This window comes from Rhamphochromis sp. 'chilingali' (genome assembly GCF_963969265.1).
Source record: "Rhamphochromis sp. 'chilingali' genome assembly, chromosome: 4".
Classification (NCBI taxonomy): Eukaryota; Metazoa; Chordata; class Actinopteri; order Cichliformes; family Cichlidae; genus Rhamphochromis; species Rhamphochromis sp. 'chilingali'.
Genome location: NC_137948.1, coordinates 21,981,816 through 22,053,904, shown reverse-complemented (window position 1 = coordinate 22,053,904; position 72,089 = coordinate 21,981,816). Strand labels below are relative to the sequence as shown.

At 39.5% G+C, this 72,089-nt stretch overlaps 4 protein-coding genes across 4 annotated transcripts; 2 read left to right on the top strand and 2 right to left on the bottom strand.

Moving 5' to 3' along the window:
* Positions 1-15,423: 15,423 nt before the first annotated feature.
* Positions 15,424-25,029, top strand: adra1d (adrenoceptor alpha 1D). The gene is made up of 2 exons (XM_080879197.1): positions 15,424-16,916; positions 23,575-25,029. Exons 1-2 carry the CDS (start codon positions 15,962-15,964, stop codon positions 24,123-24,125), a joined length of 1,506 nt encoding a protein of 501 aa, XP_080735323.1. The 5' UTR covers positions 15,424-15,961; the 3' UTR covers positions 24,126-25,029.
* A 3,715-nt stretch (positions 25,030-28,744) lies between these two features.
* Positions 28,745-36,122, top strand: LOC308394734 (serine/threonine-protein kinase pim-2-like). Its single transcript, XM_080879198.1, has 10 exons — positions 28,745-29,302; positions 29,937-30,179; positions 32,960-33,202; positions 33,337-33,471; positions 33,589-33,683; positions 33,825-33,872; positions 33,976-34,194; positions 34,298-34,478; positions 34,565-34,735; positions 34,825-36,122. The coding sequence occupies exons 1-10, from the start codon at positions 29,242-29,244 to the stop codon at positions 34,914-34,916; spliced, it is 1,488 nt and encodes a 495-aa protein (XP_080735324.1). The 5' UTR covers positions 28,745-29,241; the 3' UTR covers positions 34,917-36,122.
* A 10,049-nt stretch (positions 36,123-46,171) lies between these two features.
* Positions 46,172-47,408, bottom strand: LOC308394736 (5-hydroxytryptamine receptor 4; the record flags this gene model as incomplete). Its single annotated transcript, XM_080879200.1, has 2 exons — positions 47,356-47,408; positions 46,172-47,261 (listed from the first exon to the last, which is right to left on the bottom strand). Exon 2 carries the CDS (start codon positions 47,246-47,248, stop codon positions 46,172-46,174), a length of 1,077 nt encoding a protein of 358 aa, XP_080735326.1. The 5' UTR covers positions 47,249-47,261; positions 47,356-47,408.
* A 12,540-nt stretch (positions 47,409-59,948) lies between these two features.
* LOC308394732 (uncharacterized protein) lies at positions 59,949-71,638 on the bottom strand. Its single transcript, XM_080879196.1, has 16 exons — positions 71,525-71,638; positions 69,130-69,181; positions 68,866-68,904; positions 68,167-68,310; positions 67,575-67,898; positions 67,040-67,326; positions 66,681-66,745; positions 66,113-66,261; positions 65,899-65,967; positions 63,398-63,702; positions 63,055-63,119; positions 62,824-62,963; positions 62,411-62,715; positions 62,183-62,244; positions 61,954-62,087; positions 59,949-61,783 (listed from the first exon to the last, which is right to left on the bottom strand). The coding sequence occupies exons 2-16, from the start codon at positions 69,161-69,163 to the stop codon at positions 61,695-61,697; spliced, it is 2,211 nt and encodes a 736-aa protein (XP_080735322.1). The 5' UTR covers positions 69,164-69,181; positions 71,525-71,638; the 3' UTR covers positions 59,949-61,694.
* Between the last annotated feature and the right edge of the window lie 451 nt (positions 71,639-72,089).

Below are 72,089 nucleotides of genomic sequence, written 5' to 3'. Positions count from 1 at the left end.
GCCATCCCCACCCGAGGAACAGATACGGGTGCAGGGACGAGCTGGGCTCTGGCTGCCTTTACCCTGGGGGCTGGTGTAGGTGCAGGAGCTAGCTGGACCTCTGTCGCTCCCACCCGAGGAACTGAGACGGGTGCAGGAGTCGGCAGGGTCACGGCTGACCTCACCCGGGGAACCGGAACAGGAGCAGGCAAAGTCTGGGTGTCCATCAACCCCACCCGAGGAGCAGGTACGGGTGCCGGGATGATAGGAGCCTCTGCCAGTCTGGGAACAGAAGCAGGGACCAGCTGGACCTCAGCTACCCTCTCCCGAAGAACTGATACGGGAGCTAGGGAAGGCTGGGCCCACGCTGCCTTGGTTACAGAAACTGAAGCGGGAGAGCTGAGCTCAGGAGCAGAAACAGACACAGGGAAAACAGAGTTAGTGGAGCTAGAAACAGTGTTAGCGAACAGAGATTCATGGCGGGCCACTCCTAGCGACTCTGTAGGCCTTAAGCTGTCCATCTTAGGAGTAGCAGTCTCTAAAACAGTCATTGCACAGGAAGATCCAGGTTTAGCAGAGTCAGAGTCTGTAATACCGGGCACAAAGGGATCCGTTATGGACACAGGAGCATTCACACAGACCGTTTCTAAATATACAGGTTGGGGAGCAGCATAGTCCAGGAGTGGAGACACACCACTCACAGTCTCACACTCAGCAGGTACAGAGACCGCAGAACTGTTAACTTCACAGTGCTGTTCACAAGTATGCGGCTCAAAAACGGTCTTTTGCTTCTCTACGGTGAAATAATCTGTCTGTGAGTTAATTGCTGCTGACCTGGGAGGAGCACAGGAAACATAGTCGCTCTCAAACACGGGCGTGAGGGTAGGCACTGCAGGACCAGAATTAACAGACCCAGAGTTAATGGCCTCAGGGATGACGCGCACGGGGCTTATAGTGCCAGGATTCTTTAATTTAGCATGAACAGCAGTCTCTAGAGTGGTGATGAAGTCAGTCTCGTGCGTAATAGAAGCGGAGGCGAACGTAGAAACAGTATGAGGCCTAGAAACACAGTCATATTCAACCTTTTTGTTCTTCTCTGGTGAGTTACGGACGTGAAAAACAGCAGACTCAGAAAACGAATACTGTCCGAGACGGTCGGGCTTGGAACTCGCATGGAAAAAGCAGTCAGATTCACTCACCACCGGAGCTTGCTCAGTAGCTTTAGCGTGGCGACGGCGTGAGCGTCGTGTTTTCCCGGGAACTGTGCCGTGAGTTCCCGAGGCAGTGGGCGCAGGCACTTCGGTGATGTCGGCTGGCTGAGCCGATGACGAACCAGGCTGCGCCGGAGAGACAGGGAGCTTGTGCAGCTCTGAGCGCGGAAGTCCCAGGTAGAGCGCAAAAGCCTGCAGCGGGGTAAGGCCGTTTGTCGTCGGCTCGAAACCACTCCCCGACCGCCGAGTAACCCTCTTCTTTGCGCGGGACGTGGGCGGCGACCGGAGAGGCGAACCAGAAGTCGAAAATGCCGGAGGAGTTGTGGCAGGCGATAGGCTGACTCCTCCAACTCTTCTTACCGTGGGGCGGTGTGGGGAAAAAGCAGCAGCCTTTGCCATTTGGACGCTGCGCGGCCCACCTAGCGCCCATAGAGTCCCATGAAAGGCAGACTCGTGCTCCCGGGCGTGCCGAGCCTCCTGCCTTCTCCTCTCGTTAGGGAAGGCGGAGTTTGCACGCTGCCGGTTCCGAACGGAGTTTGCTGGGTCCATTACTGGTGACGTCGTACTGTCATGAATCGCTGTGTGGCAAGCAGGAGGAGGACCCAAATGCAAAACTCACAGACACGGGGATGAACTTAAAGAACACAGCTTTAATGCTGGCACGGCAGAATACAGGAAATACAGAACTAACTGGGAAAAAGTAAACTAACATTCGCAGGAAGGCACAGGGAGATCCACACAACATGAGGGACGACGTCACGCTGAACAGAAATACACAGAGGGTTAACGAGGAAAGTGGGAACACACGGGGAACACAGGTGACACTGATAATCATAACGAGACAGGGCGGGGTGAACTGAACATGACATGTACGGGCGTGAGAGTCACAAAGTAAACAGGAAGTGCACAGAGGTTCAGACCGGAGGAGAGAGAGCACGGGGAAAACACAGACATAACGGGCTGGGAAAACATGAAACAACCACAAAGGGAGACGAGGGCTCATAAATACACAGAGGGGCACACAGGGGGTAAAAGCCATGAAGGGAAAACACTTAGGGAACAACACAACAGGGCAACTCAGAAAACATGGCCTAAGCAAGGAACAAAATACAAACATACAAGGAAACTAAGAACACTGGGCCAACATGGCCCAGGACCATGACAATTTGCTAAACTACTGAAGCAAAGACTGTCGAGACCAGAATTACCTCAGAGTCCTATCATTAACTTGCATAAATATTCTTTATAAAAACATCAAATATGTCTCACCAAATACAATCAATAGCTGTCAAGAAATAAATGGGTGTTATATGTGTATACCATAGTAGCTCCCAAACGAACTCACGCTCCCAGATGACAGATGCCAGATGAGATGCCAAGGCTATGTGTTATAGCTTTATCAGTCCAGCCTTTGAATCTGCTTGCTTATCACGAGCCCCTTGACCTTACTTGCTTGCCTTTCTTGTCTTGGGTTTTTGAAGGTCTTATCACTACACCGGATGGGCAAGAGACTATTTGTAAATTCCTGTGTGGCCACTTGGTTACATTACTTCAGACACTATATCCTGATATATGAGACTTTACATAGGAGATATATATTAACAAAACCATGTTTCAAACTATTTTAAATGTGATTTTATTTTATTTATTTATTTTACTGAAAATTGAATTAAATCATTGAAAACTAACAGTAGGGAATGGTAAGACATAGCCACCACAAGCCGTGTAGCTGTGCTCCTGCTTAGAAGTGTCAATGAAAGCTAACCAAGGTGTCTGCTGCTGAAGACTAGGGAGAAATGAGCTGTTACCTGTTCAGTTAAACACATCCCCACCCTAAATCAGGTACAGAAGAGGACACGTTCACATATTGTGTATATTGTCAAGGATCACAAGGAGTGGCGTCTTAAAACACCAGACATTTAAAAAAAATCTATCAAGTGTATTTTCCATCATTTGAGTTTTGATGCTTTGTAAACCAGGTGGAAAAATGGGGTAAGATGATTTTTGTTTCCACTAGTGGGGGGGTGACATGTTCTCAGCATCTTCTGTGGGTTTAGTAGGGAGCAACTGAAGGGGGAGGAAAAACCACAAATGAATGGACATGAAACAGGAAGTCCTTTTGTTCTGCTGAATCGGGCCAAGGACGAGGGGCACACCTGAGGCTTTTGAGTATAAAGCCAGTTTAGGTATACCATGAAAAATGCGTCTGTGTAGCTTCAAGTTGATGTAATTGTATACGTTTCATGTGGATTGGTTCCAGTCCCCCTGCAACCCTACAATGGAGAAGCAGAAGAGAATGGATGGATGGATGATTCAGCATTGTATTTACCAATGATTTAAAAGTCTTTGTGCAATATCCGCAGGCTTATTGATTTAGTTGATGGCCAAATGGCCCTGCAGGCCTAAAGGGATAAAGGCCATTGGTTTTCCTTTTTATTTATGGTATTTGTAAAGCGCTATACAAATACAGGCCATTTACCATTTACCATATTTGTAATGTATTGTACCCGCGGGCCCAAAGCAATGCACTACAAGTTAGTAGTTTTTGTATTTGTGTGTGTATTTTCTGTTTAATGAGTATAAATGTTGTGCGTTTTAAATTGTGTGTGTGGGTTACTTTTTTTTAAGAATTCCATGTTTGTCAGAATAAAACACCTTGTCATTTATATATATCCATCCATCCATTCGCTTCCGCTTATCCTTTTCAGGGTCGTGGGTGTTGGAGCCTATCCCAGCTGTCATAGGGCGAGAGGCGGGGTACACCCTGGACAGGCCGCCAGTCTGTCGCAGGGCCCATTTATATATATATATATATATATATATATATATATATATATATATATATATATATATATATATATATATATATATATATATATATACTCTATAGCTCACAGTTACAGTTATTTGGAGCAGGCACTAGCTATTTTGCTAGTGTCACGCTGCACTGAATCACCTACACATTCCACAAACTGTAATTTACAGAGTCTCCAAATATCCAAAATTCAATGACTGTTTCAATGACTGTTGGTGGCATCTTTCTGTGAGCAAAAAAAAAAACAACAGTCTGGTTTAACATTAGAATTCAAGTTGAGAGCCTAAAGAAAATCATGCCCTGTCTCCACTGTCATACCACAAATGCCTCTTTCCTCTGCTCCTCTGCTCTGTTGTCTCTCTGTTTTTCCAGTGTTTCTAGTTTAAACTCGGGGATCATGTTCAACATCCCACTTGATGTTGTCCTTTGTTCTCATGAGACTTCAACCCCTTATGGGCCTTTTTATTACTTTACACTAACAAAAGTAAGAACAGGAAAAAAGGAGAGAAGTTCAGCTTGTGTTCACTTGACATCTTTCTGCACTCAAACAATTAAAACATAGCATGCAATTGACCTGTTAGTTTAATATATGTATATACTGTATGGTATTTGTCCAGTGAAATAATTTTATTGAAGCCTTTCGAGGAGGAGGAGGAGGAGGAAGAAGAAGAAGAATCCTTTATTGTCATTATATATATATATATATATATATATATATATATATATATATATATATATATATATATATATATATATATATATATATATATATATTTATTAGGGGTGCAACGATACACAAAATTCACGGTTCGGTTCGGTTCGATACTTTGGTGTCACGGTTCGATATTTTTTCGATACAAAAAAAAATGTTCATGCCTTTTAAATTTGTCATTTATTAAATTTTCACGGCACATTCTGCACCACATCTCTGTGCGTTCATCATTTGTTTGAAGCCAGCTCACCTCCTGCAACTACTTTTCCGAGAATACGTGCTTCTTTTGTGGTTCGGACTCCTTCTGACATTTCTTTGGAGGTGGAGGAACACCAAAGCAATTGCTTAAAGGAGCTTCTTTGACATCTTTAAGAGTTCTAAACAAATGTCTGTCCTCTTCCAGAAAATCTTATGTATGCAAACACGCGTTGCAACTTCTTATCTTGTGCGCATTTTTTATTTTGACAGCGAATGCGCACCTGCGGACCACTTATGTGCAGCCCTGGTTATTTAGCTCATCATATTGCAGCCACAGAAATTCTTTTGTCCATGAAACCATAAAGCTGCACTTTCTTTTTGCCTTATAGTCTGATTTGTCATAACTTTTCCGTTTTGTGGTAAGCTTTTCTTTGGCTGTCACTTCTTCACCCTGACCTGTCTTATTTGGCTCAGCAGAACTAAAATATATATCCTGCTGCTTTTACACACGCACTCACATAATGCTCAGCGATTCTCTGCGTGATCAACCTCTCACATGTTTAAGCTGCCGGAGATTTCACTTGTCATGTTTGCATAGTAAGCTAACGATTGATAAGACGATGTCAGAGAAATTGGTGCGCAAATGATCGTCACTCACCAATCAGTGCTGTCGCTCTCTATACACAGTTCGCGCGATTGCAAAGTGAAAGCAAAAAACAAGCGCAAATTCAAACGAATATATATATATATATATATATATATATATATATATATATGTGTGTGTGTGCGTATATGTGTGTGTATATCTTCGATACCCAACATCCACAATGACGGCGAAACAACTAGTAGCTCAGTGTTCCAACATTCGAAAGAAGGGACTGCTCTCACAGCTAGAGATTGACGAGGTACAACACAAATGCTACAGCAAGGAGGAGTCAGGACGCCAGGTCAGGGAGGAGATATCATCACCCCTACCCGAGATTGGGTACATAGCCCCAAGTGCGATAGGAGAAGGATCGTTGAGTGCGAGAGGAACTGACCTGAAAAATAGGATAATGGCCAAGCTTGAAACCTGGATCCCCCGTAGCCGGTTACCAAGATTACGTGAAGTACCCTCAGAAGGTCTGCTAGATGATGTTAATGCAGCACTACGGACGATACCTACAACCACGATTACCGACACTAACAAGCTGATCTACAATACGGCAGCAGTGATCAGTGAGATGCTTGGCTACAAGTTGAACAGCCACAAGGGGCAGTACCCTCCATGGAGAAGGAGGCTAGAGGGCAAGATCAAAGTAGATCATGTATGTATATATATATGTATGTATATATCTGCTTCTCATCAGACACTTTACCTTGGGGATATTGAAACATGAATTTATGTTTATTTGGACAACACTGCTGAATCCTGACCTCGAAATATAATTGTTTTGAATTTTCTTACTCAATTTGCACAACTCCAGGGTGCATATTAACAGCTCTGTCTCCGAGAAAATACAAACAAATATGTCTCGGCCTTCAAAATCGCGGGCATGCAGAAGAACTGACTACAGCAATTTAAGAAAACTGCATTTATTTTAGCAAACTGTGGAGCAATCAGAGTCCTCAGACAAACATTAAAATGCAAAGAGACCAATCTCATATTGCCGGAGGTGTGTCATGCTGTCAACAAGATACCAGAATCAGAACAAAAAGTAAACATTTCAAATGTCTGTGTGCCAACAATTTTACAGAAATTGTTTCTGCCTTCAAACCCACACAACAAAAATATTCATATTAACTAGTAAAGACAGTTTGTTAAGCTGTTTTAGTATTTTATTCTTGTAAGCACCACTAGCTTTTTCTATATTTTTGGAAGAGGAAATTAAAAATGGTCAATTCCCAGAAACTGAATGTATGTCTCTCCAAAGAAAAAATGTATATGGTAGTAGAAGTGTGTGTGTGTGTGTGTGTGTGTTTGTGTGTGTGTGTGTGTGTGTGTGTGTATTTTTGTGTGCAATGCTGTGAAAAAGTATTTGCTCCCTTCCTGATCTTACTTTTTTGTACATTTCTCACACTTAAATAGATCATTAAATAGATCTTAAACAGATCATCAAACAAACTTTAATTTTAGATTAAATTAACCAGAGGAAACACAAATGCAGTTTTTAAACAGTGTTTATATATGTAAACGCAAGTGGCTCTATGTGAAAAAGTAATTGCCCCTCCTTGTTGAATCATTAATTAACTCTGATTAAGCACATTGTTTGGAAAACTGAATTTAATTCCACTAACCACACCAGGCCTGATTACTTCAGACCCGTTGAATCAAGCAATCACTTAAATAGAACCTATCTGACAAAGTAGGCTGAAAGATCTCAATAAACAACACACAATCCGACGATTTGAAGAAACTCAAGAACAGCTGAGAAACAAACTCATCGACATCTGTCAGTGTGGAAAGGATTACAAAACCTTCTAATGCTTTAGGACTGCAGTATACAGTGAGAGCCATTATCCACAAATGGAGAGAACCTGGAACAGTGGTGAACCTTCCCGGGAGTGGGCAGCCTGCCAAAATTACTCCGGGAATACATTAGCAACTCATCCAGGAGGTCACAAAAGAACCCAGAACAAAATCTGAAGATCTTTAGGCCTCACTTGTCCCAGTTGAGGTCAGTGAGAGGTCAGACTTAGGGGTGGGTTTTTATAATCGATTCATCGATTAAAATCGATTCTGGCTTGGATAACGTAAAATCGATTCATTAAAATCCTGAATCGATTTTTTAATATAAATTTATTTTGTCCGAAATGCCAGAATCTCTGGTGACATCTCACAAAATTTCAAGAACCACCAAACAGTAAATGAGAGCAGGTACAGGGATTCTGCACATAGACTTAAACACACAGCGCGACCCGCGGATCAGAATCAGTTAGATGTCGCCTTTCTCACAGTCGGGGCTGAAAGCCGACAACTCGCTGATCCGGGTCGGCGCTTTGTGTTCACGCCCTTTATGCGCTGATTCTAAAGCTGTTAGTTTGATCTCTCTCCAAACAATATTGACCGAATCAGCAGCAAAAGAAGATCCAAACGCTTCACATAAACATCGTCATGAATTCTTTTACTGTTTTGCTTCCATTGCGATGCGCAGCTCTCTCTCTCTCTCCCCCCCCCCCCCCCCCCCTCTCTCGAACAGTTTCGCTTTCTTCATTATTCGCTTGCTTGTTACACAAGTCTACTGTTGCTTACAGCGCTGTCGGCCGCTGTTTTTTCCCCTTTTACAGTCTTCCGAAAAGAAAACCTCATTTCTGCTGTTCAATACTGAACAAATTGAAACTTTTTAAAATTATTCAAAATGCAAAATGCTTAGCCATGTCTCTAATAAAACCGCTGTAACGTCAGAGGTAATGTTGATTAATTAATGGTTTTCTTTCGTTTTTGATGTACTGCAGAATATTTTTATAAAATCCCAGGCCAGGAAAATCACCTTCATGTTTTTCTGTGTTTTATCTTCAGCTACTTTGACACAAAGGCATCTGCTGTGATGCTCACACCTTGGATAAAGTCTTGAGAGTGTCAGCTTCCTTTTTATAGATACAAAAATATGTAAATGTCCTGATCTGAATTATATCTCTGACTGTCAAAATTTCCCAGATTTAAATCGAATCGAATCGAATTAAATCGAATCGTGGATCGAATCGATTCGGGACCTTGTGAATTGGAATTGAATCGATTCTAGAAATCAGTGACGATACCCAGCCCTAGTCAGACTCTCTACGGAAGAGTCTCAAACAGAAAAGTACTACTGACCAGAAAGAATACAAAGGCTTGTCTCACATTTGGCAAAATATCTCTTGGTTTATCCCCAAGACTTTTGAAGTTATGGAGTGACATATTCAAAGTCTGGACTCAAATCAGTGAATCAAGAATCATGATCTCAAACAGGCCATTAATGCTCGAAAACTTTCCAATAAATCTGAATTTCAGCAATTTTGCAAAGATGAGCGGGCCTTTTCTAAATGTAGCAACTTAGTGCTGGTGCATTTCTTTAAAAAGAGGTCAACAACAAGAGTAAATTGGACGTGTGAAGACAGCAGTCCTAGATGAGACTCAAACATCTTTCTTATTGGAGGTCCTGTCATTATGCTACCCAGTGTCCAAACATGCTCCTTATGTATACATGTGCTACGTGTGATAAAATATAATGAGAAAGTGTGCTGACCAAGCATCAGTACATCAAGAGTTGGGAGCGAAAGATGTTGAATGGCCCTTCTTTTTCTATTTGTCACTACAAAACCTACTTTTAAGCCACTCAGGTTCTGAGGAAGCAGCTTGGTAACCCCACAATTAAGCCTTGATGAAGGGTAGACTGCTACCAGGTATTGACTAAATGCAGTTTCATCTATCCTCTGACTGTGGAACAATGGGCGGCCTACAAATATGGCCTAACAGCAGGGGACTACAGAACAGATGCTTTGTCATTTGGACTTGTCTCATTAATTTACTGTTCTTTATTATAGTACAAATGCTCAGTTTGTGAGCACACATTCAGTGGCCACATGTGAAGAAGAGTGCAATCAGCCCTGGGATGTTATGTGAAACAACAGATGTACAAACGGAAGTTTGCATTGTTTGGTCAATTTATTAGGTACGCATTTTCAACTACTTGTTAAAGTAAAGCTAATCAGCCAGTTACATGGCAGCAACTCAATGACCGTAAGCATGCAGACGTGGTCAAGATGAGCTGCTGAAGTTCAAACAGAGCATCAGAATGGGGAAGAAAGGTGATTTAAGTTACTTTGTGCTTGTTGGTGCTGATCTGAGAACAGTCTCAAAAACTGCTGGGATTTTCCCCACACACCCATCTCTGTCTCTGGGGTTCACAGAGAAGGAACTGGAGATATCCAGTGAGCGTTGGTTCTCTGGGAGAAAATGCCTTGCTGAGGTCAGGGGTTAAATAACCACAAGTCACAACCAAGGTATGCAGAAGAGCATCTCTGAATGCACAACATGTGAAAGCAGGTGGACTACAGCAGCAGGAGACCACACTGGGTGCAACTCCTATGAGCTAAGAGCAGGTAACTGAGGCTATAACAGTAAATAACATTGTGACATGTGGATAGTAGGATCAGACTGTGGTGCAGCACGGATCCATGAAAGCACGGATCCATTCTCCTTTGTAAAGGATATTTTCTTGGCACACTTTGGGCCCCTTAGTAACAACTGAGCAGCCTACCCGAATACTGACCGTGTCCATCCCTTTATGACCACATCTGCACCCATCTGCTGATGGCTTCATCAAGCAGGATAATATGCTAAAAAGCTCCGATCATCTGAAATCAGTTTCTCGAACATGAAAAAAAGAGCTACCACTAATGAAAATGTAACCAAAAATATTTTTTTCCTGTTTCCAGTAATCTCAGTGTTTCTCATACCATAGTATGCTCAGTGCCCCAAATTAGGCCTGAAAAAGATCACATCTGTCCTGAGACTTTCTTCGTGAGAGAATCTGAAACAGCTCATTTCTAATTCTTAGAGCATATCATTCCCAGTGATTCAGATTCTCCCCTCCGTGCATGCTGGTACTCTGGTCTGTTTCAGGTCCTGTGCCATGGCCCCTATAACTTTTATACAAACAGAATAATCTCATAACATGCCAATCCAAACTGACAATCACAATATGATTTGCATTCCACAGCTGCCATAATAGCAGTCCATATTTGAGACTGGTTTCAAACATCTTAATTTAAGAACTTAGTCTCAGAAAATCATGCTTATCCTTTAGCTGGCCTGCCCTGTCTTTATGAATTAAAAGTATTATGATGTCACTGATTGGATCCAGAATTAGACATACATAAATACGGGGAAAAATGAAATAAGAATACATTTAAAAAGTCTAAATTTTGAGTCGCATAATGATATAATTTTAGATATTGGATAAAAATCTATATATCTAGACATTCAAAATATAAGTTAAATAGATTAAAAAATATATTTCTATAAATACATCTTGCCTGGAGGGTTAAGGGTAAAATGGAGAACTATCTGCATCGTCAAAGGCAGAATGGACATGATAAATGGTGAAAACATAATGACACTGCTTCTCTGTTCACCCATTTCCACTTGCAGCTATGTGTTCTTTTTGTAATGGCACTAATTAAGCATTGGAAAAGTGTGAAAAATGCCCCAATTTAGATCCTGTTAAATGAAAACAGGCAACAAATTTTCCCATCTGCTCACAGAGCTCTTTGAGGAACATTTCCAAGGTGTAAATCAACACTTGAATACAAGCAGAGAGCCATATGTTGTTGTTGCTGCTGGATTTACAGTGAAGCCTGGGTGAAAAGAGCAGCTCTTTGACTCTGATGCAAAATAGCCTTGATTTACAGCAAATATGCTTTTGAAAGCCGTATTAGGAAGTCCACAGATTTTTCTTTATTTTCTTTAACTAATTCTTAAAAATATGTAAAGTCTGCATTGTCTTTGATGATGTTTTTTTTTTTTTAATAAAACACTTGCAATTCGAGAAGCAGTATAACAAACCTCTGACCGTTTGACCTATTAAAACATTTTAGCCTTTGAACAGTTGTGTATGAGCTGAAATCAAAGCATGACTTGTGGCCGACTGAGTCCAAGCACTCTGCTGAGAACTGATAAGATGGCACACATTCAAAGTCTAGTGCAGATTGCCATATTGAGAGGAAAGAGGAATGTGTTTGTGTGTCTGTGTGCGTGTGTAATGTCTAAATGTACAAAAATCTGGGTTAGCATCATAACAAATGGAACGAAGATATGAGCAGGCAACAGATTACTCGTCCTTCCAGTCTCTGACAGCTTGAAACATCATTTCAAACATTCAGTACAACGCAGAGACAAATAGATAAATCACACAAGTGATGTTTTACTTTTAACACGTCGATGGCGGACTGCTTAAGAAATTATTTAGGCTGTAAAGGCTACAATGGCATTTTTCTCACTGGAAACATACAGTACGATATCACAGGAAATACCAGGAATTTTGATAGAGGTCAAAAGCCTCTGAGGGTGAGTGGAGCAGGGCAGAGGTTGTGAAAAATTGACTTTGATCATCAGTTGCGTTCCTGAGATATGAGCGCAAACCACTGGCTCCACAGGAAGCAGGGCGGTACCTGAGTCAGGGTAGAGAGAACAACACAGAAACGCACACAATAACTCACAGTACATTTATAGAGATCAAGCATCATCACATACACATAAAAAATGAGAAGCAGGAAACGTTAGGATTATCCCTCACAGCAAGCACTGTGTCTTTAGAAGCCACTACTGCGTGTCATTAAATGTTCCTGTTAAAGGGAGGTTTTTCCTCCCCACTGTCGCCGAGTGCTTACTCACAGGAAATCAGGTTGGTGATGGTTAAAGTTTTTTCTGAAATAGTGTAGCGTCTTTGCCTTACAACATAGGTGTCAAACTCTGGCCCGCGGGCCAAATTTGGCCCGCAGCCTAATTACATTTGGCCCGCGAAGCCATACCAAATTACTATTAGAGCTGGCCTACTGGTATTATACAGCTAATATATACATTGTTTAGTATTAAGCTTTGCTTGTTCCACATTCAGTTTTTCAGCAAAACTTGTTTGAGTCCATAAGAAGAGATTCATTCTTAAATCTGGAGGAAGATATTTTTCAATAAATATTAATGTTAGCCCGCGACCTTGTTCTAATTTTGAATTTTGGCCCACTGTGTATTTGAGTTTGACACCCCTGCCTTACAATATTAAATGTCTGGAGGCACTTTACAAAATAAATGTCATTATATAAGTAAAAACAAAATTCAAATGACATAAAACTGAATAGGAAAACACAAAAACAGCAAACTCTCATTCTGCGTGCAGTACATTTGTTTGTTTTTTGCCACATAATGCAAAATTCCCACTACAACTGTAAGTGAACAAAACCTTTTGGCACTGTGTATCAGACAGTAAAATATATTCCTTTGTAGTCTGAACAAAAAAAAGGGTGAAAAAAAATCAAAGTAAATTTTTCAGTTTGTACACTGAATATGAAACAAAACTCTGACTCTGAGGTTTGACTGTTGGCTTTATTCTCCAATTTGTTGGTCGAACAATGACATCAGATCAATAGAGCTGCACTTATGCACTATACTGACTTTCAAACACAATAATCAATATTTAAACTTTGAGAATTTAGTGAGGAATAAAAAATTTGTCTATAGTGGGTTCACTCCATAAAGTAGGGACTATAAATCTTACCCACTTGTCCAAATGTGGATATGAAATTCTCTTATTTCAACTTTCTGAGTGGAAATCTTGAGCGGGTTGGTAAGGACATTACTTTTAGTGACCTCCAGTTCATCCCATGTATCATTACCTCAAACATTCTCTAACAGGCTCGTCCAAATATCTCCTGCGTTAGTGCAGTCTAAAGTCGGTTCTGCATGACTGCGGATTTAGCTCTCTTATAAGGAGGAGCAGGTGGGCTGGATGAGATTGTAGCTTTTCTTTTTTATAAATTTAATAATAAAGGATGTGCTCTGACAGCTGAGCAGACTCACCGTGACTAGAAACAGAAATGCTGCTGCCCGTAGCCAGACTCCTGAGTCGATATTAGACCCAAGTTGCTAATATAGCTTTGGGGCTTTTTATCTAAACTGCTCAGCTACTTGGTTTGATGGACAGTCAGTCTCACTGCTCAATGCCAACCGCCATATTTTCTGTGATCACATTCATGCCTTAGCATGGAAATGGTGAACAAATTCAAATAAATTCTGATGGTGACGGTGATACTAACTCTGGTGAGCATTTCTGCTACTTAGCTCAAACTATAGCTGAGTGCAGGGATGACGTTGAGAAAGAAGAAATCTAATTTGAAGCAGCTATAAACTCTGACTAGTCCTTTCCTTTCCTTCCCAATGTTGCCAAAGTGCTCGCTCATAGAGGGTCAAATAATTATTGGGGTTTTCCTCTGTATTTGTGTTATTGTAGGGTCTACCTTATAATATAAAGTGCCTTGAGGCGACTGTTGTTGTGATTTAGCGCTGTATACATAAAATGAAATGAATGGAACTGAACTCGTCATACTGGACACTGCATACCTCACATTTTGGTCCAGAGCCACTGTTCAGTATGAAAACAGGAAGTACAGTGCCTCAGTGTTGTAGGTTCAAATGAGGGGACAGGTGGGCATGTGTCATGTCTGAAGCATGCCGTACCTATTTTACAGCTTGTTTTTTTGTGTGTGTTTTTTTCTATGAACATGTATTTTAGAAGCAAAAATTTTAAAAGCATTGAGAACTTTCACCAACACTCACTAACTGGCTCTATTATTAAGGTAAATTTGACACTTTTTTTGCAGTACAAAGGATCTAAGAATAGAAAAGTTGTCTCTTCAGTTTTTATCCATCCATCCAGCAATTTTGTTATCTGGTGTGTAATCATCATTAGGGTCTTTTGGGGGTGTGGGGGTAAAGCTCTAATGCTTTTTGAGCTACGCAGACACACATGGCCTTTCTCCAGCATGGGTACGGACTCTTAGCCCTATTGCGAGCACTCAAACTAATAAGAAGAAAGAGGTGGAAACCAACCAATCTGAAGAGGTCTCAGCTGTAATTATGGGCCTCTGAGAGTGCTCGGCTGCCTTGTGTGATATGAAAACTAGTGAAGTTTCTCCTAAGTTGCTTTTCATTCAATGCATGATTCAGTACTTCTTATTACAAAATGTGAAAGAAAGAAAGTGCTACTGAATTTGCACGCACCTGCAGGATGGGCACTTGGAAATAGGCAATCATTTGTTTCAATCTAAGATGATGTAGATACCACTATCAGCAGGAAGCTTTCATCATGCAGGAGAGCAGTATTCCAGTACCAGCAAAACTAGATACTGTCTTCTATAAATATGCATGTGAATCCACACACCACAACATCCTGGTGTGGTATGTTTAGGTGTTGCTGATTACTTTTCGCCAAGACATGTTTGAGATTCATCCTGGAGACATGTATTAACTATGTGTCACAACACGCTCTGTTGCTACACTAAACAGACCGGTAGTTTGGGGTTGATCGTTTTCCATGCAGGGTTTGTTTGGCCTCTCTGTGACCCTGCCTCTTGACCTTTCCTCTCCTCTGGGCTCCCTAGTGGTTTGTGCAGGCCCATCTTTCTACTTCAGCTATGCACACCAGGCCTGGAGAAAGCAGCTGCAGTGCCACTGGGAAGCTTTACCGCTTTGCCTGAAGGCACTCGGATTTTCACACCGGGGTCAGTATGGTTTGTCGGTGCCTGGTGGCAGTTTGGATAATCTCAGTGATGTGCCACTGTTTTACACTTATGGCATGAAAGAGAGGCTTATTCTGGTGTGTAATAACCGGTGAGTAATAAACAACATAGCTTTTATCCCCCTACCTCCAACACGTGTCCTTTTGCTTTGTTTTGTTTGTTTCTTTGGTCAAACTTTATTTGCCCATAAGCGCATCATCATCACCCTGGTGATAAAAAAGCACTGGAGCATTTAAGGCTTGTACACATGCAGCGGTCATGCAGAATTCGTGACCACATATACGCTCTCTGGTGGAGACTGTGAGCCCATCGTTATGTTTTTTGCGGTGTGGGTGGAGCTGTGCAGTAGGTTCAGACCTGCTGTACCAGCTCTGACTCTGGGATTTGTTATGAAGGATGCCAGCAGTGGAAACCCGTCGCATGGAAGAAATATTTTTACATTTACCTAATTTGTTTTTTTTTAATGATCTTTAAAAATGGCATCCAAACTTTATAGTTTATTAAACATTGTGTACATACACGTTTAAGTGAGTTTAACACTAATCACGAGTCAGTCTTTGTGGATGTAGTTTTTGCAGGGGCTTCTTTTTTCCCCATCGGTTTTATTTTTTATTTTTATTTAGTTTTGTTGCCTTTTACTTCCCCTTCGCTTGACCCGTGATAAATACTGACAGTGTGAACGGCTGCTTGGCAACCTTACTGGAAAGACAGAATGAAAGGAGACTGAGAACGACGCGTGTCACACTGCTTTCTTCAGAAAACTTACTCCCTTACTTCTCTTTATGGCGTTTCAAAATGACAGACTCTAACTTGAGGAACGAAAGCAACCATGGGCTGTTTTTCACTTCTTTTAATGGATCTGTTTCGGACCAGATGTTACCAAATGACAGCATTACCACATGCAGGAACTTCACAATGGACTCACAGGTTGTCGGAGTTGGGATCTTTCTCTCCGTTTTTATTTTGGTGGCAATTGTTGGGAATATTTTGGTTATCCTGTCTGTGGTGTGCAACAAACAGTTACAGACCGTCACCAACTTCTTCATTGTCAACTTAGCCATAGCAGACCTCCTGTTGGGCATTATTGTGCTGCCCTTCTCTGCATCTCTAGAGGTGCTGGGATGCTGGGTGTTTGGCCGGGTTTTCTGTAACATCTGGGCAGCGGTGGATGTGCTCTGCTGCACGGCATCAATCCTCAGCCTCTGTATGATCTCCATCGACCGTTATATCGGCGTGAAATACTGCCTTAAATACCCAAGTATTATGACTGAGAGAAAGGCAGTCGCTATTTTAGTCCTAGTGTGGGTATCATCTGTTGTGATCTCGGTCGGTCCGCTCCTGGGATGGAAGGAACCGCCGCCTGTGGACGAAAGCATCTGCAGGATCACAGAGGAGCCGGGATACGCGCTCTTCTCCTCGCTTTTCTCTTTCTACCTCCCGCTTATGGTCATTCTCATCATGTATTTTAGGGTGTACGTGGTGGCCCGCAGGACTACTCGGAGCCTGGAAGCGGGAGTCAAACGCGAGAGAAATAAGTCGATGGAAGTGGTCCTGCGGATACACTGTCGCAGCGTGCTGGAGGACGCGCGTCCGGCGAGCTCAAAAAGCAGCAAAAACCACCCGTTTCGAAGTTCGCTCTCCGTGCGGCTGATGAAGTTCTCCAGGGAGAAAAAGGCTGCGAAAACCCTGGCCATAGTGGTGGGGATGTTCATCCTCTGCTGGCTGCCCTTTTTCTTCTTTCTGCCAATGGGTATGTTTTATTTATCGATCTCTTTTATTTTTATATAACCGTTTCTCAGCATTTCATGCTGGGTCATGAGCTGGGTCCTGCGTAAAATAGGATTCAGTCTGTTGCATTTCCACCAGACTCCTGCCAAAGACGGAGAATATGACTTCTTATAAATGTTCCTCTCCTAAATGCGCTTTTAAAAAGTTTCTATCTTTAAGAGCAACAAACACGCCTGTTTCGGGCCTGCTATGATTTATGATTTTACTCCTGAACTGACTGATCATGTATGAGATGCACATCGGTCCAAAATAAAGCGTTCTGAATAAATGGGTCGTGTTCAGTATAAGAAATTGACGCTGTGATTGAAAACGTTTGCGTCTAAGAGGCTCCTCTTGACAGCTGCGCAGACTCTTATAAAAGACTCGAAATTCTGGTCGCAAAGGAAACCTAAACGTATGAAATTCCGTGAATTTTAATTTAAGAAAACCCTTTCACACTGTTAATAAACTCTGTAAAATTGGCGTTTGGCCTAACAAAATAAGAAAATTGCGTGTTCTGGATTGCATGCGCAGCTTATTTTGGGAGCTATGCCAGGAAGTGATCAAAATTAAGATGCTATAATGCTACAAAAACCAATTCTTTTGTCAGGAAAGGTCAGCTCTGCAACATGACCATTAAAGTGGTTTGTTTTCATGCCTGTAATTTTTTCATGACTGTAATTATTCCTTCACATGGCTAATATCACATTTTTCAAAGAGCAGTCATAACAGACTGACATTCTTCACTGATGACCAGTTCCAGCGGCTACTTACCTTGGTAAAAACTCAGACAGGCATGATTTTCAAGAATAAACATTTATGTTTTATTGTTGAGCATATTCATTAAGTTGACTACGGTACTAAGAGAGTGGGATGTAAGATTCAAATCAGGCAAAGAGATCTTCTATTCCCCTGCAGATGGTTGAAAAGGCCCTCCACTGAGGGTGACCAATTCAGTCTTTATGACAACACATAAATCAAACCGAACGAGCACATTTTACAGTGGAATCAAATGGAAATAGCTTTAAATTTAAAGACAAAACTGGACATAAAGGCACACCTTAAAACACAAACAGAGGCAATATGGGTATTAGCAACAAAAAGAATGACTGAAATGCAAAACTGAATAAATAAAGAGTGCCTACGTAGCAGGATTCAGGCTAGATTCGCTTAGACTAATAGAGCTCTGGTGCCACATGTTAATGGTGGCACCACAGATTTTCATTTTGCATATATTTCACATAATTGATTGCGAGAGCCATTGAGAACAAATGGCCAGTATCTTACTGGGCAAAGCACTAACACAGCACTCTGATTCTTGCTGCACCTCTCCTTTTACAGACTGGAATTATTAGAGCAAAGCCCGCAGGGACACACGGGGTGCATGAAATGAAATTGGTGCTACTTATCATTTTATTCACTTAATGGGAAAGAAAGGGGCACGTTTATTTGTATGCCTAAATCAGACAAACTCCATCCTCAGCATGTGATTAAAAATGACAGGAATGAGATTTAAAGGTTTAAAATGTTAAAAGTCAGTACACATTTCATTACACACATTATTAATCAATTTGTGCACCTCAAGGCAGTCTCTAATAATAGTTTTAATTAACATTACTGTAATGATTGTAATAATTTGACTTTGTGATCACGTTATTGCTTTTAGGAAAGGTCATACAGACTCTTAAATCTAAAATGGTGACACTAAAAATCTGCATTCAAAGGCAGTTCAGCCAAAAGGGATCATTAATTTTGTCTGGTGTTATCTTGAGTTGTTTTATTTTTTATTTATGATACCTGGTGAATGTCAGAAAGGTCTCTAATTTGCATGATAAAGGAAGTCAGACTATCAAAACACTAATATCTAAACTAACGTCTGCTGTAGATTAATGGATGACCTGCAATTTGGTTTTTAAAGCATAGTAAAACTCTGAACTCTAAGAATCTAGTCATCGTGCTGTAAGCCATCTGGTTTGCAAAAACCCTTTGAGAGATGACCTCAGGCCTCCTCAAAGGAAGTATTTTTAAACATTAAGGTCCACCAGGGATCAATAAAGTTCTACACTGTCAATTTATCCCCATGGGTGGCTGCCTTTTATTTCCCAAACCACTCACAGATGAGTGTGGGGCCTTAGCACCGCTTGCTAACCTACACTCGGTCAGTCAGACACGGTGATGTTGGTCCATCGCAGAGACAGACATTAATAGGTAACTTTTTGCCGAAAGGCAGAGCTGTACGTTCAGCTCATCTTATACCAATCAGGACTTTTCTGTGTGATGATCCAAATCTAGATGGAATCCTCTGACTCGTTTCAACCTATATTAGCACACCAGACCCATTTTATATTGCCAGAAACTGAGGAAATAAAGAGGAATGGCCTGTCAGATTTCTGTTTAAGGCCGTTTCTTTCCCTCTGTAAAAGCCAACCACGACCACTGAGGTGGTATAATTAACTAGTTCTTCTTTCAGGCTTAGCAGAAAATGCTTTTTTTTTTGTTTTTCAAAAATGCACAACTGATTTTAAATATGTTCACCCACTATTGTTTAATAGACTGAAATTGGTTGTTGTAAATGAGGAAGTGCACAAAAAATCTGCAGTCTCTCTGAAGGCCAACAGGTGGCGATAGTTGTGGTTGCAAAAGGACTTCTGGTCCTACTGAAAACCATGTGAGGACATTGTTCTGATTTGACGTCTGTAAAGAGTTTCTTGTTGAGTTTATGGACTCAGTCACTCATTTTGGATTAAAAAATATTTTGTAATTGTTTCATAATTCTTGGTCATGCCATTTTTAAAAATTGTAGCTAATTTGTGGTATGAGACTACATATTTATTGGCTAACAACAAAAACTGCATGTCATTAGGCATGTGGTTTACCAGTCAGACCCACCAATCTTAGTCACATACATTTTTTTTTGCAACCAAGATAGCGATGGGGTAAATGCTCATCTCAGGTCTTCAAAACGTGACACAACATTAGCTACTTTTATTGTCTGCGATTCTGACCAATAAATTATCTGAGCTAGAAACCTCTACTGTCCAAAGTCTGTTAAAACACCTCAGTAACACATTAACAAAACCCATTGTTATGCTGTGTGACTGGCCCCTTCATCATCATGAAAGTATTGTATTAACCACATACACACAGTCATGCTGCTGTAAATACTCAGCTACACCTTATTATTAGCCCCTCTTGTGATAGTCGTTATTGTGGGGGGCATTTGATAGTGATGACCCATTTTAAAATATTTAAATTAGTTGTGGACTCCGGGCGTGATTCACAAGCAGATTTGATTAAGCAGGAAAGTAACGGGAGACAAGCAATCAGAAAATCTAAAATTTTACAACTAATGTTAACTACTAGTAAACATTTACTATTGCTACAGTCTGTAATATTTGCAGTTTTGTATTATGATAATATGTCATTTGGTCATTAATATCATACCATAAATGAATCATAGTAGTTAGAAATGTGTACAAAAAGGGGAAGCACTCAATTATTCTGACAGAAGTCCAAAGAACAAAGTCCAGAAAAATGTTTTAGATATTATGATGAAACTAAGTGAGTAAGTGCAGAGGGCATCCTCTATTTGTACACAGGTACGTTTTAATACAGGGATTTTCCACTTTTGTTTTCAAAATCTCCATCAATGTGAAAACACATGAAAAAACAGCAAAACCAAGCAGTCTGACATCAAAAACTGAAATACAGGCGCACATCTTTGATGTTCCAAGATAACATCCTTGCTTTCCTTGTTGACATATTAATACAGAAACGTCGTTGTTGAAAATCTTCAGGCTGGAAGAGGTTTTCAAAAGGCCCATTTTCAGTGGCCTAAAATGCTGTTTAAAAGTAGAGGAAAGGTCACAAATGCAAAGAAAATTTATGTCTTCCAGAATATCCAAGTATGTGTGGACAGGGGCTTAGAGTCCATATGCAGTCGTCTTTATTTGGTTTTGGTTTTTTCTGTCAGTGAAGCTGAAGATCTTATTTGACCAGAGCGTAAAGTAGCCAAATAGTTTTTCAGTGGTTATACTTGAACCATATAACTTATTGAGTGTCTTAATAAGTTGTTGGGCGGCCATGTTTTTCCAGAATAAAACTATATCACTCTTTGAAATAGACTTTGCAGACCACTGGCAGTATACCTGAGTACAAAAACAATTTTGACAACAGGTATTCCTTCATTTGACCGTGGTGATAAATTGTTTAAAATCTCTCATAAGTGTTCAGTTTCTTTGGCTATACTCTCCCACTGTCAGCCAACTCCAATGCATTCTTGAGATCCCCTCCCAGGCATTTCAACCCCCATTCACACCTTGCTTCAGCTGACCTCAGAAGATCACCTCACAGGGTGGGGCAAGGTCTCATATTAGTTTCACGCTTGACCCCCAGTATGGCAATGACCCACGCCTTTTTTCACACCTCAGCTCAAGTAATGACCTCATGACCCTCAGCACCATCTCCAAAGGCCACAACCCCCACTGGAGGTTAAATATCTGGGGCTTGCCAACATTTGTTTTTAGAACTGGACAAGATCTTCACAAACCTAATTAAATCCAGCTACCTTCGTTTTCAAGCTCCCAAGACTATCTTGATCTGGCTGGCCGAGAGCTTGCACAGATACAATTCACATTGTTTTCTTGTCAAAACATTCAGACAAACTTTATTGATGGAGGAATGGTCATACTGGAACAAATAAAGGTGATCATTATGAGCAGCTGTGTTTTTTTGCAATGAATCTGAGGGCACAAGTGGACAAAAATCAACTATGCCAACAAAATGCCTTTGCCCAACATCCACACAGCATAGCAGGGCGCCTCCATCCCCTCACTTTTAAGGTTTCAAGTTTTTCAGTGTCTGTATATCTTAGCTGTTGGTGGCCTTATGTTGAGTTTAAGCTTTAGAAAAGCGTAAAACAAAACACACTAATATACAAAATACACAAATTAAAAAAGATTGCCATCCCAGAAGCAATAAAACAAATACATAAAAAATATACCTGTTGTCATGGTGTTTTGGCTGTGTGTCAGAGCAGTGAATCACTTGCTGCCTGCCTCTAAAGGTGATGTCAGTTTAGGGACATAATTCAAAAAAAGAACATCCCTTCCTCTTATTAATTTATTAATCTTAGTCTTTAATCCTGAGTGAATTTGGGTGGGTAGTGATGAAAGAAAAATGAGACTATGAAGAAAGTCTCAACTTTGTTTCATCATCCACTTCTTTTAATATAAGTGCATTCTTTCTGTTTAGTGGTCAGTAATGTCAGAGCATGAACTCTGAGCATTACACACAAGCCTCTGTGCAGTACTAAGCAGAAAAAAAAATGGATTTCTGGGATATCAGTGCAGACTTGACATCATAGCATTGTTAAATGTTGCCTCTGTGTCCAGGCTCGATGCCATGTTAAATCCCAGGCCTGGAGAGAAAGAAGAATAACGGTAAAGAAAGAGAGAAAAGCAGCTTCCTCTGAAAAATAAGGGTGTCATCGGACTATTGTACTAAAAATAGCATTGGGAGTATATGAGCAAAGCAAAATGCCTTGTGCTGCTAGTCATCTGTGCAAAAAGCAATTTTCATTATGAAAAACTCTAATGTTCTCATTTGTTAAATTACCAGTGTGTAATGTCATATGCACAAAAGCTAGAAAACTTCCATATATTCCATATTTCTTAAATATCTATAATCCCCACTACAAGAAATAATAGAAATTCCCTTCATTTTCCATTATTCTAAATAGAGTTGATAAATTGAATATTTAGAGGTTATCCATTCCAGTATTTCACATCAGGCAAAACCAATAACAAACACAGACAGAAACACCAGCAGAAACAAAGATGATGTGCTTGCATTAAATGGAACATTTCAAAACTTTTATGAATCATTGTGCTAAGCCTGGTGTGTGTCCTTGGAGCATGGAAAAAACATTTTTTGATAACAATGTGTATGTTTCACCTGACCCCTTTAGCGAGAGTTTCCATCACAGGAAAAAGCCCATCTAATATTGTGTTGGCACATTTCATGTAATCAGTTAACATCAGTTAAATCCATTCAAGAAATCTGTAAGTACCAGAAAAGTCTGCCTTCATCGTGCATGGTATTCAAGCAAAAAGAAAAAAAGTTCTGTGCCCTCAGGCTTGTGGGTGAACCATGTTCTATAAATATCTGCCCTTAAAATGTCAGAACCTCCTTTGCTTCTATTAACAAACATAAGCAAAAAAAACCAAACCTGCAGGTGCACAATAAATCATTAAAAAGATCCTGCCGTCAGAGTGCAAATACATATACACATAACATAATAGTACATCACAGCTGTGCATAGACGTGTGCATTTCTTGCAGTATATATATATATATCTTTGTTAAATTAAGATTATTCCATATAATTATTTTGCTTTATTATTACTTACCTATTATTATTTAGTATCCAACCTGACTGACAAAATGACATACAGCATCAAACTGTAAAAATCATTCATATTTATTAAATTTATATATTTTGCATGTGTACAAATTCTCTGACAGTACTAACGTTTATCTTCAGCGGCTCTTTGTAGGATATTTGCGAAAATATTTGTTCTATATTGTTCATTTACTTTATGGTAACTCACACATCTTCCTGATGGCTTCATCTCCTTTCAGGTTCCTTCTTCCCGGCACTAAAACCGTCTGAAACTGTGTTCAAGGTGATCTTTTGGTTGGGATACTTCAACAGCTGCATCAACCCCATTATCTACCCCTGCTCCAGTAAAGAGTTCCAGCGGGCTTTCACCAGGCTCCTCAAGTGCCAGTGTTACCAGAAACGTAGGGTCCTTCGCCGCTTCTATGACCAGAGATGGCGGACTGCTGTCAAGGGAATGACAAGGGATCAGAGAGGCGATTATAAGCCTGGCTACGCTGTGCACGAATCCTGCGGCAGCTCTTTGCTACACACAAGAAAAGGACATGCACTAGGTTTCAAGAGATGGAGTCTGTTTCCACCACTGCGAAAGTCCTCCTTCCAGCTCAAAGAGAAAGTAAATAATCTGTCAAATAAAATTAAGGGAGGGACGGGAAAATGCAACACACCTGCTGTTGGTCGAATTGAAACGGTGGACACGGTGTCTATGGGGATTTACAACTCTTGTGAGCAGAGTAGCTATCAGTTTTATGATCTGGCAGAATGCTATGGCCTGAAAGAGACTGACATTTAGACGGTCACCAAAGAGGCTTTTATTTATTTTCAAAGGGCCATATTGGACCGACATGTAAGAAAGACTGTGATAATGCATAATATCAAAGAATCAAGGCACGATTAAAGCTGAGAATAATGGGTTGATCCTTGCACAAACAGGCAAAAAAAAGAAACCCTTATCCCAATCACGTGGGTCCCACCATGTTTATTTGGATGAAACTTCTAGCGAACTGCTCAATGACACATTTGGGACATGGGTGCGAAATAAGCAGTAAGTTGGGACTTAATACTTTTTCGCTTGAAGGCACTGGATGTGAAGATTTCATAGCCTACAGCTGACAGCTGGCAAGTTTTAAGAATGTAATATTTTGGGAAAGACAGTTAACATAAGGCTGGATAATTAGTATTGTTGTATGTTTTTCTTACAGTTTTGTATCAGGCAGTTTTGATGTCTTTAAATGTTAGCCAGCTCACACTGTGTGATAAAGACTGAGAGTAAATGGTTTGGTTGGCATGTTTTGTGATTTAACAAAAGACAAAGAAGCAAAAGAACAAATACCTGTACTGAAACTAAGTTTTCAATCTCCGCGAAAGTAAAATCACAAGTGCATTTTTGTGTTGGTGCCACAGTTTAATCAAATGTAAAATTTCATATTGAATTATGATTATTAATCTGCGCCTCTGTTTCTTTTTTTGACAAGGCATTGTAAAGACGAGTGGCCAACGTTGCCAAGTGAACAGTAATGTCAAGTTGTGTTTTTTTGGTGGGGGGTTTATGTTTATCAGATGAAAGGCAAAAAATGTAGGAGAGGAAAAAATGTGGAGACAATAATTTCTTTATTGTTTTATGCCTTCCAGTTACGTTACGTTATTTGATTCATGATTAAAGAAAAATATCTCCTTCATCCAGAAGATGTCACTGTTGCTTTGGTTGTTTTACCTTGTGCACCTATTCATCTTTAAGTAAAGCTAAATGCTTTTGGGATGACTTGTTTTTAGTAGAAGTGAATCTGTTGGAAATAAATTAACACCTGCATTTAATGAAAGCGGTCAGAACAGCAGTAAGAATATGTCTACTGACTGAGAAGTACAAATTACAAAAAGAAAAAGAAATACAAAAAGATTTCAGGAAAGCACAAACACACTTTCATAAATCTGGAATTGGAGGCAGTGCACATTGATAGAGAGAAAGGGAACAACTCCATGAAGACCAATAAACCACAGTTGATTCCTGTTAGAAGCCTTACTAGAAATTAGGTATATAACCTTAACTTTACTGTATTAAAGTTAGAAAAATCACTTAAAAGTGGTCAAATGTGTTATATTGTTGAATATAATTAAAGACAAAACTGCCTTCATCACAGCTTTCCCTAAATTAATCTTTATTGATTTAATCAGAAAAAGCTTTGGTAGCTCATTCTCAGAACAGCAGCCTCAGATTTCTTCTTAGACAGAAGATTTGCAGTACAGAGAAAAAAAACAATAAAGGGGAAAATGGGACGGGTACATTTCAAGTTTGTTATTTAAGTTATTAGGCTTAGCAAAACATCTACGTCCGTTTGAAACGATTATCAACATTAACAGACTGAACTGGACTTAATAACAGGAGTCCATATAATTTTAGTAAATTATTCTGGTATCAGCTGCGCTGGGTATGTAAATCGGGCCGTAAATCAGCTGCTGTGCTGATCCGACGCCACTCGTGCTAAAAATCCGGACAAATGTCACTTGATCAAGGAGCAGATCTGCATCAGATGAGATCAGCTGACTACGTGTGCGTGCGCTGTGCATATAAAGAAAGTGGTGCGCAAAAGCAGGGTAGTGACAGAATTGATGCGCATTATAGATATTTGAAGCATGTGTACCTGCACATGCATGCTTATTAACCCACGGGTACTGTGGAATATATTTTTTACTCACCTAAAGCGCTCGTGCTCTCGTCCACTCCCCGCAAAAAATTAGCAGCTGTGCGGTGTCTGTGGCATCGGTGCTCTCATCTCATGCCATGGAGTAAAAATCAAAAGCACAGCTTTATCAGACAGTTGCAGTTTAATGTTGGCTGACGAGTCTTCAGTGCGTCGCACAACTGGATTTCTGGACACGCTGACGTTGGTGAAGTCCTGCACATTATTTCGGTGACTTTAACGAGGCCGTGTTTTATGAGGTCTCCATCTGAAAAAGCCTTGACATGTCTTGCGATGAGTTGGGCGACCTCATAGCCGGCTATTGGAGCCTTTTCCTGGATAATTTGAGCACGAAAAAAATACTGTTGCTGACCTTGCAGGAGAGCTACCCTTTGCTTTAATTTCTGCTCTCGCTCAGCACCAGTGTAGGATGCATAGGCCTGATGTTTGGTTTCATAATGACGTCGTACATTATACTCTTTCATAATTGCCGCAGTTTCAGTGCAGATCAAACAGACACACTTCCCCTTGAATTCTTTGACGAAATATTCACTCTCCCACCGTGTCTGAAATTTTCTGCACTCACTTTCTACCTTTCGCTTCTTTGGTTCTGCCATGTTTAGTAACTTGGGGGTAAATTTCTTCTGTGATTGACCTTTTTGGTGGAGCAACTGCCTTGATTAACAACAGCTCCCCCTGGTGTTAAAACTAAGAAGTGCAATACACTCAACCAAAAGTTCGGGCCAAATTCTATTCTATTCATAAAATTACTTGCGGGCCAATTAAAAATGGACCGCGGGCCGCAGTTTGGACACCCCTGTTTTATGTGGTCATATAAACGTTTCTTGCAATTTCTTAAACTGGACTTGACTTTGTTAATAGCAGCCTATCAAAAACAACACAACATGTATTCCCATTCCCATTTTAGCTGAATCTACAAAAAATGCCAAAGATAACAAACACAGGCTGACAGCTATAAATCACTCTGCAATGACCTATGAATCATTCAAGTACAAAAAGGCACCTAATTCACAGGATGAACCAGTGTTGGGTTTACACATAAAAGACAATTTAGCAAAGAACCAGAGATAATTTTATTATATCTTTAGGTGCTTTATTACCAGCGGTACACATATCTTTTGTTTCCAATTTTGTAGGTGAGTTTACAAAAAATAGTAACGATGACAGAGTTTGGCAGATATAAAATAATATTTTACATCAATGAAGTGAGTCAGTGGGGCTATTTGCCTAAAACGTCGCACATGTCAGCATGGTGTGTAGTGTGTTTTTAAAAGAAATGTGAGGAAACTGGACAAATGGTGTATAAAAAAAGAAATTTATCTGAAAGTCATGTCCTTAAGAAGCAGACAAAAAAAAAACCCATCCAGCATAACTGGCTGCGCCTTGGTTGCATTGTTTTGGATAGGTATGGGGGGAAAAGAAGAAAAACTGTTTATTAATACTGCTGCAATATTTGTTAAATATAATTTTTGTTCAATAAAAAAAGACCTTGATAAAAAAAAAAGCCACCCAACAAAGACCTGACACACAGTGGCGTGTCGAGAAAATTTTTGTTGGGGGGGCCAGGTAGGGGCACAGATTTGGAGAAGGGTGGCAGATGTAATTGGCAGATAATGTTTAAAAAAAAATTCTACCAACCATTAACCATAATTCAATAACCCTATAAACCTAATAACTGAATGCACTTTTAACTCTTATTAGAATGAGATTTTAACCACTACGGTGCAAAGTTTTTAGATACTGCGTTGATAAAGTACAAGAGATACAATCAGTGCTTTGTCAATGTTTACTCAGCATTCAAGGACATCAATATTTGCATAGTATTTTTACTGACATGTAGTGCACATATGTTTTGGGCAAAAACATTTTTGAATATTAAAATATGAACATTTGTAACAAACAATTGACAAATTAGCCAGTTCCAATGTAAAACTTTATCTGCCTATTAAAAAAAGAAGATAATCTTCTCACAAACTGGTGTTTGATTTTGAAACAGGAAAAAAGTGGGGAAACAACTGAAAAGACTAACATTTGAATAACACCTGAAAGCAAGTAAATACTTTCTATGCTGCCTTATGGTAAACTTTGGTAATATTGATAAAGAACAACACTGGCTGATGATGAAATCCAGTCAGCTGGCATGGTGACACTGCCAGTATTAACATGCAGGGCTGGACTGGGACAGAAAATCGGGCATTTTGACTACAGACCGGCCCACCAGGTATTAAAGCCATAAAGCCTTTGAATGAAAACAAATGCTGTTGTGACAGTGATGTACAGTCTTGTTGGTATATGTATGATTTCTATACATTTTACGTCAGATAAAAACTTTGGTTGTAAGATTTAGATAATTATTTAATAAAAGCGAGACATTTTAAATGAGAATAAGAAAGAAAAGTATTTCTTTGTGCCCCACCTCTCCCTGTTAATGCCCTACCTGGCCCCCTGGCAACACTTTGCTAGACCCGCCCCTGCACAGTTACCAGCTGTCAGCTACGTAGAAAAAGGATCCTGGTGTCATTTATTTCTCAGAAACAGTTCATAACTTCCCTTCAACTCATTCATGTCACCTAAAAGGTAAACCTGTTTCTCCATCACCTGTTCAGCTCTGATGATTCTGTAAGGACATCTCCTGGTTTCATCTTCATGTTTCCCTCTCATCACATATCCAAACCGATATCATGACCAGCAGCTTTACAGCTAGTTAACACCAATAGCTAGTTAACCCATAGCTATTCACACAACAACGGGGTATTGGGTAACTATGATGTTTTTATTTTAGAAAACAAAGTACACATGAATTAATGTACTTTAATAGAAAATGGAAAGGTGATACAACCTCAAAAACGTGGTTGCCTCTAGATTTAAAAAGAGAAATAAGGTCCAGTAGTTACACTATATAAAAAAATAAATGCACAATTTAAAAAACAACATTTATAGGTAGGTATATCGACTTCTCATTAAATTATATGAATTATTATGGCTTTGTCTGCCACAGTGTTTTTCTTTAAACTACTTAGGAACACTTTTACTGGCAGTCGGTGATGTCACTGAAAGGCAAGGTTCTGTTGCCATAGTCTCCTGAGTTTATTTTGAAAGCTCACTTACGGAACTCGCTTAAACAGCTTAGGAAAGACAAGCGCACACATTTGAAGAAGTATTCCCTCATCACGGTGACATTTTCACTTTTAAACGGTCTCAAAAATTAACATGAAAAAGGAAACGAGAAAAAATACAAATTCAGGAGAAAAGAAAGGTCCAGGAAATCAAAGTAAGTAAACAAATACATCAAATCTGGGTAAAATCCCTCAAATAACAGAATCTACTTTTCTAAAAATGTTGACAGTCTGTGTATAAACTGAAACATTTGAATCCTACCCATATGGAAAAGATATATATAAATCTTATAAAGTTTGTATCTGTCTTGTGTGAAACTTGTATGTTTTGGATACTTACTAAAACAATATATGAAAGTAATGAGAAAGTGGCCACTTTCACGAGTAAATCATATAAGCCTGATATGATTCACTGTATGAAGTAGGCCACATCTTATGCAAGTCTTTTATAAATTTGTACCATTTCTTTTCCATATGGGTATGTTTGACTGAAAATAGCATAATTACAACACGTCTAATCAAAGAAAGGTTAATGGGGCACTTTGTCTTTTGGTAAAATAATGTGACAAGTTTATTCTTGGACTCAGCAGTAAAAACAGATCAACAAGTGTCATGAAGATCTAAGTCTTAGTAGACCTAGTATGGAGTCGTGTTGCTCTGTTTTTTATCAAAAGGATAAACTTGTTATTATAATTTAACCAATACTTCCTAAAATGGCATCAAAATCCTTCCAGTCCTGATGTCGAGCACTCTTTTTCACTACTGTGTTGTTGTTGTTGTTGTTTATAGACTCTAAGAGCAGGATGGCTAAAAGAAAGGCCAGTCCTGAAAAGAAGACCCCCGTAAAAAGAGGGAGGGTCACTGAGCAGGCTGCTCCTTCCACCAGCTCAGATACACACCAGGTCAAAGCAGTGAAGCGTAAGGCCCAGCAAGATGGAGCGGGCACAACCAGTGCACCGAAGAAAATTAAACTTGCTGAGCCTACGAGTGAAGACAGGGAGCAAGCGTCTTCCTCCGTGGACACTGGTAAAGGTAGGCTAATTAGTTGAGTGAGGGGTAGATTAAGTGCACAGCTGGTTGCTCGGTTTAAGATATTAGTGTTTGGGAGATATTTTTCTGTTGTACAGTTCATTTGCTGTTATGGAGTTCTTGTTACTGATGAAAAAAAGTGTATTTTTTGTTTCAAAATAGCTGATCTGCTCTATGCCAACATCTGCGAACAAATATAATTCTATAAAGTTGGTCTATATAGTGTGTAACTGTTGATATAGAGCGTTATTTAATTTATTGCTAATGCAATCATATGGCACGTTGACTTCTAAGGAAATTTTAGATGGCACTTATCATCAGAAAGGTTGCTGACTCCTGGGTTAGACCTTCATATTAATTTTTTTAAAAAACTTTTTTAAGAACGCATTTTAACATTGGACTCAAAAATAAATAAATCCCCCGCTAACAAAAAAGGCTCTTCAAGTGCCAAATTGCTTTATATTTCTTCACTTAAATATACGGCCGCAAGTAGGGCTGACATGGGCCCCAGGTTTGATGTGTTCTGCCGTAAACTGGACAAACCAACATAAGGATGGAAGCCACTGTGGGACTTTTTCAGTAAGTTGAGCATGTGTTTTATAAGTTAATCAGTAAATTAACACCAATAGCTAGTTAACCCATAGCTATTCACACAAATGAATAGCTATGGGAAAGGTGATACAACCTCAAAAACGTGGTTGCCTCTAGATTTAAAAAGAGAAATAAGGTCCAGTAGTTACACTATATAAAAAATAAATGCACAATTTAAAAAACAAAATTTATAGGTAGGTATATCGACTTCTCATTAAATTATATGAATTATTATGGCTTTGTCTGCCATAGTGTTTTTCTTTAAACTACTTAGGAGCACTTTTACTGGCAGTCGGTGATGTCACTGAAAGGCAAGGTTCTGATGCCATAGTCTCCTGAGTAGGGATGGGTACCGGTGTCCGGTGCCATGATGGCACCGGTTCTGACATAAACGGTAGTAACCAGACCGAAAAGCAGCGCACATTTCGGTGCTTTATTTCGGTGCTTTTTTTTCCTGAGCTGTGATACACGTCTAGCCAATCATTTTACGTTTCCGAGGATAGTAGGCGGGTCCAGGTACGTGCGTTCTTTTAGAGCAGAGCTACAGATTAAAAATGTCCAAGGCAAAGCGGTCAAAAGTCTGGCTGTACTTCACAGCAAAATATGCAAACTCAGCAGCCTGCAACAAGTGCTTTAAGCTGATACTGTGATACTGTCAAAGGAGGTAACACCTCGAATCCGACGAAACACCTAGCGACGCATAGCGTTTTTTTAAAGCCGAGAAATGCGCCGTATTTGATAGCTTGCTGCGAGACCTCACACCGAGCACATCTACTGCGGGTGGGTTGCCTGTTATGCAACATCCCCCAAAAACACGAAGAGGAGAGTCCTGGCCCCTAGCCCTGCCAGTGTAGCAGAAATGATGACGGATGATGATGCAGCAGCAGCCGTTCTTCTCTGCGTGAGTAGCTTAATGTTGTTCGTGTGTAATTTACGTTGAGTAGGCTAACCACGTTATTACATTAATGCAGGTAAGGTGAACTAGCAAACATCATCATAGCTACATGCAGCTGTCCTCTTGTTTGATGGCAGATACTCGCTTCACCCTGGCCAAAAAGGCTAAAAAGACCAAAGAAAAAGTGGAAAACAGTTAAACATGAGAGGTTTAGGACAAAGTTTGTGTTTTTTCCATTGATTAAGCACTGCTTCCAGCCAAGAGTGATGCCATATATGCCCCATAGCTGCAGAAAAGGCTAACATTGTTATCTTTTTACAAAAAACAGCTGAACATGAGAGGTTTTTGGACCAATTTTGTGCTCTCCATTCTTTAAGCACCGGTTTGAGCACCGTTTGAGCACCGGCACCGTTTCAAAAGTACCGGTTTGGCACCGGTATCGGATAAAACCGAAACGATACCCATCCCTACTCCTGAGTTTATTTTGAAAGCTCACTTACGGAACTCGCTTAAACAGCTTAGGAAAGACAAGCGCACACATTTGAAGAAGTATTCCCTCATCACGGTGACATTTTCACTTTTAAACGGTCTCAAAAATTAACATGAAAAAGGAAACGAGAAAAAATACAAATTCAGGAGATAAGAAAGATCCAGGAGATCAAAGTAAGTAAACAAATACATCAAATCTGGGTAAAATCCCTCAAATAACAGAATCTACTTTTCTAAAAATGTTGACAGTCTGTGTATAAAATGAAACATTTGAATCCTACCCATATGGAAAAGATATATATAAATCTTATAAAGTTTGTATCTGTCTTGTGTGAAACTTGTATGTTTTGGATACTTACTAAAACAATATATGAAAGTAATGAGAAAGTGGCCACTTTCACGAGTAAATCATATAAGCCTGATATGATTCACTGTATGAAGTAGGCCACATCTTACGCAAGTCTTTTATAAATTTGTACCATTTCTTTTCCATATGGGTATGTTTGACTGAAAATAACATAATTACAACACGTCTAATCAAAGAAAGGTTAATGGGGCACTTTGTCTTTTGGTAAAATAATGTGACAAGTTTATTCTTGGACTCAGCAGTAAAAACAGATCAACAAGTGTCATGAAGATCTAAGTCTTAGTAGACCTAGTATGGAGTCGTGTTGCTCTGTTTTTTATCAAAAGGATAAACTTGTTATTATAATTTAACCAATACTTCCTAAAATGGCATCAAAATCCTTCCAGTCCTGATGTCGAGCACTCTTTTTCACTACTGTGTTGTTGTTGTTGTTGTTTATAGACTCTAAGAGCAGGATGGCTAAAAGAAAGGCCAGTCCTGAAAAGAAGACCCCCGTAAAAAGAGGGAGGGTCACTGAGCAGGCTGCTCCTTCCACCAGCTCAGATACACACCAGGTCAAAGCAGTGAAGCGTAAGGCCCAGCAAGATGGAGCGGGCACAACCAGTGCACCGAAGAAGATTAAACTTGCTGAGCCTACGAGTGAAGACAGGGAGCAAGCGTCTTCCTCCGTGGACACTGGTAAAGGTAGGCTAATTAGTTGAGTGAGGCGTAGATTAAGTGCACAGCTGGTTGCTCGGTTTAAGATATTAGTGTTTGGGAGATATTTGTGTGTATGATCTAATACGCTGATGTGCTTTTGCTGTTTTCCACATCTGCAGACTGCAGTCAAAACACAAAGGGGTGCACAAAAAATGGCAGAAACAAGTCTGCGGGAGACAGCAAAGAGTCACCCAAGAAAAAGAAAAAGGACAAAACCAAAAACGTCGTCCAAAATCCAGCAGCCGACCAGCAACGTAAGTAGCAAGCAGCTTGGCTTTTATACTCAGGTGAAGAGCAAAATGAACATTTAGGGTACAGCAGAGAGTAATTTGTGTCACAGCTGTAGTAAAACAACATTTGGGTCTTTTCAGGGGAATACCAAGCCAGATATGTGCAGGAGCACCATCTAGGAAATGGCGGCTGTGGAGCAGTGTTTGCTGGCTACAGGATAACAGATCATTTCCCAGTAAGTGTTCAGATGGTGGGAGTAAGACAGGCAGTAATGCAGATAACGGATAATATCGTCAGCTGAGCATTAAAGGTGCCGTTTTACACCTTTAATGATGTCATACTGAGGAAATGCTCACCAATGCTCTGTGTCTTTTAGGTAGCCATCAAACACGTTCCCAAGAACAGAATCCCCATCAAAGTGACGGTAAGTGTGCAACACTTGAACTGTTTTTACATTCCTGGACTGAGTGCAGCGTTCACCTGTGAAACATCTGTTCCTCATCATCCACTTTGTTGTAATATATCAGGATGAAAACGGGAAGGAAGTCTCAGTGGAAGTGGCCATTTTGCTGAAGCTTGCAGCTGAAGCAGATGGATCAGTGGGAACGTCGGCTCCTGTGTCTCTGTTGGACTGGTTTGACTTTGGCACAGAGCTGATCCTGGTGCAGGAGAGACCTGTCCCCGCGGTGGACCTGTTTGACTACATAAGAGAAAATGGAGGATGTTTACCAGAAGGAAAGGCCAAGGTAAGTTGACTGGAAGAGCCTTAGACTGTACAGCACTGAAAGCACAGAGTATCAAAGAAGCATCAACCTGTTGACTCATTACTGTCTTTTTCATCTTTTCCAGGTCATTCTGAAGCAACTGGTTGATGCAGCAAAGGACCTGGAAGAGAAACACATCTTTCACCGGGACATCAAGAGTGACAACATTCTGATTGAGACCGGCTCAGATGTGCCTCGAGTTCGTATCATTGACTTTGGCCTGAGCTGCTTTGCTACGGAGCAATCGCAGTTCTGCTTCTTCTATGGTAACATATTCAGCTCCTGCTCTTCACAGATGTAGCAATTTGTGCCTTTTGTTTTAGAAGAAATTGTAATTGTGTCTGTTTATTAGGTACACCTATCCACAGCCCTCCCGAATGTTACTGGGGCAAAAAATACAGGCCTGGACCCACCACGGTGTGGCAAATGGGAGTGGTGCTGTACGAAGCGCTTCATGTGGGGGACTTTAATATCATGACGTTCATTGAAAACGAACTGAAATTCAACGAGCATCTGTCCCCACGTAAGAAAACATCACACTTCAAGATTCACTGATGGCTTGGATCACTGGAACTATCATCTTCATCTTTTCTCTCCTTTCTTTCTTTCCAGACTGCCGGAATTTCCTGGATGCGTGTTTAACCGATGTCCCGGAGAAGCGCCCAACGCTGGGGGACCTCCAGCGTCACCCCTGGCTCAGATAAACCCATCTCTCACACACACACATTTCATATATTATCATATAAGTGTGATACGTGACCTAACTTTCTTTTTTTGTCTTTCTTTCATTTTTTTGGTTTTTTTTAACAGGAAAAGGTTGTTTTTTGGTTTTTTTTGGCCAATTCTAAATTTTGCTATCCTGAAATTCCTGTAACCCCCCCAGCCATCCCAGGAAAGGGGATCTCTCTTTGAATTGGCTTTCCCGAGGTTTCTTCCCATCATTCTGGCCCCCCGGGGAGTTTTTCCTCGTCTTCATAGAGAGCTTGGGCTGGGTCAGGAGCTTCATCAAAATTGGCCTTATTTGATTAGGTTAATGTAATAAAATTACGTTGATGTAATCAAAATTAGTAAAAATCAAAAGATTTAACTTAAACTTCCATTAAAACTTGTTTAACTCAACTTTGCTGAGAATACTCTTTCATTACCATGTCAAGGATTGTTTTTTACTCATGATGCATTTTGACAAGTAAGAAAACTGAAAACTCAATCAGGTTAAAGTATGCACAACGAAAGTCACACTGTCACTGCTCTGAAGACTTGCATCTGTTGCCCTAACCTCTAATGCGTCTCAACAGATTTCCTGGATCTAACAGAGGTTGCAACAGTTTTTCCTTCCCACTGTTGCTGATTGTTTGCTCATAGTGGGCTCTCTGATTGGTGGGATTCATTTTCTAATAGTATAGGGTCTCTGCCTTCCAATGTAAAGTGCCTCTAGACAACAGATGTGACTTGTTGCTATAGTTAAGGTTGAATTGAATCATTAATGTCCATTCAGTAGTGAAAATTTTATATTTCTTAATAGGGGTGGGTTTTGATGATCGATTTATCGATTAAAATCGATTCTGGCTTGGATAACGTGATATCGATTCATTAAAACCTGAATCGATTTTTAAATAGAAATTTATTTTGCCCGAAACGCCAGAATCTCAGGTTAAACCTCACAAAATTTCTACAACCACCAAACCGCTAAAACAGTAAATGAGAGCAGGTACACGGATTCTGCTCAAAGATGTAAACACAAAACGCGGACCCGACGGATCAGAATCACTGAGATGTGGCTTTCTCACCCGCCGGCACGTACGCTTAGCTGTGTCTCTAATCAAACCTCTGTAACTTTGCTCTGCTTCACTTCGTTTTTGACTGCACAATATTTTTAATGTCATCTGCTATAAAAACCCAGACCAAGTCTCGCAAGCGTCAGCTTTCTTTTTATAGATAGAAAAATATAGATATGTACTGATAAGTACCATCTGTAGCTTAGAACATTAAACACTTATTGTACTTACTGTAAGGAACAACAAGATAAGTAAAACAACACAATACATTCTCACAGTTCCCGACTGTATTGGTGTTTTGTTTAGTTTTTTTCAAATGTTTCTGAGCTTAATCGGCGGGAAAAATACATTGTGTAAACTTAACAGGTAGCTAACGAAAGCGAGTGACTCACCGGGACAAATAACTCCAACACAAGTAATTCGACACATGTTATTCCCTTTGTGGTCAGAGTTCGGGGCCTAATAAAAGAGTAGCTTATTAGCATTGATATGTAAAAAAAACAAAAAAACAATTTGGTCTCATTATCTAGTTTGCAGCACTGCATACTTTGTTGAAAAAACACTTGACCGCCATTATTGCGAAGCTCTCATAGGAAGAGACAGCCAATGCTTCCTGCGCACGAGACACAAGGTCGTAACGCAGCAAGACTGCATCAAAGCGCCCCCTTGTGACAATAATAGGCAATCGTTTTAGATGACAAGAGGGGAATTTGCAGCCCTGTATTTCGCATGGGTTAGACCAGGAGTCGGCAATCCTGGGCACTCCTGCCACACAGCTGGCACGCGAAGGGTTAACTGATGGCACGACACCCAGTGAATTAATCTGAGAAGGTGTATTAAAAAATTAATGGCCGTGCCAGCGGAGCACATCCAGTGGCGTGTCGAGAAAATTTTTGTTGGGGGGGCCAGGTAGGGGCACAGATTTGGAGAAGGGTGGCAGATGTAATTGGCAGATAATGTTAAAAACAATTCTACCAACCGTTAACCATAATTCAATAATCCTATAAACCTAATAACCGAATGCACTTTTAACTCTTATTAGAATGAGATTTTAACCACTACGGTGCAAAGTTTTTAGATACTGCGTTGATAAAGTACAAGAGATACAATCAGTGCTTTGTCAGTGCTTACTCAGCATTCAAGGACATCAATATTTGCATAGTATTTTTACTGACATGTAGTGCACATATGTTTTGGGCAAAAACATTTTTGAATATTAAAATACGAACATTTTTAACATACAATTGGCAGATTAGCCAGTTCCAATGCAAAACTTTATCTGCCTGTTAAAAAAAGAAGATAATCTTCTCACAAACTGGTGTTTGATTTTGAAACAGGAAAAAAGTGGGGAAACAAATGAAAAGACTAACATTTGAATAAAACCTGAAAGCAAGTAAATACTTTATATGCTGCCTTATGGTAAACTTTGGTAATATTGATAAAGAACAACACTGGCTGATGATGAAATACAGTCAGCTGGCATGGTGACACTGCCAGTATTAACCTGCAGGGCTGGACTGGGACAAAAAATTAGGCATTTTCACTACAGACCGGCCCACCAGGTATTAAAGCCATAAAGCCTTTGAATGAAAACAAATGCTGTTGTGACAGTGATGTACACAGTCTTTTTGGTATATGTATGATTTCTATACATTTTACGTCAGATAAAAACTTTGTTCGCAAGATTTAGATAATTATTTAATAAAAGCTAGATATTTTAAATGAGAATAAAAAAGAAAAGTATTTCCTTGTGCCCCCCTTTCCCTGTTAATGCCCTACCTGGCCCCCTGGAAACACTTTGCTAGACCCGCCCCTGCACAGTTACCAGCTGTCAGCTACTTAGAAAAGGATCCTGGTGTTATTTGTCTCTCAGAAACAGCTCATAACTTCAACTCATTCACGTCACCCAAAAGGTAAACCTGTTTCTCCATCACAGCTCTGATGATCCAGTAAGGACATCTCCTGGTTTCATCCTCATGTTTCCCTCTCACCACATATCCAAACCGACATCATGACCAGCAGCTTTACAGCTGTGGCTCCAGCAAACATCAGCTGATACTAGAAATTAATATTAAATAAATTCTAACAACAGCTGATCAAGCTTAAACGTGCTGCTGTTGTTTAGCGCGACATCCGCTGGTTTCCTGTTTCTGGCACAAAGTGGGCGATAAACAAACAAGAGAGAAAAGCTGATCAGCTGATCATTGATCAGTTTCATGATTGAAGTAGCAACAGGAGAGGGAGCAGGAGAGAATGAGAGAAGAGGCAGCTGTGCAGCATAAACACAGAATAACTCCAGCTTTGTGTCTTTTTTTCATTATAGCGAAAGTCCGGGACAAACTGCGTCTCTTTTCAGCTCAATACGAAACGTGTAATATTTTCTCTGAATGAGGGACCATTCCATTTTTTTAAGGAGCCGTTGGCAACTCTACTAACCTTATGAATAAAATAAAGTTCACTGTCAGTAACATCATAGCACCCACCCAGCTGTATATAAACTCCGTCAAGCTGGCTAGAACGCAGTACGAGTTTTTGCAACTGAGGGTAAAAAGTCAGCACAACGAAAATAAACTCCACCTAAACTTGGTTTATATCTGACCCAGATAGACTGCAGGGCCCTATTTCAGGAAGCCGGTTTAGAAAACTCAGAGTGAAAAACGATACTCAGGGTTGAGTAACCCCGAACTGTCCAACTCGGAATATTCGGTTTCAGAAAGGCTGATAACAATTAGTTCAATCAACGCGGAGTTGCTTTAACCCCAAGTTAAGCGCGCGCACGAGGATACATAAAGCCCTGATCAGTGGAGCACAGATTAAGCGAGTCACCATGGAGACGGAGGGAAAGAAGGCGCGGTCAATGTATTTTACAGCGCTTGAGGCCGAAATTCTGATGGCAGCATATGCTGATAACATGCAAATTTTGCAGAAAAAAAGTAACACAGCCTCAGCTGCAAAAGAAAGGGAGCATGCATGGCAAAACATAGAGTCAATGCGTGAGTGTTAATTTAAACATTGATCTAGGGATTTCCACCCATTTAACACGTTATTTTATTATATTTTATTTTGTGTTTTATACAGTTTATTTTGTGATGTGATTTGAGCGCAGGTGCAACCCAACAGGCCCCCAACGTTCCTGGCAGCAAGTAAAAATGAAATATAAAAATATAGTCCAAACAGGTAAGGTGTAATTGTATTATGAGCCATAGTGCTTGGTCTGTTTGTCCGATGTAAATCAATTGCAGTTAGAGGCTACATTAATTTCCCCTCTGTAAGCACTTATTGAAATTATCTGAGCACATTACAAGTACATATTTGCTTACTCTGTATGCTCAAATGTGACCCGTTATGGCCACTAGAAAAAAAACGGAGGCCTGAAAAACAGGTGGGGGTCCTCCACCACCACCACTCACAGAGCCTGGCCACTTGGCTTCCACATTTGTGATAATGTTGGCAGCATCACATATGATCTTCACAGTGCAGAGAACACAAATTAGCATCCATTACTATAATGAAATAATTTGTTAGTTTGAAATGCTACAGGGAACCATGTACCTGTACATTAATGCTGTGGAAAGACTTCCTGTTCACATAGTCTCCTTCATTTACTGAAGGAGCAATGATTGGAATGTGAGTGCCATCTCTACAGCCAATCACGCCTGGGAACCGTGAGAATAAATGTAAAATTTAAGTAGTAGTTCAAGTATCACCACATCATGAATTAAGTTTTGTTCATCCTGCTACCTGCAATTTTGTGGAATCCCTCTTTGATAAATCTTGTGGGTCTATGACCGGGGAACACCACAGACGAGTACAGGAGACGTTTCAGTGCAACTGTAACATTCCTGACTGCCCGACAGACGGTAGCCTTGGGAACGTGCTCAGCGTAACCAATATTATACAGAAAGCTCCCGTTTGCAAAAAACCGAAGTGCGATACAAATAATATGTACAGAACTGAGAGAATGTCCGTGATGTGTCACATGAGCAATATTAGGCCTGAGGATGTTATTCAAATAAATTATAGATTGTGCTGAAAAACGGTAACGTTCACACAGGAAATCATCAGGAAATGATAAAATGTCCAAACGCGCTCTAATCACTCTCTCCCGGCGGAGAGCTCTGCGGAGAATTTGGGCTTCAACATCTACTGGCTCTTCAAGGAAGGGGCACGCCATGTCTGACACTTCCTACAGTCAGGTTTCTGACAAAGAGGCGGGGACAGTCAGGGTTAGTTGAAGTAAACCTGCTAGGGGGCAGGTTAGCTTCACGGAGTGTGTTGTCATAGTAACTCGCTCAGAATTAATCTAAACTCGCTTTGTGAAACCGAAAACCCAGAGTTTTCGTTAACTCAGGGTATACTTACTCAGATTTTGCTCTAAACCGGCTTCCTGAAATAGGGCCCCGGTCATAACTTCTTACCTGAAGTTCAGTTCACCTGACACTCAGACTGGCGGCTGCCTTGGGGCTCTCCTCCTGCCTCCCCTTCCCTCATCCACGTGCTGGCCTCTGTGGAAGCCCCGCCATAGCCACCACCAAACAACTGAGTTATTTTTACACATCGACCTGCATCTGGCCAATCCACCACCTCTCATTGTTCATGCCCTTACAAAAAAAAATAAAAAATAAGTCACCGGGCATATGCCCGGTATGCCCGATGGCCAGTCCAGCTATGTTAACCTGCAACCAAATCTGCAGCTCAATACAGTAATGTTACGACTTAGATTATATCTTATAACGCATAACTCTTATGTTAGCTCCCCTCAGTAGCCTACTGTCTGAAATATTCAACGGCTGCAATAATTCTTTAAGTGTTATTTTTTCTTTGGTATTCTAATTTCACCGAAGTTTACTAAACTCAGCAAACTTAATATTACTTACCGGGACATTTATTCTGTCCTCATTTTCTTTCACCGAAAAATTGTTTCCTGCAGTGCCGTCTTTCGTGCTTGGCTCTCCTACCTTTGCTAACGTGATGCGCATAGCGCTGAAGCCGATGCTGCATTCACTTACACTCGGATATCTGAGCTTCACCGTGAAAACATAATCGGACATTTGATATTTGATTGAATTTTATTGTTTTGCCTTTGGGGTGGCACACACGCCACTGCTGACACAGGACCTGAGAGATACATCTGGACCTTCATTTGGTCCATGTCAACGTCAGTGTAAGCGTGGCTCTCAATAAACCATTCTTCCAGAAGGGAAACAAGGAGAAAAGGCTGAGGTATCCGAAATTATAAAAGGAGTTTTAAAGGAGTTCCCACTATGATTGTGCTACTGTAACATTAGCAGTGAATTAAATAACATTACTGGCCAAAAAAAAGTGCTTCATTAAGTTTTTTGAATTTGCTGTCATCTATCAAAACCTTTCTGGTGCTGGTAAGTTGTAGAACAGCTTGCTGTGAGGATGTATTCGAACAGTGCAGATGCAAGTTAGATTAAACATGATAGGAACTTGGTTGTAGCAAAGAAATGAAGAAGGCTTCCTTTTACATGACAGGTTTAACATATTTAATGAGTAAACTGTCTGCAAGAACATACACAGTAATTAAGATGTACATTGACTCCAGACCCCAGCAAGCAGTTTTTGGTAATGGAAACAACGTGTTTAGGTTCCATTACACTTGTATCCATGGAAGTAATAATAAATGGAAAGTTAGGGTATATTAAAATATTGCATACACACTTAAGATTAAAATTCTAGTTTCCATTGTGAGCTCATTACAAACCACCATTCAAATCCTCAGAAATCTACCACCACAAAACACATACTGAATGTGGTACAATCTGCTAACTCTTTATTAATGGAAATTTGTACATTTACTTACTGCAGGAAACTTGGTGACTCTGTTTAAACACCTGTTATCTACAATATAATGTTACGATCAGATAGGAATTCATGTGCTAAACTTTGGATTTTCAAATATCAAACATGGGTGCAGTAAACTGTGTTTCCTAATGAATAACAACTAAAGAAACAACCAGCATTTAAAACGGCTGCCTTAGCTGAGATCAAGTGGACACAGCTTTTTTGCTTTGCACTGCTGATGCATTGTGGAGCATCGAGTCCGTGGTCCAATGAGGTCTCTTCTGTGTGTTTCAAGACCATCTGTGTCTGCATCAGCCTGTGGAGGTGGGTGAAGAAGAAGAGGTTATTATACACACTGTGAAAAGTCTGCTGTGTATATTGTAGTTCACAGGCTACTACAGGTTGTGTATCATTACTTTAAAGGATGGGTTTACTTATGTATTTATCTGCCATTTGTTCACATAATGTTAACGTTAGAAAGTAAAAAAAAATCTTGTAATTTATGATGCATCTAAATAAATTTCATGTAAGTATTTAGTATTTATTTATTTATTGTCATTGTCAAGAACAATGAAATTGCGTTTGGGGCTTCCATACAACCCCAAAAAAAGAAGAAAATAATAAATACCCCTTAAAACCCAAGTGTACATATTTAACCCAGTGTGACTCCAATGCAATAAGACAATCCTTAGCAATAATGTTCGTAGAAATTCAGACAAAGACCTGAGAAACATGACAAAATACAACAATGCAACCCATTCAATATTATTGTACTGTGAGATATGATATCAGATATGATAGTTATCTATTTAAGAAAGAGGGGGGGCAGGAGGGGGAAGAGAATAAAGATATGATGCACCAATGCAGACCAGTTCATTGCTATTAAGAAGTTGGATATGGTTATTGTCCGTGAGAGGGGGGCAGAGAGTTCAGGAGCCTCACAGCCTGTGGATACAGGCTGTTGGCCAGTCTGGATGTTCTGGCCTGTATAGACCTGTACCTTCTCCCTGAGGGCAGCAGATGGAAAAGGTGGCGCGCAGGGTGATCTTGGTCCCGCAGGATACTGTGCACCCTCCTCAGACAGCGAGTGGGGAAGATATTACTGATCTCTGGCAGACTTGTTCCAATAATTCTGCCAGCTTCTTTCACCACCCGCTGGAGTGCTTGCTGATCGGCCTTGGTGCAGCTGGGGAACCACACTAGAAATCCATACGTCAGAACGCTGCTGATGGCACAGTTGTAGAAGTTCAACATCAGAGATCTGGGAATGTGTGCGCTCCGCAGTCTCCTCAGGTAGTAGAGGCGCTGTTGGGCCTTCCGTACAACTGAGGTGATATGGTTGCCCCAGGACAGGTCCTCGGTCACAGTTACCCCCAAGAATTTAAAACTGCTCACCCTCTCCACCGCCTCACTGCCAATGAAGAGAGGCAGATGGTTGTTATGACCCCTCTTCTGGAAATCTACAATGATCTCCTTGGTGTTTTTGGTGTTTAAGACCAAGTTATTGTCGTGGCACCATGACTCTAGTTGTTGCACCTCTGTCCTATAGTTTGTCTCATCATTGTTGGATATAAGTCCGAGCACTGTAGTGTCATCTGCAAACTTAACAATGAGATTGGACGCGCAGGAGGAAATACAGTCATGGGTGAAGAGAGTGTATAGCAGAGGGCTCAGAACACACCCCTGAGGGGCACCGGTGTTGACCACAAGGGTGGAAGAGGTGTTCTTACCCACTCTGACACTCTGTCTACGGTTAGTGAGGAAGTCCACAATCCAGTTGCACAGAGAGGAGTTAAGTCCCAGTTGGTGGAGTTTGGGACGGAGTTTGTATGGCCGGATGGTATTAAAAGCCGAGCTGTAGTCTACAAAGAGGAGCCGTGCATAGGTGTTCCTGTGTTCCAAGTGCTTCAGTAATGTGTGCAGCACTGTGGCGATCGCATCCTCGGTTGACCGGTTCTCCCTGTATGCAAACTGGTGCGAGTCCAGGGATGGTGGAAAAGCAGCTCTGATGTGTTTAATGACCAGTCTCTCCAGGCATTTGGCGGGAATGGGGGTGAGTGCCACAGGTCTGAAATCGTTCAGACATGTGACATTTGACTGTTTTGGGATGGGAACGATGGTTGCTGCTTTGAAACAGGATGGTACCAGTGAACAGGACAACGAGGTGTTATATATAGAGGTGAAGACATCCGCCAGGTCCGCAGCACAGTCACAGTAAGTGTTCACAAATGTGTATATTATGTGATAACTTGGTTTGATTTATACAATCCAGTGTTTCTCAATATAATAAATATAATAAATCTTAATCTTAATATGGCTTAGAAGAGAAGTTGTTTCTTCACTTTGGAAAAAGCAAAAGTGTACAACTTGGGGAAAAATGTGCATTACAGTTCAAATCTTATTTTACATTCTACATATTTTTCACTGTCACTGTCGTTACTATTACATTTTCATCTTCTCTCCCCGCTTAGGTCTTTGTGGACAGAGTGTCCCAAAACCTATCCAAATACAGTGGGTGAGAGGGAGCACTGTAAAGGCCACCCCAATATTTGCATCAACATATTAACAGCTGTAATGATAAGCCATAGCACATCATCACATCCAATATTATACAGTGATGAAACCATATGATAGAGTGCTTTCAATTCACTTTCTGAGCAACACAAATAAAAACACTGACAGGATTAGAAATTAACATATTGACACTAAAGGTTTACTACAAATGTTCCTTTGTCATAAGTCATATTGTCATTTTCTAGCTCTCACAAAATGTGCTAACCAGAGGTTACTGAACACATCCAGTAAATAACAGAAGATCAAAGTATTTGGGACAGGGCACGCAGACTTAGTTCCTTAAAAGCATTTGTATCACATAGGAAAACATGTCATTAATGATAATAATTAGGAGGTGTGGCCCAGTAGGGTTTTTTTTCACATAGTGTATTTAATTACCTTAAATCTGTTTCTCTTCCTGTCCCATCTTAAACTGAGATTTCACTGCATCTGTATCAGTGATGGAGGTAAGTAAACAAGGCAAGTAAAAGTATTTATTTTAATCATAAAAAAGTCATTTTTTATGAAGCAATATTTCTGACTAAATGTCTTGAAGTGTCACTTGAAGCTGTATCAGCAGGTAAGGTTTAATATTGTAGCTGTCCTACAGGGACCACACAGTGAGAAAAAGTCAAGCACAACATCTAATAAACATCAAATTTATAAAATCATGTAATGTGTATTTATATCAAAACTCTCAGGGTGTAAGTGTAAGTAGCTATTGTAAATATTGTGCTGCAGAATTATACAAACTGCAAATACCAGCAAAAGTGGAACAAAAGACACATCCAAATTTGTGCTGTGCTCTTTGTTTTTCATATTATTTTTGCTTCCGCTTACATTCAAACTGGTGTGAATTCCTGTTTCTCTGCCAGTCAGTTCAGTCAGTTCTTGCTACCCAGTCTTATCTTGAGTTTATTATAATGTCAGTGAATTTTATCACTATAGTTTCAAATTCTTGAGCAAAGAAGAGCAAATTTATAAACATCAAAAAGCTTTACCTTTACCTGAGATTTAAATCTGCATGTTGCTGAAGTGAAGTTTCATCTGTTCCTTTCAACTTGCTTCTCCAAGTCTTGCTTCACAAATCTTCCAAACTTTCCCCCATTTAGATCTTGGGAATTGTTTACTCTTACATAAAACCTCTAATTTAGGTATCTTTTGGTTCTCTTTCTTATTAGATGAAAAACAGTACTACCACAAATTTAAAAGCTTTGGCCTATTGTTTAGACCTTTAAAAATTACTTTAAGAATAAATATGGGAATGGTCAGCACCTAGGATGTAGTTTGTTTTAGTTCAACACAAACCCTGGAGAGGCAGCTTTTGACACTTTAACCTTTCACATTGCCTACTCATTGGGAATTGTACCATCATCATTACTGCATTTACACATTCCTTACACTCAACAGAGGATCTTCTAAGGACAGAGCAATTCACATAAGTTAGCCAAAACGTCTAACTGCTTATTTCCCACAGTTCCCACTCTTACTTAACTTTATGATCTGCTCATTTTTCCTCTTGTAAATCCTTTTGAAACAAATGTAATAATAATAACAAGAAAAATGAATAATGTAATTTTTTATGAAAATGAACCCATAGGCTGGGAACAAATTCTTACATAATGGTTGAAGGCATAGTTTTAAACCCACCCTCATTAGTGGACAGGTCACAGTTAATGATATTCTTTCAGTTTTAAGCATATTTTGCCTTGCTGTTAACAGAAACTGTGGCTGAAGTAGTCCGAGAGTAATGTTGTTGATTTAAAAAAAAGTAGCCCTCACTGTTTGTTGAAATATCTACACCTACATTTATAGATACTATTTTAGGATTGCTCTGCACATTCATTTGCCTCTTTTCGAGTATGTGATAATTCCATCCCTGGGGATGATCCGGGCAGGCATACCCTGCAGCCCATAAACATGAGGAACGCCCTCCGAAAGGAGCGATTGAACAAACCATACAGGAAAGGGTTTAGGGATGAGTTGATATACCCTAACCACAGAAAGAGATCCCAGAGGACCACCTCTGTGCTGTATTCAATGAACGGGTCCACGATGTTGACAGTAAAGAAGGGCATCCAGAAGATGAGAAAAACTCCCATGATGATACCTAAAGTTTTTGCTGCCTTTCTCTCCCTCTTCATGGCATTCCTGTGTCTTTTTTTCTTGCTTGAGTCTTTACCCACTCCAGCAGCCATCTGGCTTTCCATGGCACTGATCTGCCTGGCCTGCCGCTTGGCAGCTTTGAAGATCTTCCAGTAGGCTACTAGCATGATTGCCATGGGCAGGTAAAAGGCTACTAAAGAAGCCATGACAGCATAAATGCGACTGACCAAGAACACACATAAATCTTTAGGAATCACCATGTCTACACCAGCAACATGAAGGTCTAGCATAATGGGGCCAAAGGAAATGAGTATGGGGACAAGCCAACATACAGCAATGAGGAGAGCTACCCGCCTGTGGCTCATCTTTAACGAGTAAACTAGAGGGTTACAGACAGCATAGTAACGGTCGAAGGCGATGCAGCTGAGATGAAATATGGAGGCAGTGCAGAGCATAACATCTAGGCTAGAGTGTATCCGACAAAAAAGAGAACCAAAGTACCAGCACCCCTCCACAGTTCGAATCATACTATAAGGCATCACTACAAGGCCAACTAGGCAGTCAGCCACTGCCAGGGACATGACGAAGCAGTTTGTGGGGGACTGCAGCTGCTTGAAGTAAGCAATGGACAAGACCACCAGGAAGTTGCCCACAACTGTGCAGATGATGCCAACCGACAGGAAAGCATACAGGAAAATGCGAGAGACCCGATGCCTCAATAAAGTACACGATTGAAGTTCAAGTTGAAGAGATGTGTTATCATCTCTGAGCCATCCCAAGGTGCTGTTATCCATGGCCTAATCAAACCTGTCAAAACATACAGAGAGAATTGGAAATAATTACTTCGAGGCATTTCATAGCACCACTCTATGGCACATTAACAATGAAAAAGTGGACAAACCACCCAGAATCCTGTTTGTTTCAGGCTGAAATGCAGCTCCGGGGCTACTTTTTATCAGTAAATCTTTGAACAGTGAACTTTGGTTTGCCATATAAATCACAAGAGACCATGGGCCTGAAAAGCTTGTTCTCAGAGCAGGGGGCGTATCTAACACACAATCTCTTTGCTTGCTGTGGCTAACAATACCGGGTGGTCTTCTAATCAACACAGATGTTGTTATAATGATTGAAAGGTTATATTACATTTTATTTACAAAATCACGACTGGACATTAAAAAAAAAGGCTTAATGCATCAGACAATAGTTTGAATACCTTCAGAGGGAAGTGAATTCTCCAAATTCTCCAAAAGTAGGTGGATTTAGAGTCACTTTTATGAAAACAAAAAAGCAAAATTACAGTATTACAGTGCAACCATGTCTTGTAATCCATGTCGAGGTAGGAGGTATTAAGACATTGTTTGGACTGATATTTATTTCCAATGCTCCCCTCTATCTGGTTCTTGACCAACCCATTTTAAAAATTAAACAAAACACCTTTTTTGAAACCATTTTACACCCATCAACACTGTAAATACTGCAACTTGAATTACTTGTTATATAGAACAAGGCCACTGTGCATTATAAAATTACAAATCATCAGCACTTAAGGAAAAAAAAAAGTTAGTGTCCCGTTTCAGTTGAAATGATGATAACTTTGAACATTAGTCTCTAATTAGTCACAAATTGAGAAAATCTGAACCTGAGTTGCTGAAAAAGTTACTTACTGTGTATTTTAGCATTTGTGATAAAGAATATGATAACTAAAAAAAGAATATAATCACAACTAGAAAATATATTATTTAAATTATTATTAAATTATGACAGAACCAAAAAAGTTAAGAGGTGCAAAACAAAATTAGAAAGCGCTGTTCTTCAGACAGTTGGGACGCAGTTCTTGAATAAGTGCTGAGGTCACAGAGCTTATCTTAATGAGGAGTTCCTGGTCTTTATGCACATTACTGTACAGATTAACACAACAAGTGATACCACACATAACTCAGCTGCTTTAACTTTCAGTAGTAAGTTACTACTACTTAGACCATTTTGATAATGATTTTTTTTAAAGTCTTCTTTTGCTTGCTGCAATTAGTGGGTTAAAAAAAACACTTCTCAACTTTTTATAGTACAATTTTATATACCTTTATGTCCATACTGGTTTTTGCTGTATCAGAAAGTCTGTTTATTTGCACTGTTGACCATTTATTCTGGAAAAGCAGTTTTACTGTAGCACCTACCTCATCAAAGAAATAGAAGGCAGTTCAGCATTCAGCTAAAATGTGTAGGAAGAGTCATGTTCACGGCCCTGCACGCATCATTTGATCTTTTCATTCTCTCATTTTTCTATTTATTGTACTTCCAGCCTATAATCATTTGTGCAACAGCTATATATTTGCATCTGGGTCTGATAATAGTCCTATCTAGCAAAAAATGATCTGTCAGTTGATTTATATTATTCCTGGTGAAGGATTATGTATTTTTATTTTTTATCTTCACATCTTTCTGTCATAATGATCAAACAAAACACTTGCATTATTTTGCACAATCTTAATTACAAATTATATAGGGGTGAAGCCCCATTTTTCATCTCGAATATAAATGCTTCAACTCACAACATCACAGGGATTCTATCAGAACAAAGAACAACTTGGTTACAGTTTAACTAAGCTTATTTAAAGCTGTAAACATTTCAGTCAGGGTTAGCGCTCACTAAATAAACCGTTTTGTTTATTATAACAATTTCCCTTCACTGGCGCTCATAGAAAAACAGGTTAAAAAAATGACACTCACCTGTGATGAAGAAAAATGATCGTCTGCTCTTGTGTGTGTCATACTGCAGCTCTGTCAGCCTTAGATTTACACCGACGAGAGAGATAGTAGAGGAAGCGGGCTGTAATGAATACATGCAACAATAACCACACTAATTAAATGCCTTGCCTTGCCAACTCCCCTGCTAACACAATTCAAATGAATGTAAAAAAGGAAACCATTTTTTTTGTTTTAGATTTTTTTTTAAAGATTTTCTGATGTGTGCACAGCGGCACAAAAGACATTATGTGGTTTAGAACAATAAAAAAAAAAAAATAGAACATATCTGACACCCAAGTAATACAGTAAAACATAAAAAAACCTCTTTTTTTAAAGTAAGCAATTCCATATGGATAGGTCAAAGCATATTTTAAAGATCTAGAAGTCATTGGCTCCTAGTACAGGAGGTAAATATGTGAATGATATTTTTGTAAAATACCCAAACTATTAAATGGACTTATTTATTTTCGCTTCAGGAAAGACTGCTGTAACTTTATCAGGGGTGACTAGTCTGCAACTGAAAAAACCGAGGTCAGCAAGTTTTCAAAGCAAGTTAGGATCATTCAAAACAATATAAAAGTAATTTTAAGAATCAAATTTGCTATTAGAAACAGTGAAATAATAATTAAAAAACAAAACAAATTCAATTTGATGAAATAATTAGCAAATGATTTATTCAATTATCTGATTTCATACTTTAAATCAGTTTCATATTTGTGAAACTCCATTTGCTACAAACCCTTCAAACATCTCTCATCATCCCTTTCATGCGTTTAAGCGCGCAGTCGACCACAGCCAATCCTGCCGAGCTTGAATACCTTGGGCCTCAGCCAGTGACAGGCGTATTTCATGTGTGGCGGACGTGTTCTAATTAAACATGGGGGAATTTTTAATGAAGGGTGCAATAAAAGGCAGATTGCCTCAATAATTAGTGTTTTGGTTTTTTTTACCAGTCATTCATATGTGTAATGCAAGTGTTCTTTGTAGGCGGGGTAGACTACCACACATCTGTTCTTTTGTTTGTGAGAGTAAAGTGAGGAGACAGTGATTCCAGTGCTTTGTTTCTTGTACTCGACTGCAAATAAAATGACCCTTCTTATTTGGTTACGCATTTCATTATCAATACTGTAATATTTAATAATGAGACAATATTTTTATTATTTGATCATTTAAATTTGTCCTAATTTATATAATCACCATTTCAAATTGTACAAATTTAAATTCGAAGAATTGAAAAGTGTGTCTGTGAAGGTTCTCAGTCATCCAGGTCATCGTAGTCAAAGGAGCTTGCAAAGAAAAGCGTCTGGACTTCTTTAAGTTACTTGAAGACGTTTCACGTCTCATCCGAGAAGCTTCTTCAGTTCTAAGGTCAAATGGTGGAGAGTCCCAGATATAAACCTAGTGGGAGTATCCCCCCACAGAGGGACAAAAGGACCCCCTGATGATCCTCTAATCGCCTGAGCCAAGGTGTGAAACTGGGTGTGGGTCCCAATCAGCCAGAGATTCGGGTGAGCTCATTGTGAAACCTGGCCCCACCTTATCATGCGATTTCCTGAGGTCAGATGGCCCAGGATGTGAGTGGGCGTTAAGGCGTCTGGGAAGGGATCTCAAAACTGGATTATAGATGGCAGAGAGTTGGTGTCGTAAACCCCCGCCTCTGTTCAAAGATGGTCGCTCACAGTGGACATAGATGGCTTCTTCCACTCCTCTTTCAAACCATCTGTCCTCTCTGTCCAAAATGTGAACATTGGCATCCTCGAAGGAGTGTCCTTTATCCTTAAGATGCAGATGGATTGCTGAGTCTTGTCCTGTGGAGGTTGCTCTTCTGTGTTGTGCCATGCGCTTGTGAAGTGGCTGTTTGATCTCTCCAATGTAGAGGTCTGAGCATTCCTCGCTGCACTGTACAGCATACACCACATTGTTAAGTCTGTGTTTTGGTGTTTTGTCTTTCGGGTGAACCAGTTTTTGTCTGAGCGTGTTGCTGGGTCTGAAATGCACCGGGATGTCATGCTTGGAGAAAACCCTCCTGAGTTTTTCTGATACACCGGCTACATAGGGGATGACAATGTTGTTGCGTCTGTCCTTCTTATCCTCCCTCGCTGGTGTCTGGTCTTCTTGATTCTGCAGAGAGCACAAAATCACCTTTTAAGTGAAAGGATAAGACAGGTCCATTTCACCATAGATGCCCTCCAGATCAAGATCAGCCAGACCCTGCAGGAACTGGAAATCCTTCTACCCTCTCCAATCTTAGAAGAGGTTTACAAGTTTGTGGACAAGGCTCAGCGGGCCCAACACTATAAAGGAAAAGAAAGACAATGCAGGAAATTTCACACATTGCTTTCAAAAACACACACTCCTCATCCTGAACCTACACAACCCAGAGAAGAAAACACACCTGAAGACAGTCAGGAGAAATGGGTTAAGAACTTTTCAGACAGAATTCTCACTGAACCTGAAAAGAGAGTATTAGCCAAAGGACTCAGATTTGCCATTTCTCCACAACAGTTGCCCATAGTGGACCTCATCACAGCCACAGAATCTGCCATACGGATTAATAAATTATCACAGACAGAAGCAGAGCAAATCAGGATGAAAGTCTCAGCCACGCTCTCCAGTGCCAAAGTCCCTCCATCCAACTTCACAATACAGGAAAAGAAGGCCGTCGCTTCCCTGAGCAAAGACCACAACATCACTGTTTTACCAGCTGATAAGGGAAGATGCACCGTGGTCCTAAACACTACAGATTACCATACAAAGATCACTACTCTCCTCAGTGACAACAATACCTACGAAGCCTTAAAGCAAGACCCCACAAGCAGCTACAAAAAGAAAGTTATAGCTTGCCTTCAAGACTTTGAAAAGGACAAAATTATTGACCGCCTTACATATCACCGCCTTTACCCAGGGGATGCCATACCCTGCATTTACGGACTTCCTAAAATCCACAAGGAAGCTGTCCCACTCAGACCCATAGTCAGTAGCATAAACTCAGCCACTTATAACATTGCTAAACACCTTGCTACCATCCTTGCTCCTCACGTGGGGAACACCCCACACCACATCAAGAACTCCACCGACTTCACCGACAAGGTCCAGAAACTTACCGTGGATCCAGATGAAACCATGGTGTCCTTTGATGTAGTCTCTCTCTTCACTTGCATACCCACCACGGAGGCCGTGGTGACTGTCAGAAAACGACTACAAGAAGACAGCTCCTTGGAGGACAGGACCAACTTCACACCCGATCAGATTTGCACACTGTTAGACCTCTGCCTCACCACTACATATTTCAAATACAACGAAGGCTTTTACAGACAAAAACATGGCTGTGCCATGGGCTCCCCCGTGTCACCTATTGTAGCCAACCTTTACATGGAGGGAGTGGAAAGGAAGGCTCTTGGCTCTTTCAAAGGAAGAGTACCCAGCCACTGGTACAGATATGTGGACGACACCTGGGTCAAAATCAAGACACAAGAAGTGGAATCCTTCACTGCGCACATTAACGCTGTGGATAAAAACATCAAGTTCACCAGGGAAGACACAAAGGACAACTGTTTGCCTTTCCTGGACTGCGCTGTGCACATTGAGGAGAACGGCAACCTCAACATCGAGGTTTACCGGAAGCCCACACACACGGACCAGTACCTCCGCTTTGACTCCCATCACCCTCTGGAACACAAACTTGGAGTAATTAGGACCCTAGAGCACCGGGCAGAACATGTTCCCTCTAAGCCTGAAGGAAAAAAGAAGGAACACACACATGTAAAGGAAGCACTCAAAACGTGCGGCTATCCTAAATGGGCGTTCTTAAAGTCAGCAAAGAGGCACAGAAAAGAAGACCAGACACCAGCGAGGGAGGATAAGAAGGACAGACGCAACAACATTGTCATCCCCTATGTAGCCGGTGTATCAGAAAAACTCAGGAGGGTTTTCTCCAAGCATGACATCCCGGTGCATTTCAGACCCAGCAACACGCTCAGACAAAAACTGGTTCACCCGAAAGACAAAACTCCAAAACACAGACTTAACAATGTGGTGTATGCTGTACAGTGCAGCGAGGAATGCATAGATCTCTACATTGGAGAGACCAAACAGCCACTTCACAAGCGCATGGCACAACATAGAAGAGCAACCTCCACAGGACAAGACTCAGCAGTCCATCTGCATCTTAAGGATAAAGGACACTCCTTCAAGGATGCCAATGTTCACATTTTGGACAGAGAGGACAGAGAAGAGTGAAAGAAGCCATCTATGTCCACTGTGAGCGACCATCTTTGAACAGAGGCGGGGGTTTATGACACCAACTCTCTGCCATCTATAATCCAGTTTTGAGATCCCTTCCCAGACGCCTTAATGCCCACTCACATCCTGGGCCATCTGATCTCAGGAATTCGCATGATGAGGTGGGGCCAGGTTTCACAATGAGCTCACCCGAAACTCTGGCTGATTGGGACCCACACCCAGTTTCACACCTTGGCCCAGGCGATTAGAGGATCATCAGGGGGTCCTTTTGTCCCTCTGTGGGGGGATACTCCCACTAGGTTTATATCTGGGACTCTCCACCATTTGACCTTAGAACTGAAGAAGCTTCTCGGATGAGAGGTGAAATGTCTTCAAGTAATTGAAAAGTGTGTTTATCTTCTTCCATAGTGAATATATTTAAAGAGATTTTTTTTCTTGAGTCAGCTCTCTTTTCTTTTTTGTGAATGATACAGCTACTTTATCAGAAACCTTTATCACAAATGGTCTTCATCAGATTGGTTGTCAAGGAAACATTGTTAAGGAAGGAAAACAGGGAGAAGGGGTCGAACTATGCCAAATTATGCAACAACTGGACTGATAATCAGATGCAACAGATCCTAGGGAGACATGAAGTCAAATCTGAAATTTCTCATTCAAATCATCATCAGTATGAAACACAGGGGATCAGGAAAGCGGGACACTCAGTGTCTATAGCCATCTGTAAAACATAGTGGAGGTTCTGTCATGCATTAGGGTTACATTACATTGGAGATGTTCTTGTTAGAATTAAGATTCACCATGCAAAACCTTCAGAAAAGCATCTGATTGGCAATTTTCTGATTTTCATTTTCATCTGCTTTTCAGCATGACAATGCTGACAATGATGACAGCTGGTGATTTAAGAGCATACATTGTAGGATTATTGCTAGTGGACTGCCCAAAAGATGACGGAGATTAGTAAGCAGGTTTGGTGTTCATAGTTTTGGTATTTTTCTTTCTGAGCAATTTTGTGGTAAATGGAAAACTTTTAAAATCTAAAAGAATAGCTGACTAAGTTTTGCTGCAGCTGCATCCATGTGTGCGGCGGTATTGGTGGTCGAGGTAGTGTGTCTATTAAGGGAATAGTTCTTGAGAGTGTCTTGGTGTGACTGTCTCTCCCTCTCCTTTTTTCCTGTTGGCAAAGTGTTATGAGAGAATCCACTGTTTTCGCCCCACTGCTTGGTACATTTAAGGTGAATATGCTCACCTTGCATATTGTCCTAATCCATCCTTCCATTTCATCTAAAGAATGTGGAGGAGGATTAACAGAAATGTTTGCTTTTCTTCACCCTTACCATATTTCACCGTCCCAGGCTATGCCATGAAGAGAACTGCACAGAGGCAAGAACTTCTTCATCAGTGGCTGGGTTCAAAACTAAAACAATCTCAAAATGTATTTTTGAATGCGAAGAGAAAAGATGTCAGCATATTTACATTTGGCAGGGAAAGTCAAGTTAACATTTCCTTAAACCCCCTGTTGTCATCCTGTATTTCACCAGCCTCAGTGCTCCACAGCTGACAATGCAACACGTTCTCATCCGACAATGGGTTCCAGCATCACTGTTAGTCCTTTTGTGTGTTCTTATCGTGAGAAACATGACAGCGGAAGAGTGTGGGTGAAATACTGGCCAGAATTTGACTTGAGTTGGTTGATATCGTTTAAATGTGGATGTGGAATGGACTTGCACTTACATAGCACCTTCCCAAGGTGCTTTCAACTTAAGGCATTCACACACACATTCATACAGTGCTTTTATCTATACCTTGGAACTTTGAGTAACATTCATACACACACGATGGATGGTTTGGGGACAACTGGAGGGTCAGTATTTTGCTCACAAATACTTTGACTCATGGGCAGGAAGAGCCAACGATTAGATTGGTAGATGACATGCTCCACCATCTTCCCCAAATGAAAAGTTATTTACCAAATAGTTATGGGTCACACAGACCACTGCTGGTTTTGAAAAAGTGGTACTCTTAAGTAATTAAATTACATTTCAGAATTGTGAGAAATGCTGCACTCCTCTGTATACATAATTTGATTTTTGTTTTCTATAAAATCTTTTCAACTTGTGGTCACTGCCTGTTGATATAAGGGCAGTTTAACCTTGTCTTACAGAGCCCCAAAACTCTTGAATTTCAGGGACTAATTCTTGGGTTAATGCAGCCCTCTTCTGGCATGCCATTCTCATTACATATAGACAATGAGAACATAAATCAAATGCAACAATCATTAAATTATACATTATTATTGTTATACGCATTATGTATGCACAAACAACAAAGTCATTACTGTTTAAATAAACTATATATTTTTCCCAAACAGTAAATTGGTGAGTGGATTCCTCCCACGGTCTGCAATCAACAGTTGCTGAGGAACATACAACACATTTATGCATGTAGCTTATTTGTCTGGTTTTTTTAAAGCAGTTCCTTCAGATAAATGTAAGCATATTTATTTTCATTAGTGATAAAAGGATTTACAATCCTAAATTATTAATCGTTATTATTATTAGTAGTAGTAGTATTACTAGTTTCTCTCAATCCTAATCAAACTTTAAATGGCAACATTATAAAAGTTTCTTGTTTTAAAATGTCCTTAGAAACAGTTTAATGTTTTCATCAACTGTTCTCTCAAATCTCCTCTAAGATTAAGGCCATTTTCTGTGGAGAAATAGCCTAATTTCTTATATTGCACAAATGGTAAGGCAAGACAAATTCACATGTAACAATTTGCTAATTGCACTACTAAAAACATGTGTATCCCAGAAGCTTACCTGTTAAATCTAAGAAAAGACTGCTAGTGTTAGAAGCCTGCTTGTTTTGATGCTTTATAACATTTTTTCATATTGATACTCAATGACTAAAAAGTGAGCGTTCAATAAGGAGAGAGTTCATTAGAAGGAACTGAACATGATTTATAAATATACAAAATTCAATTATGCTATTTGGCAATTAGACTCTGATGGCCCATCACAGAAGAATGAAATCCCAGGGGTGACCCCCCAGAGTTTAGATGGTGGTGGTGGTGGTAAAGACAAGATGGAGGCTTGGGTGGAGTGTCTTGTGTGAGACAGTGATGGGAAGGAAGTGGTTTGCATGAAGGAGACTGCAAGAGCGAATGAAAGATGAGCAGGGCGATTAAAGTACGCAGAGTGGAGGCTGACTGAATTGAAGAAAGCAGGCAGCAAGATGATTGGACTACAGTGATGATGTTGGCATTTGTTTTACAGTGGGGGAAAGTGATGTGAAAGAAAAGACTAGCAGCCAAAAACCTGGGAAAATGGGCTGATCAGTGAATACAGATGTTCTTTACTGAACTTATTATTGAAAAGGGTGGGCAGTGACATGGACAGCCAAGCTTGTCAATTTCATTTGTTAAATTCATACCATAGGTGCATCTACTAAAAATCTTGGATAAGTAAGAATTTTGTTGACCTTAACAACAAGGTCAAAGGTCAAGTTTTCTGATAATCTTTTGAATGCAACATCTCACGAAGTAAATGATATAGGATTTTGAAACTGATTCCAAAGGTGTATCTACTAAAAATCCCAAACTCAAGATCAGAAATGTACTTTTCTGAAAATCACCTATGGTTTTCAGATTTACACCATGGGTAGGGATGGGAATCGAGAACTGATTTTTATAGAGAACCAATCCTTTGGAATATTTAGTCTGATCACTGCTTATGCTTTCCATTTGCACTTGAGCTTTGATCTGCTGATTTCAGTTGCTGTGGCAGAGGAGGAAAGTAGTGGTGTAGAGCGTGAATATGAATATTACTTTTATTTTTTGGCAAAAAAGGAGGAGAGCACAATGATGAAAGGCAAACTGCATGCAGGAGAGAAACAGTTACATTATGCTACCAACACAAGTTTGGCACAGACAGCATGCTAACACTAAGCTAAGCCCCTGCCCAGCAGCCAGACCCTGAATTTCAACAAGTAACAAGCTAATGATCAGCAACCATTTCTATTTCTGTTTATGTTTCTACAGTAGGATCAATGTGATGATTGCTTTGAAGTCTCTTTCTGCTGGTCTTCATCTTTGCTTGGTGCTGTCAGCTTTGTGGTCATACCTAAATACTAAAAGAAAGATAATAAGCTTTTGACATTTGAAATATTTTTAAGCATTTTTGGCAAAATCTTCAAATTTTCAGCATTCAAAATGCATTTTTGCTCGTTAGCAGTAGCGGTTTTAGATACACAGGCGGTTGCCCGGGGCGGCATCGTGGTGGGGGGCAGCATCACGGGCATCGGCAAAAAAAATAATAATTCTCTGGCTGGCTGGAGCAGCATCTAATAATAATCAACTCGCAAAATAAAACAAAATAAAAACAAACCAACAAACACGAAAACACCAGACATTATGATACAGACTTATAATTTGCACCGATGTTTTTTCGTAATTCTGTACACGAAAAATGAGCGCGAGAGCCTTCGGTGCGCCTGCTTGCTGCTGAAGTCAAAGTAAACTTTATTGTCATCTCCACTACATACAGTCCAGCATATAGAGAGACGAGACAACGAGGCTCCAGTTACAGCAGTGCAAGTAAACAAACAATATATATATGAAGAGTAAGAAAATAAATATACACTTTAGGACTGGGGGTAAAGGGATCAATAACAATTTAAAATTTATAATTTTCAGTTTGATGATTTAAAGTCTCACACACAACCCGTCGAAAGGGGAGGGAGACCCGCTGCTTCCAAATAGAGCACATTTCATTTATAATGTTGTAAATCCAAGCCCATTATGTATTCATGATTTGAATCCTGGGTTGTGTGAAATCCCAGAAATAAACCCTAGACAAAGTGAATCTGTGAACTAAGGTGTAGGTCTATTAGGTCATGTTGTGGTGATCCTTGAGTTGATGGATGGGTGGTCATACTGGAGTGCAAAATTAAAACCAATGGAAGATGGACAAGAAAAGTTCAAAGCCATCAGGTGCTCAGTTTAGAAAAAAGAAAAAAGAAGAGGAGGAGAAACGAGCAACAGATACAGGTAAGCAGATGTGTCATTGGATAATGGCAGGTCATCCTGAAACAATCAGAATCAGAATACTTTATTAATCCCTAAGGAAATTATGTGCATTACAGTTGCTCCAAGAAGACATGGTAAAAATAGCAACAGTAACAGACTGTTGATTTGTCCTGTTCTCATTGTATGACGAATTATGATGGCTGTTTGGTAGCCGTTTGCATACTATGCATACTCTCTCTCTCTTCACGTGTGTGTGTGTACAACAGTTTCATGTTAATGTACAATCCTTAATATGTTTTGTGTGTGTGTGTGTGTGTGTGTGTGTGTGTGTGTGTGTTTCAGCTGTTTTACAGAGCAATACGAAAGTAATGTAACAAGTACTATAATAAATAACTTTCTCTTTGAAGTAGTTAAAAAGTAACGTATTGCATTACTTTTATGAGAAGTGTTTTGTACAAAAATAATAATAATATTTTCTTTTGTTCTTTGAGGAACACCGATCTCCAACATGCACAAACATTTCACAAAACAACATGCAATTAATTTGCACAAATTTAATGTCTTTTGACTTTTGTAATGTCAGAATTGCTAAAATCCTATCAATTCTCCATCTCTAACCAAGTGCATCTACTAGAAGGCTAAGGGGAAGCACTTGCAGTCACCAGTATTTTATATGACATACATAAAGTAAAAGCTCAGGATAATGTCCTGTAAAAATACTTTTTTACAACATCTTTTTAGTTTTGTGTTGACTGTTGGAGTTTAAGAAAAGGAGTGTATGGATATGACCCATTTTCCAGAACAGATAAGACTGTAAGTTGTGGAGCTTGGTGTGTAGTGTGACTTGTAAATAAAAACAATTTTGTACACAACCTATTGAACCCAGTTCTTTTTATTCTTCTACTGGACAGAGAAGACGCAGACTCAAAGTATTTATAATCATTTTATGATTCTTTACTTCTTCTTTACCTCTGCCCTTACTTGATGTGTGTGTGTGTGTGTGTGTGTGTGTGTGTGTGTGTGTGTGTGTGTGTGTGTGTGTGTGTGTGTGTGTGTGTGTGTGTGTGTGTGTGTGTGTGTTGCTTAGTTCCGCTTTTCTGTCTGTACATGTGTTTTCTGTTCTTAATATACTGCCTCTGCAGCTCTGCACAAGACTTCCTGTTCTGCACAGTTCCAGTCTGGCTGAGCAATTGGTTTGTGAGTCAAAGCTGGCCTTCCTTTATACAGGCCTTTATTATAAAATACATAAAACAAAATACACAGAAAATAAGCACTAGAAAAGAGATATATTCCCCAATAAACCAGAGATTTCACAGCTTTTCATGTACTTCTACCTCTCTCACCATCAGACCTATAAGAGTTCAAGTTTGCTTTGGAAATCATGGATACAGCTAATGAGTGACCATTAGTGTGATCAACATGAAGTCTCCATCCTAAACACAAGCAGAGTCTGAGAGTTACACTTCCACAAGAAGAGCCCATTTACAACTATTGAATTTATTTGGACATTTAGAACAATAAAATAAATGCTACATTACAGTAGAGTGAGAGCAGGTATATCCATTGAGGTTGAGCTGCAGGTGTGATACACAGAGAATTAAAAAACAATATTGTGTAAATGGATTGTTGTCTGCTACTTTGCTCCTTCATTTGAAAGTACATCAAAGCCTGTGGTCCTCTACCTGTAGTAGAGTAGTTTGTAAACAGTAGTTTGCAAGGGAAACACATTTGTACTTGTTTCTTGGTAGCTCCTGTTGTTTTTTCCTGGATTCTGGTAGTAGCTAGGGATACATTCATGACTATGGCTAACAGCCAGTCTTAACAATCCCAGTTTGATCTATAATCTACTATCCTTGGATATCGGCTCTGAAAATAATAGGTCTAGTAATAAGATGACACATCTTTGATAAAGAAGTTCAATACAGCAACCCTTTGTTTGTGTTAGTTGGCTTGACAAAACCTAAGCCCCAGTTAAAGATTTCATACCTGTTCATTGAGGTGTCAAAAGTAGAGACAGTTTGTACTTTAGTAGAAGTACAGATACCAGTGTTAAAGAATGCTGCAATAAAAGTTGAAGTACTGATTCAACTCCTTTACTCAAGTAAAAGTAAAAAAGTACAGGTTGTGAAATATACTTCACACTACTTCCACTACAGTGACAACATTACTACATAAAAGTAGCTTCTTGAAGACAATTTCGACCACCTATTTTTATGCAGAGCCAACTGAACCTTGTGCTATATCAATGTTCACGTGTTTAAAGTTCACATGGTGATTTAGGCTCTTGCTTGACACAGAACACTCTGACTTTAATCTCAAAATAGCTCCTTAACGCATTAATTGTTTTGTAGTACACAAACCTGGTAATTGTCATAATCTTTATTTTGATAAATATAAAGTTCACAAATCTACAAATCACATTCACCACACCACTAATAATTATTATTTGCAGTAGTTTTTCCTTCTTCTGATATTAAAAGGAAAAAATGCAGAGTAAAAGAGATGGCATTTACAAATCACAAGAAGCATATTAAGCCTAAGATTCTAGTACTTGGTTGAATAAATAATGGTTTTATTAATTTCATTATAGAGGCATACAGATCTTTTAATCAATGCACTAATTAATCAATGAAAAGAAGAAAAACAACTTATTTTTATTAAGACAGTAGTATGTAAATATTTTGCTAGACTAGTATGCTGTTTCTCATTTAAAGTCCACCTTCCAAACTATTCACCTGATACTGTATGATTATGACAGAATCAATCACTTGTCTGCTGCATCAAGATCATTTCAGTTCAACTCACATCATTAAATATGCACATCTTCTCTTTCACCATTTAACTCAATAATATGTTTGGATATTAATTCGCATCTTGCAATGCATATTGTAAATTAATATGTATGTTTTTTATAGTTTTTTTTAATGCCACAATAGCAACGAAAACAAGTGCACTAACAAGCTAATGTGTTACTCACAAGTAACTGCCAATACGTTGCCAAAAAGTATTAGATATTTTGCACCATAAATTTGTGTCTGGAAAATACTATAAGATATATATATTAATCTTTTACACTCAGCACACATCTGAGCACCAAATTACTTCATCTTGGTAAATTTCATAATGCTAGCTTCTTATATCTTTTGTTTTTCCTTTGGTCGGCACACCCGGTTTTATAGCACAGTAAAAACTTTTGGTGAAGTCACTGGAGTGAACTTGAGTGGTGCCTACATGTTGATCATGATTTGTGCCACAGTCAACAGTGTTAGCGCCCATATGCCAATTGTAGACTGAAGACTGGTTGATGATGACACTCCTGGAATATTGAAAAAAAAAAAAAGGTACCTCCATAAAATTCTCTGGACTTATAAACTTGAGTTCTCATCTTGCTTTTATGTGTAACACTGACAGCACAATTATACAACATTATATAGGGTAGTTTACATTAATAAATTCAAACTGCAGAATATGTGGCCAGAAACTTACTTATACTGCCTTCTATGATGCCCAGTGTGGTATTTTGGAGTGCTTGTGTCAGCGCTGTAGTTGCATTAGTTAGTGATGGAACCAAGCTTTGATTTTGGAACACAAGAGTCATGTTGACAACTACTGATCCATTCCTAGAATGACAAAGACAGAAGCAATACTTCTTAAAAGCAGTTGAAGGACAGATATCTAAGAAAAACATAAGTCATGGACAGAAATTTAGCCTTACTTAAAGCTGTTAACCCTGGAGCGTAGGAATGATCCAAAGACATTTTTAACCAGTCTGTTTATCTGAAAGAGAACATTATTGTGAAGTGTTTACAAGTGTTTAATGAAGGTTAAAGGAAGAAATGAAAGTCTCTTAAATCATATATAGTTCCAAGAATATATACATTTTACATTATTATGCTAGCCGACATTTAGGTTTGTTTGTTAGCACATAGTATTGGTGTCTTACCTCATTGGTCACTTTTTGAGCTAAAGCCTGAAAAGCTGATGAACTTGGGTTTGCGAGGTCTGCTGTAAAAGTTTGGCTGAGACTGAATATCAGACCAAGGGCTCCTTGACTTGCAGTAGGAGGATCTGTTGATGCAGTGCTGGTAGTTGTTGTGGGTAATGTTGTCACTGTAGTGGAAGTGGTTGTTGTATTTGGAGACACAGTTGTAGCTGCAGTTGTATTGGAAACCACTGCTGTAGCTGCAGTTGTTGCAGCTGTAGTAATGTTAGAAGCAGTGGTTGGAGTTGTTGTAATATTGAGCACAGCTGCGGAAGCAAAGAAAGTGGAAACTGTAACTGTACCAGTGATTTATCAATAAAGAATTACTAATTTATTTTAGATAAAGAATTAAATACGTTTGGTTAAATACTTACTTGCATTAAGACTGCCTGGTATAATGTTCAGGGAAGAAGAGTTAATATTTGCAGCGAGTTCTGAGGTTAAATTGTTTACTGTAGGAACTGAGGCTTTGTCTTGGAATACAAGAGTCATATCGGTAACCACTGATCCTGACCTTTATTGGTAAAGAGAGAAAGAAATACTTTTATGGCAGGAAGTGACTAGTAAATATCTGGAAAAACTACATTATCAAATTTTGGCCTTACCGGAATGATTTAACAAAGGAACGAAGGAAGGATGATCCATAGACACGTTTACATGCAGCATTTACCTGAAAGATAAAATGTAGTTTTATACTTTTACAGCAGATGCACATGCCATTGCCTGTATGAATCTGAGGCTTTCATAAATATCATCTTGCAAATCAAATGGATTTACAAAACTAAACAGGACTTAGAAGATTTAATAACCAAACTAAATATGAATAAATGAATGTAAAGAAGAAGAAGAAGAAGACCAGGGAAAGAGGCATTTCAGTATTTTAACCATTGCCAATTTACAGTGAGTTTTATGTAGGCCAACAGAATATCAGCACTGTTGCCGTCTTACCTCATTGGTCACTTTTTGAGCTAAAGCCTGAAAAGCTGATGAACTTGGGTTTGCGAGGTCTGCTGTAAAAGTTTGGCTGAGACTGAATATCAGACCAAGGGCTCCTTGACTTGCAGTAGGAGGATCTGTTGATGCAGTGCTGGTAGTTGTTGTGGGTAATGTTGTCACTGTAGTGGAAGTGGTTGTTGTATTTGGAGACACAGTTGTAGCTGCAGTTGTATTGGAACCCACTGTTGTGGCTGCAGTTGTATTAGAGCCCAAAGTTGTCGCTGCATTTGAGGAAGCATTTGTGCCATTGGCAGTAGCTGAGGCAATAGATATAGTTGGAACAAATGTCAGTTACAATATATTATTTTTACAAATGGAGAATTAAAGAATTTCATGAACATGCCACAGATAGGACATTCACTTTTAGTATAAACTGGTACATACTGTATTTTATTAAAGAAAACACGTTTCCTCATAGTCATGGATTGATTTAACAGACACTGATTTTCCTGGTGATAGAGGTTAAAGGTGAGGCTCCTCTTCACTTGTGTGGTTAGACTGAGTGTTGATGAGTTTATGCTGACTGCAAATGAGTTTGGGATAAGTGGTGTTGAAGTCATGTTTACCTGTAGTGAAGTTGTGCTGAGTGGGGTGAGAGCATGCTGACTGGTGCTGTTGGTGAGCATTATAGTGAGGTGATTTGGTGTGGTCAGGTTAAGTGGTGTTAAAGGTGTGTTGACTTGTGGTGAGGTTGTAGAGGCTACTGGTAAGGTCATGCTGAATGGTGCCATTGGTGCTAATGGTACTATGGTCACCTTAATTGGTGTAACTGGGTTAACTGCTGTTCAAGTCATGTTGACTTGTAGTGAGGTTGTACTGAGTGCCAATGGGCTTGTGCTGACTGGTGCTATTGATTTGGATGGTGCTGAGGGCATGTTATCTGGTGTGGCTGAGGTTGAGTTTAGAGATGGACCGATCCGATATTACGGTATCGGTCCGATACTGACCTAAATTACTGGATCGGATATCGGAGAGAAATAAAAAATGTAATCCGATCCATTAAATATCACAAAAGCACTTCACAAAACTTGCAACATGGCGTAACTCAGCTCATAACCTTAGCGTGTCGGAGCAGTATGCGTCACGTGATAGAGCGGCTGTGGCGTGCAAGACTTGCTGGCGGTCAGCATTTGGATCCTCGCTACCAAACCGGCATTTCATCTCCGAGAAAGTGATCCCAGAGAGAAGTAAAGCAAGTGTGTAAGTTCATCTCTGGATGTTTGTAAAGCATTCCCACGTTAAGCTTAACAACCGATATATGGAGCGACTGCCTCTTCTCTCTCCCTCCCTCTCCTGTTACTACTTCAATCATGAAACTGATCAATGATCAGCTGATCGGCTTTTCTGTTGCGAGTCCCGTTTCTCTTGTTTATTTATCGCCAACTTTGCACCAGAAAGAGGAAACCAGCGGCTGAACAACAGCAGCACATTTAAGCTTGATAAGCTGTTCTTAGAATTTATTTAAGATTACTTTCTACACCAGGATCCTTTTCTACGTAGTTGACGGCTGGTAACTGTGCAGGGGCGGATCTAGCAAAGTTTAGCCAAGGGGGCCGATAGGGCATTAACAGGGAAAAGGGGGGCCCAAAGAATATGTTTCTTTTTTATTCTCATTTAAAATGTCTAGCTTTTAATAAACAATTATCTGAATCTTACAACCAAAGTTTTAATCAGAGGTAAAATGTATAGAAGTCCATTACTGTATATAGTAACTATTAAGTCTAATACATACCCTAGTAAGCTATAGTACCTTTTCCATCTGTGCAGTCTGCAATTCTGTTGAAAAAAGATGCTGAATCTATTTAATTATTGTAGAAAAATAATTGATTTCTGTGCATTTTTTTTTTACATGTGCATTAAATTAAGGTTGATTACGTCGATTATGCATCACGAGCCAGAGGATGGGGGGTAGTTCCCTATTTTTATTTTTTTTTTACTGGGAGTTTGCAACCCTATCAGTTAGGTTGTTTAATATTTCTGCTAAGTACTCTTTAAAATACCAGAATAGGGAGGATGGTGTAGGTTTAAGTTTATTAGCTCAGTATTGCTGAACCATGAAATATTTTGTGTGCAGTGTGTTTTTTACATACAGGTATAACAGAATAGCTTTAGTGTTTTGTTTTTAAAACATGAGTATGAACCTATACAAAATGCAGCAAGATATTAAAAAAACTGTTTTATTGATTAAAAAATAAACTATATTGGATTCCTATCGGTATCAGCAGGTATCCAAATTTATGATATCGGTATCGGTATTGGACATAAAAAAGTGGTATCGTGCCATCTCTAGTTGAGTTCAGTGGAATCAATATCACATTAAATGTTGTTAGCACAGAGGTGATGTTGAGTGGTGGTGAGGCTGGATAAAATGGTTATAAGAGTGAGGCTGTATGATGGTGTTACATGCTTGTGATAATCACATGTAAAAATTCGTAGTTATTTCATGGTAATACCTGGTGTGGTACTTGGATTCATTGTTGAAGATGATGTTGTGATTTGTTCTGTTGGTGCTATTGTCACAGCTGGAAATCACAATATTAAATAAGTTATTGCACAGTCTTGTGACTATTTCCTAGTTATCATATATTTGATATCGACATCCAAAATCACAATTTATGACAATAAATGATCAGGAAGGATGAAACAACAAATTACATGAGGACCGACCTTTTGCTGAAATAGATGACGTGTTAACTGAGAGGTTAAAAGTTGGGCTTGCAACAGCTTCTGTCAAAGTTGCAACTGCAGAGCTGATATTTGGTAATGTGCTGACATTATTGAATATCAGCTCAGCATCAACCACAATGGATCCTTGACTGTAAAGGAAAAATGTAGTGATTTTCTATGCTTTCATTTTATTTGTCAATTCTTTATCACTGATTAGCCTTACATCAAGAAGGCAATAATGAACTTATTAAATCTATTGTTAAAAATAAAAAGTAAATGGTTAGTTGTCTGGATGCATGCTCAATCATCCAGTATAGTAAAAAAGTTGAATCTTTTCATCTGGACATAAGTTTTCATTGGGAGAAATGTTTTGTCACTGTTCCAAGTGAATTCTTCAGTCTCAGTTGATTGCAGGTTTCTGCAGCCATATAAACAGTACCTTTGCACAACAACTGAAACTAGTCAACTTACCTCACAATGGTCTGTGAGGTCAGTTCCTTGATCATTAAATGGTTAGTAGCTAATAAATGTTTAGTTTTAGAAAGTAATCTTAAGCTGTGTTTCTTACCTGAAACTATTGATGACAGTTCGATTAAAGCTAGATCCAAATTTTATACTATAGACGTTGTTGAGCTAGGAATAAATTGTTTTGAAAGATATATAAATACATATCATAAAAAATGAAATTTCAAATATTTTAAAATCAAGTTCATATAAGTCATATCACAAAGATTTCATACATTTTATGTTTCATGTATACGTTCCCTTGCTCATCATAAAATTCTTAGTTATTTGGAGTAACCAGCTAGAATTGTATTTATTCATATTTTTATATATCTATTGTTTAAGTACATTCAGATCAAAAGAACAAAGACGTTTAGATAAGTAGACTTTTTGGGAAGGTTAAAAAAAATTCCAAGAACTCACCTGTTCAGTCACTTTTGATTCTAACTGTTTAAAGGCTGGTGAGCTTTTGTTTGCAAGTTCTGGTGAAAAGTTTTGCTGCAGCTTAAATCCTAAATTGATTTTAGGTGCTTGTGCTGGCGCGGCAGTTGTAGTTGTGGTTGGAGCTGCAGCTTTAGTTGTAGTGCTAAAAAAGGTGACATTTGAAAGTATGGATGTTCCTTGCGAAGTTAGGTCTGGAGATAATGGCTTGACTGTTGGTGAGGTCATGCTGGGTGTACTGAGTGACGCTGCGGTCATGTTGACTGGTTCTGTGGATGGGTAAAGTAATGTTAAGGTCATATCAACTTGTTCTATGGTTTAATGTTGTTGACAACATGTTCACAGGCAAGGTTGTGTTTATTGTTATTGAGGTAGTGCTAAGTCGCATAGAGGTCATCTTGACGAGACTGGGTTAAGTGGTATTGAGGACAGTTGATCTGTTGTTAAATTGTGTTGAGTGGTGATAAAGTAATGCTGACTGGTGTTGTTGGTGAGAGTGGTGCTGAGGTGATGTTACCTGGTAGGGTTGCATTTAGATGCACTGAGGTCATGCTGACTAGTTTTGTGGGTGGTGCTGATGTCACTATACCCGGTGAAGTATGTGGAATTGTGGTCATGTTGACTTGAGGTGAGGTTGCATTGAGAGACGGTGGTAAGGGTGGTGCTGATGTCACGTTTTTTGGTGAAGTTGCATTGAGTGGCGGAGAGGTCATGATGCCTGGTGTTGTCTGTGAGGGTGTTGCTGACGTCACGTTACCCGATGAAGTTGGGTTAACTGGTAATGAGGCCATGTTCGTGTTGACTGTTGCTGTTGGTGAGGGTGGTGCTGATGTGATGTTTTCTGTTGAGGGACAGCAACTTTTATTACTCCGGTGTTTACAATATCTGCTCATCATGATCTTTGCTTAAAATAAAATAATGACACTGAATACAGAGGCATAATTTAGACACGAATAAAAGCATTTTAGACAAAGGAATATATACTGCAGTTCATTTTCATTTTGATTTTGTTCTAAAGTCCACTACTTAAAATCTTTTTAGTGGATTATGGAACATAATAAATTAACTGTCATTCATATATTGAATGCGCACGATTTGTATTAGATTACCTGAAGATGATGTTGTGGTGGGTTGTAATGAGGTTATGTTTGAGTTTATTGGTGCTGAGGTTCCAAAAACTGTTGGTGGAGTTGTACCTTCTGGTGGTGAGGTTGCACTGCTTGGTACTGATGTAATGTTTACCAGAGATGCGACTGTGTTAAATAAAAGGTAATTATTGTAAAAAGAAAAGGCATTGGTGAGGTTGCATTTCCCATTGAGACTGGGTTGATTGGTGGTGAGGTTAAATGAAAAAGAAGTTATAAGGCAGTAAAAGCATGATTAACTCTAGATGAGCTTGTGGTGTTTGATGATTGTAAAGATGAGTTTAGTGGTGGTAGGATTTCGTTTGAGGTTGCATTGCTTGGTACTGATGTTATGTTGATGTCTGATGGGCTTGTGCTAACTGAAAATAGAAGTGTTAGTGGGTTTGGGTTAATAGAATGGGAGTCCCCCATGCCCACATGTTCCTCCACCTCAGCTGTTCAGTATTTTACTCATTGAATACAGTAAAATGCTGACATAGTTGTGCATTAAAAAGAACACTGTCTTAAAAGCATGGACATTAGTTTCATTACACTAAAGTTTCTTTAGTTACGTCAAATTGTGGTGGGGGGTGGAGGGATGTCGAACAGAGGAATGGGAGTGAGGGGTGGGGAAATCTTTTAGCCCATTCAGCTCTAGGCTCCTTCAGCTTCTGTTTTTGTTACCTGTTGTTGAATTGTCAGTAGATGCTGCTCCCACTAGTCCTGTAGAATATTAATTGGATTATTATTCTTATCTGAATTTAGGCAAAAAGCAAAATTATACAAATTCAGTCTATACTTTCATATATTTTAAATATAAATTGCTATTAGCATCATCGCTCTATTTGCACTGTCTCAAAATCTCTCACACACACACATACGTGCAAACACATGAAACCACAAATATCAAGAGAGTGAAATGACAGAAAGATACAACCCAAGAAATACCTGCTAATAGGAGGAGGAATGTAAGAGGTTCCATCCTCCCTCTGCCTGGTTCCTGTAAAACACAACCCTCCATAAATATATTTGTAGTTTTTTGTTTGTTTGTTTGTTTGTTTTGTGTTGTTTAAATTTTCCCAAAGAAGTAAAATTTGCACTTACAAAAATGTATGAACAAAACAAAATGACTTTTTACTTGTTGACTCTGGTTCAGTTTTCTATTCTATGTCTCCGTTTGGCAGTAGTTTTCATTCACTCATAACAGGTGTGGAAAAGAGTTACAAAACTGCTACAATATGAATAAACTAAAATTACAGAGGACATGTTTGAGAAATACTTTTTCTTTTCATCTGAAATATTTATACTTATATATTACTAAGAAATAATCAAATTAAGAACTGTGGTCTCAGGCATATGGTGTGACAGCATGTATAATGAAATTGAATAAATAATAACAAAATATGAATCTTCTCTCGTGTGTTCTGTGATCAAAATTCTTACTATTTGTCATTTTCTGACATTAAAACTATATATATCATGAATTTATAATCATATAATTCCATCTTTCTAGTCTATCAGACTGTTTGCAATTAGAAGCCATTTAAGTATTTAATAAATATCAGTATGTATTTGTTAAGTTGAGCTTTTTTCTTTACTTGGAATTCTTTGAAATTCCAAAGAGCAAAGGTACAAGAACTTTTTTTTCATATTCACTGTACATTCAGCTGTCAGTGCAGAGTGGCCACACCTTGACAAGCTAAGCAGGGCAATCTATTATTCAAAATACAAAGAACCACTCAATTACACATTCAGCATACAACTTTTTTGGCTTTAAAAGTGAACCAATTCATTGTTGGCCGGCATTTTCTTGTTATTTAACAGTCTAATGTGAAATGAACAATGGCATTCAAAAATGCATTTGATTAATTTGAGAAAAATACCTGAATGTGAACAGGAAAAACTAACATTGTGAGAAACTTTCAGAAAACAGTAATCCAAATTTAGAAATGTGATGATGAAAACTCCCAATTTAATTAAGAATGTATGAATCTACAGCTTATTAATAGACTTCTCAAAGCTTATAAAATCAATTAGAACATACAAAACTTTGACCTTTTTGGTGTAAACTAATTATGCATTCATTGTATTTTTAACATGTATTTGTGTATCAGAATTGACTGTGCAGCAGCATTTTAGTTAGTGATAAAAAAAATTTATTCTTTCTGAATCTAATTCAAATGACTGTCATATGAAAAATATATTTATAACCAGTAAGAAGTCTGGTCTCAGCCCTATGTTACAGCTTTTACACTCAACACAGTGTTAGTGACATCATGAATAATAAACATACATATATAATAAAAGCCTTCTCTCACGTACTTTATTGTCTGTGAAGGTTCTCAGTCATCCAGGTCATCGTAGTCAAAGGAGCTTGCAAAGAAAAGCGTCTGGACTTCTTTAAGTTGCTTGAAGACGTTTCACCTCTCATCCGAGAAGCTTCTTCAGTTCTAAGGTCAAATGGTGGAGAGTCCCAGATATAAACCTAGTGGGAGTATCCCCCCACAGAGGGACAAAAGGACCCCCTGATGATCCTCTAATCGCCTGAGCCAAGGTGTGAAGCTGGGTGTGGGTCCCAATCAGCCAGAGTTTTGGGTGAGCTCATTGTGAAACCTGGCCCCACCTTATCATGCGAATTCCTGAGGTCAGATGGCCCAGGATGTGAGTGGGCATTAAGGCGTCTGGGAAGGAATCTCAAAACTGGATTATAGATGGCAGAGAGTTGGTGTCGTAAACCCCCGCCTCTGTTCAAAGATGGTCGCTCACAGTGGACATAGATGGCTTCTTTCACTCCTCTTTCAAACCATCTGTCCTCTCTGTCCAAAATGTGAACATTGGCATCCTTCTGGGACTCTCCACCATTTGACCTTAGAACTGAAGAAGCTTCTCGGATGAGAGGTGAAACGTCTTCAAGCAACTTAAAGAAGTCCAGACGCTTTTCTTTGCAAGCTCCTTTGACCACGTACTTTATTATTAAGACGCTGTCTGCTACTCTAGAACATAAAAAATGACTTAATCTGATTTATTAATAATAATATCATGCAATGTCTAAATGTTTTGTATATTATTGGTTTGATCATATTATGATCATTTAAGTCTTTAATAAATATAAATGTGTGTTTGTTAAATATGTTTTTGTTTAAACAAGGATTAAACACACGCAAAAGTACAAAAACATTTTCTCGTATTTGTTATACAGAGCTGTCAGTGCAGAATGATGACACCTTGACAAGAAATTAGATGTTGGTGGTGTAAATTAATTCCTTATTAATTATAATTTTAAATATTTACTTGTGTTAATATCGGAATTTAAAAAATAAAAAAATAAAAAAATTTCTCTTACCTCTTGGGAGTCTAACTGTGCAGCAGTATTCTTTTAGTCAGTATTAACCGCACCCTGAATGGTAGGCTAACTAGGCAACAGACTCCTTACCAGCTGGAGTCCAAATAAGTAACTGAAGACTTGTGCCTTTGGTTATTTGTAAGTGAAGCAAGAAATTCTTGCTTTTTCAAAGTGTGACATAACTAGCTGGACTTGTTTTGTTCATCATTTTCTAAGCAAAGAGAATGTTGAAAGTCTTAAGGTGCAATCACAATGCCAAGCCCATTCTTTCAGTTTCACACTTTCATACATTTCAAAATCTTGTCATGAGTAGTGCTGCAAGGACTACTGATTAAATTGTATCATTAGTACTTGCAATAAACACTGCTCTGGGTTTGAGTTGTCTTTAAACAAACTATGGTTAAACAACCTGTCAAATTTTTTTTTAAAAGTTCAATCTGTGTCATTTACATAAAATATCAGCAAAACCTAAAGTCACTTTCAGAAAAAGTCTGATCAGTGAAACTAGTGCTTTTAGTATTCTCTCTGAGCAATGACACTTAGTAGCTTTTATCTTTTATTTTTC

What these genes read in the sequence shown, in the direction of transcription:
- adra1d (XM_080879197.1), top strand. Translation starts at nt 15,962, where the DNA reads ATGACAGACTCTAACTTGAGGAACGAAAGCAACCATGGGCTGTTTTTC. An exon ending in TTTCTTCTTTCTGCCAATGG is followed by an intron (nt 16,917 to 23,574) that starts GTATGTTTTATT and finishes ATCTCCTTTCAG; the next exon opens with GTTCCTTCTTCCCGGCACTA.
- LOC308394734 (XM_080879198.1), top strand. Translation starts at nt 29,242, where the DNA reads ATGAAAAAGGAAACGAGAAAAAATACAAATTCAGGAGAAAAGAAAGGT. An exon ending in TACCAGAAGGAAAGGCCAAG is followed by an intron (nt 34,195 to 34,297) that starts GTAAGTTGACTG and finishes CATCTTTTCCAG; the next exon opens with GTCATTCTGAAGCAACTGGT. An exon ending in GCAGTTCTGCTTCTTCTATG is followed by an intron (nt 34,479 to 34,564) that starts GTAACATATTCA and finishes TCTGTTTATTAG; the next exon opens with GTACACCTATCCACAGCCCT.
- LOC308394732 (XM_080879196.1), bottom strand. Translation starts at nt 69,163, where the DNA reads ATGGAACCTCTTACATTCCTCCTCCTATTAGCAG. An exon ending in TACTGACAATTCAACAACAG is followed by an intron (nt 68,311 to 68,865) that starts GTAACAAAAACA and finishes TATTTAACACAG; the next exon opens with TCGCATCTCTGGTAAACATT. An exon ending in CACCACAACATCATCTTCAG is followed by an intron (nt 67,899 to 68,166) that starts GTAATCTAATAC and finishes GTCCCTCAACAG; the next exon opens with AAAACATCACATCAGCACCA.